Source organism: Oratosquilla oratoria, chromosome 12 (genome assembly GCF_046742065.1).
Source record: "Oratosquilla oratoria isolate Oo_2021 chromosome 12, ASM4674206v1, whole genome shotgun sequence".
NCBI classification, from domain to species: domain Eukaryota; kingdom Metazoa; phylum Arthropoda; class Malacostraca; order Stomatopoda; family Squillidae; genus Oratosquilla; species Oratosquilla oratoria.
The window spans coordinates 40,735,637-40,807,725 of NC_134788.1; the positions used below are offsets into that span (position 1 = coordinate 40,735,637).

The 72,089-nt window shown below is 37.6% G+C and overlaps 3 protein-coding genes and 1 long non-coding RNA gene across 11 annotated transcripts; 3 read left to right on the forward strand and 1 right to left on the reverse strand.

Moving 5' to 3' along the window:
- The first annotated feature begins 8,967 nt into the window (after positions 1 to 8,967).
- LOC143031507 (uncharacterized) lies at positions 8,968 to 16,975 on the forward strand. Of its 4 annotated transcripts, none has more exons than XM_076195438.1 (2): positions 8,968 to 9,055; positions 13,103 to 16,975. In XM_076195438.1, exon 2 carries the CDS (start codon positions 13,159 to 13,161, stop codon positions 13,522 to 13,524), a length of 366 nt encoding a protein of 121 aa, XP_076051553.1. In that variant the 5' UTR covers positions 8,968 to 9,055; positions 13,103 to 13,158; the 3' UTR covers positions 13,525 to 16,975. The 4 variants fall into 4 exon arrangements, with proteins under 4 accessions (XP_076051553.1, XP_076051556.1, XP_076051552.1 ...); XM_076195441.1 differs by lacking the exon at positions 8,968 to 9,055 and adding an exon at positions 9,062 to 9,110; XM_076195437.1 differs by lacking the exon at positions 8,968 to 9,055 and adding an exon at positions 9,218 to 9,318.
- A 3,601-nt stretch (positions 16,976 to 20,576) lies between these two features.
- Positions 20,577 to 48,989, reverse strand: LOC143031508 (uncharacterized). 4 transcript variants are annotated; one of them, XM_076195445.1, is made up of 5 exons: positions 48,427 to 48,989; positions 47,104 to 47,283; positions 45,522 to 45,746; positions 28,584 to 28,760; positions 20,577 to 27,400 (listed from the first exon to the last, which is right to left on the reverse strand). In XM_076195445.1, exons 3-5 carry the CDS (start codon positions 45,718 to 45,720, stop codon positions 26,247 to 26,249), a joined length of 1,530 nt encoding a protein of 509 aa, XP_076051560.1. In that variant the 5' UTR covers positions 45,721 to 45,746; positions 47,104 to 47,283; positions 48,427 to 48,989; the 3' UTR covers positions 20,577 to 26,246. The 4 variants fall into 4 exon arrangements, with proteins under 4 accessions (XP_076051560.1, XP_076051558.1, XP_076051559.1 ...); XM_076195443.1 differs by having other exon boundaries at positions 48,225 to 48,989; XM_076195444.1 differs by lacking the exon at positions 47,104 to 47,283.
- Positions 48,990 to 49,088: 99 nt separating this feature from the next.
- LOC143030709 (uncharacterized) lies at positions 49,089 to 55,555 on the forward strand. Its single transcript, XR_012966928.1, has 3 exons — positions 49,089 to 50,116; positions 52,538 to 52,751; positions 53,893 to 55,555. It is a non-coding gene; the product is annotated as an uncharacterized LOC143030709 (long non-coding RNA).
- Positions 55,556 to 58,988: 3,433 nt separating this feature from the next.
- On the forward strand, positions 58,989 to 64,914 carry LOC143030710 (uncharacterized). 2 transcript variants are annotated; one of them, XM_076193897.1, is made up of 2 exons: positions 58,989 to 59,259; positions 63,965 to 64,914. In XM_076193897.1, exon 2 carries the CDS (start codon positions 64,021 to 64,023, stop codon positions 64,513 to 64,515), a length of 495 nt encoding a protein of 164 aa, XP_076050012.1. In that variant the 5' UTR covers positions 58,989 to 59,259; positions 63,965 to 64,020; the 3' UTR covers positions 64,516 to 64,914. The 2 variants fall into 2 exon arrangements, with proteins under 2 accessions (XP_076050012.1, XP_076050013.1); XM_076193898.1 differs by having other exon boundaries at positions 63,968 to 64,914.
- The last annotated feature ends 7,175 nt before the right edge of the window (positions 64,915 to 72,089 follow it).

A 72,089-nucleotide genomic window follows, 5' to 3' on the forward strand; every position in this document is an offset into this window, starting at 1 on the left:
AGCTTGAGCGAAAACGGAAAGAGGTCCGGCGTTTTTGGGCTACGTCACCTAAGGTTTATTACACAGTTCTTATGCCCGTCAGGGAACCCGACGCTAACAAGAAAAAGCGTCTTCGCCACTTTTGGAAATGGATTACGGTTAACCGGAAAAAATAAAAAACAGAACTGCAGAATGACAAGAACCTGCATGCCCAGTTACGTAACGAACACACAAAAGCTTTCCCGGATCTGTACAGAGACGTTAAAACCTTCCGTGCCAACGCATCTGTTCGAGAATTCCAACGAAAAGTGCTTAAATTCAACGAGACGCTACGAGAAGTTGAAGATTTCGAATATTCCGACGAAATGTTGGACAATTTTGAACTTTTTGACGGAGAAATTGAAGACAGCGTTTCTGAAAATTTCTCGAAACATTATTTCGTCGGGTATAAAAACTTTGTGAAATCGGGCGGAAAACCCGACCACAAAACATATCAAATGTATTAGCTAGAGAAGGCCTTCAAAACGTTCAAGAATCCGTCAAGACAAGGACATAACTTTAAGAGACATAACGGAAAAAAAAAAAAAATTATGGGTGGAATAGTTTTTGTTTGTGCAGGAGATTTTAGGCAAATTCTACCAGTCATAAGAGGAGGCGGAAGGAACGACGAGCTCGAATACTGTATAAAATCCAGCTATTTCTGGGACGATCTGACAAAGTTAGAATTAACAGAGAACGTGAGACTCGACTCCAAAGACGATGAGAACAAGAGGTTTGCTAAAAATCTGTTAGCCTTGGGAACTGGAGAAACTGGCCCTGTCCGATTTCCTGAGAAATTCGGAGTCTTGCTCGAAACCAGGGAAGAGTTAGTGAAAAAGGTGTATGACAACTTTGAAGAAAATCACTTGAATGCTCTTTACTTTGAGAAAAGAGTTATAATTTCACCCACTAACGAAGACGTGTGTGTATTATCGTGTATAGATGTTCCAAAAATCACATGTGGAAGAAGACTACTGCGAGCGCAGCGAGCGGCGCCGCAGGCCAAGAACCCGTGGCAGAGCCACGGCCGGCGTCAGCCGGGTACTTGTAATAATAAACACAGAAAACTTTATCACACCATTTCACAGAATCAGGGGATAATTCGTGTACAACTACAAATATATATATATATATACATATATATATATATATATATATATATATACATATACATATTTAGGGCGCAGGCTTTCTTTCATACACACTGAATTCAACACCACAGCGTATTCACAATGATTAATGATTAATTTTCTTCTTGAAAACTTGAAAATATTAAGAAGAAAATATATATATATATATATATATATATATATATATATATATATATATGTGTGTGTGTGTGTGTAAAATCAAGACACCGGCATCTTCGTATATCAATTTGCATCACATGACGCCTACGTAGACGTCATCGTACCGAAGAAATGAACTTATTTAAGACAAGTCAAATTATCGCGGGCAGAATCAACTACCTGTTGTACGATGATTCGATGGTTCATCACAACACCCACGTTATAAGATGGAAAGTTACAGCTGTATTACTAGTTTCCTTTCACTCTAAATATTAATAACTACGTAAAATATGATCAAGTCAGTTCAGACCATGGGGGTCATTCGGTTACAACTACAAAATAGATATAATCAAGACGACAGCGCCGGTATACTCGTATGGAAGGGAGTAACTGATAGGATGATTTTCAGCACTTTCCCTGGTTTCTACAAGATGACTTAATTTGGTGAGGGAAGGTGCATCCTCAATCTATTGTTATAAGTGGCATTATCATAATAGGAAAAGTCTATTAAACACGAAAGTCAAAGAAAACCCGGACTTATTTGCACTCAAACAATTGTATCTAGCAATGTATATCTTAACACGGCACTACATTTCATATTCTTCCTACTGTATACTAATCTATGTTAAAAGAAAATACTTGATATGACAAAATTATTCTGTTTAACATAATGATAAAATATTTAAAAAAAATCTATTTTAATATATAAAAAATCTAAAACATATATAGTATTCTCCTACGGATATATTTTCAAAGAATAATTCGCTTAGAGGAAATCCCCTTTGTACATCTAGAAGAAAAACATTGTCTAAAATACATTTTAGTCCTTACAATTGATTTTAAAACCGTACATTAGTCATTCATTTTGCTGCTATAAAACCCTTAAGTCTTCTTCCTAAACTTTCACAAGTATTCTCTCCTGCAAAATCAAGAGCGCCTTCACCAATGTTCCCTTTAATTTATTTATTTATTTATTTATTTATTCATTCATTCATTCATTCATTCATTCATTCATTCATTCATTCAATCATTCATTCATTCATTCATTCATTGATTAATTTATTTATATTTATTTTTCTACAAACGTGCGCAGAAATTTGTTTGTGTGCAAACTTTGCCTTCTCTGAAAAAGTATGTGCGCGCGCAGCCTTGCGAGTCGGATCCCAAATTATCTTACCTGACGCCCACTTTTTGCTTCCAGTGGATCCCAAACTATCTTACCTGACGCCCACTTTTTGCTTCCAGTAGACCCGCACGCCCCCACTCCCTCTTTTGTTCATGTGAAATTTTAAGAATAGATAATGTGAAAACATGGCACATAATATTTGGAAAGACTCATGAGACTAAGGCACAATTTATTAACTAATTTAGTGAGATGGATGCTGCTGCTTCTTCACAAGATTAGGAATTCAAGGATTGAAGTATTGGGAAATAGTGACGAGTCCCTCAGTGGCGTCAGTGTGGTTGGTATCGGTGACGTGTCCAAAACGTGTAAGGAGAACTAGCTTAATAGAAAACGGGTTGGAGTGACTGCTATCATTATACTTTGCATGTACTGTATGTAATGGCAGATATTTGTTCTTTGAATGATTTTTATTATTCTAATTAAACAAATATTTTTGAGCAGATTACTTCACGCCCCCCTTGTATCCCCCTCACCCCTCCACCAAGCAATGACTTAAGAAATTAATATTAATTTCATTTGCAATGGAAGCGTTAGGGTTGGAAGAGAGAAAAAATTATTGGTTTGACGGTTGGCAAGTAACCATTTTTTTTTAAAGAGAATTTATAAGTTCATGTTTGGGTGGAACGTCTTTATAGAATGGATGTTAATATAATTTGAAAACCTTGTGTGCTCACATTTTTTCTTTACATCATACATACATATACCAAGGCCTTTTCCCCCCCTTACAAGGGAGGTAGCCAAAAAGGAAAAGGCATAAAATCATTCCCACCCACTCCATCCCTGAATACACTCCACACCCCTCCACCCTCCCTCTTATCTTAGCACTTCCTGGATGATGGGTCATCCCTGCACCTTGTCCACTGCCATGGGTCAGAAGCAGTGTCGCAAGACACAGCACATCCACAGTAAGGCCGCTTCATTAAATCGGCGACCCCGCCTCTCCGTCCTCCCCATGCATAAAAGGAGAAGACGGGGAGAAATCCCTTCGGGCTGCGTCAAATTTTGCTCACACATACTACCTCACCCCCATCCCCCCACCCATTCCACCTCATGCATCACATCATCCATACACAAACATTCTCCATTTACCCCTGTCTTCTGTCCTCTCCCGTCCTTCCTCAACAGACATTCCCCTCTTCCCCAAAGCCTCCTTCACCCCATCCATCCACCTCATCCTAGGACGTCCCCTCATGTTCACTCCCTCCACATCTGCCTTCCATACCTCTTTTACTAGTCTTTCTTCACTCAGTTTTTCCATGTGTCCAAACCATTCTAATACTCTTTCATCAACCGTATCTCCCAACTCCCTTTCCACCCCTGTTCTCCTCCTCACCTCCTCATTTCTCACTCTATCTAGCCTAGTAACCCCCATCATACTTCTCAAACACCATCTCAAACACATTCAAACTCCTTCTCTCTTCCTCTCTTATGTTCCATGTTTCTGCCCCATACAGTGCTGTTGTCACAATCACTCCTTCATACAGTCTCCTCTTAGCATCCATTCCCAAATTTCTATTCCTCATTACACTTTTTAACCCACCAAGGCATTTACTCGCTTCTCTCAATCTACATTCTACCTCCACCTTCACTCCACCTTTTCCTGCCACATTTGCACCCAAGTATCTAAAACTATCCACTTCCTCCAGTCTTTCACCCTTAATGCTCACTTCCAGTCTACTGCCACTTTCACCCCTTGTACATCTCATCACCTTACTTTTACCTACATTTATCTTCAGCTTTCTTCTATCACACACTCTCCCAAACTCTGTCACCAACTTCCTCAATCCCTCCTCCGACCTTGCCACAAGCACAGTGTCGTCCGCAAACAATTTTTTTTTTTCTTTAAGTGCGCTAATTATAAAACATATGTGCGCGCATGCACACAGGTTAGAGGGAACGTTGGCCTTCACTGGTGTTATCTGCAAGAGAGACCATGGGTAATGGATTGGTTGATTCCCTAATTCCTCCAGGGGCAGACTGGGACATTAAAGCACACCGGGCATTTTTCATTCAGAGCAGCCCAGTGAGAGAGGGCGAGTGGAGAGCAAAGCGAGTTAATAAATTTTAAGGGTGTTTTGAGGCCTATGTAGGGACATAATTGACCTTTTTAGATAATATCTATAGTAATTAAACTGTTGAAAAGTTGATAAAGCTTTTTCCCAAGCGGAGCTGGACCTTGTTCCGGGCCACTTGGGCACAAAAGAACCGGCCCACCCACAATGCATTGCACGAATGCACTAACGGCCACTCCGCCCCTGAGCTCCTCCATAGCATTCTGGGATTTCTTATTTGTGTGACTTAAAATACGACATCTAAGATTACACCGTGTAACAATAAATAAATAAATAAATAAATGAATAAATAAATAAATGAATGTGCCGTTACGAGCAGTAACGGGGCCTTTTTATAATTCCGTGTATCTCCATGTTTACATATTTTTTGTCTTAAGGCTCGTTTCCCCTCGGAAGGGGTTTTCAATTTTGTTTTTTGTAATGCTTTAGTTTTAAGTATATTTCGAGCAGAGACCTCTTCTGTTCGAAATCCTACCTTTGTAAGTTGTCTGCAAGCTGTGTTGCAAGATAACATCTCATTATTTGTACAATGTTCACTTAAAGAATTAGAATTAAGAAGGTGTGTAAAAACCGGTTGGTGTTTTGTGATGTCACGTCACACTTCTAGGCGCCAGTCTGGTTCAAAACGCCTAAGGTGTACACGCCCCTCCCTTTCGCGGCCAACTCAGTAAGTTTTTTGAGCCGAATTTCGTTTTAGAAGATCTGTTATATTGCATTATCTGTATGTCATAACGAATTTAGTCTTAAGCTGCTCGTATTTCATGTTCAGATTCTTTGTAATTCTTTATAAAGCTGTTAGTAACGAGCGCCACTCTCTATTTTTTTTTTTTACAGTTTTTCATCTCCTCCTCCTCTAAAAATTTCTTCTGTTCCCAAAGTTTCAATGGCAACACCTTTAATGTGAAGAGGAAAATGCCTCTTGTAAAGGAGAAAGCCTTTCCTATCGTCAAATAAACGTAGCACCAAGTACTCAGTGAATCCTTTCCCCTCACGCGTTTGTTTACGTTATGTAATGCAGTAAGAGGGCACCCATAGCTACGTTTCCCCTATGCGCAGCATACTAATTCGCTGCGCCATAGAATAAATAAATAGACAAATAAATAAAATAAATAAAATACTAAAATAAAATACAATAAAATGAATAAATAATGAATAAAATACAATAAAAAAATGCTTGAGTGAATTTTTTGGTTATCTTTTATTAGGTCGTAAGAATAAAGAAAAACATATATATGTCGCTGATCGTTATTAAGGAAATGACACCAATAATATATATATATATATATATATATATATATATATATATATATATATATTAGAAAATTTCAGAAAAATGTCTGAACATTTCTGACTCTATGCAACAGCGTTGAAACGTACAGGGATATTCTAATCAGAAGTAAAACATAGCATACTGTTCATCGTTATGTTATTTAGTAAATGTTTTGAAAAAGTATGATTTATTCAAGTAGGTTATTCAAGTATGATTTATATGATTCATTCAAGTAGTCATTTGATATATGTTACATTTTGTTTCCGTTTTTTCCCTTCAAGTCGTCTTATTATATTTGTTCTTCTCTCTACATATATTGTCTCTTTATGGCTTCTGCTCGAGTTTCGTGCAAGCATGATCCTGATAACTTCTGCTATGTCTGCGGAGTCTTTCTGAATGTCAAATCAGTCAATTACCAGTTCTGTTCGGCTTACAAGGCGTACTTTGGAGTTCAAATGGAGGACCAGGACAAGAGTTGCGCCACACGTGGATTGTGGAAGCTGTCGGTCCACTCTGGAGTCGTGGTACAGAGGGGAGAAACGAGAACTGAATTTTGGCGTGCCAAGAATTTGGCGGGAACCAACAGATCACACAAACAACTGTTACTTTTGTATGGTGGTAGTGACCGGTCACCGCAGGGGAAAGAAAATAGATGTGTTCGACTACCCCGATCTGCCATCATCATCTCTTCGTCCCGTGATGCATTGTGAGGAGCTTCCAGTTCCCAACCCTCCTCCGGTGATCACGAGAGATGCTTGCACATGTTCCAGCAGCGAAACAGAAGATGCCCACGACGATGTCTTTGTTGCGAATGATACCCAGGCTATTCCGCATTTCCCTAACCAAGCGGAGCTCAATGATCTTATCAGGGGCCTCGGAGTCAACAAATCAAAAGCAGAATTATTGACATCCAGGTTGAAACAGTGGAACTTGTTGGACGAGAGCTATCGGGTAACAAACAGAGACAACGTCATGACATATTCACCAAGATGTGATGGAATTTGAGAAGCGCTAACAAGGCCAGTATAATGAGCGTATGATGGGCGACTACGTCTAGGGTTTGATTCGAAAAATTCAGCCTCTTTACAGAAGAAAGAGCAGAAAATTTGTTTTTAATAAGCAGTCTCATCGAATATATAGCATGCTATATCTTACTTCTGATTAGCATATCCCTATATGTTTCAACGCTGTTGTATAGTTTCAGTAATGTTCAAATACATTTTTCTGCAATTTTCTTACGTAAATATAATTTTTTTTTTTTTTTTTTTGTTATTTGAAAAAAATTGTCACTTCCTTAATATCGATAAGCGACATGAAAAATATGCTTTTTCTTCATTCTTACGACCTAATAAAAGAGAAACAACTAAAAAATTCACTCAAACTAAATCTTTGTTACATCGTGTTATTAGACAACCTGAAGTGGGCCTCACATACAACACATTTGTATTTCTTTTTTCCCTGTGTGAGTCGTCACGTACCTTTTCAAAGTAGTAGCCTCAGCCAAGATCTAAGAATATAAGGTCTAACCACTTCCGACCGAATTTCGAGGGAGTTGGCGCAGCGGGCCCGTGAACGTCACCTGGCTGCTCAAAGTGGGGTTAGCGGGTCCTATAGCTGTCAGTTGAAGCTGGTCCGTCGTTCAAAAATGACGTTGCCTTCGCTCGCACTGCTCCACGCAATTAGTTATATTCTGACAAATATTATATATAAAATATTATAGTTCCTGTCTATATATATGAATATATAATATATATGATATATATAATATAAAATATAGTTCCTGTCTTCCTTGGCGTTTCACAGTTTTCTTCAGTGTATCACAAAGAGAAAATGGACTCAGCCAAATGACGTCAGAAGCTGCGCAGAAGAATTCCAACGGTCTGACCTGTATATTTAGACCTTGGCCTCAGCAAATGAGGAATTCGAGATATCTTACGAGCCTTCTCACCTGTGTAGGTCCTAGTACGAACTTTTAAATTATCTGGCGTAGAAAATGAAGTTGCACAAAGGGCATATTTGTAAGGCATCTATCCTGTATGATCCCTTAGACAAGCCTTTAGATAGCAAGACAGAGAAAAGGAAACTTCACGGAAAAGGAAAATCTCACCTGTGTTGAAAAATGTGTTGTGTTAAATTACCAGACCGGGAAAATGAGGTTCCACAATAAGTATATGTATAAGATCTCTTTCCTGAATGAGATCGAATATGAATATTCAATTGATAAAATGTAGGAAACAATGCAATGCATATATTACATCTTATAACCTTCTTCTCTTTTTCACTGCTCCGGACTACCCGTATTCCACGAAAATAAGTCTATGAGAAGTTCAATTACCGCGTCTTTACCTAATTGTAATGTATATGATAGGAGCCATGTATGTTTGCATACACCCCCCAACTCCCAGCCCACGAGAGTTGAGTAACGTGGCGTCCAGTCTGTGTCTCCTCTTATCACACTTGCTTTGAATTAATTCACGTTGTTCACCTGGATTATTTCCCCGAATACTCGTATTCTCCACAAAACGCCATTAGCAGAAGGTATACCAGCGTTATTCAAATATTATGTCTTCTAAATTTTTGTAGTGTCCTATCTATTTTCTTTTATCCCATACTAAATTACTTATAGTTCTCTTCCGTGGTGGATGATAGTCAAAAGAATAAGGAGGGGAATTCATTAAATCGGTTAACATCAAAATCACCCATCAGCATACAATAAGCACTGCATCATCAAATGCGTATTCACGTAATGTCAGGGAGTAAAGCATGTAATATATAATTTTATCCCAAAGTACCCAGAAACTTCAAAATAATAAATGGCATATGGCATGCTTAGAAAGTTATACGGAGAGATAATATATGGGAAACAAGAAATACGATTTTTCTGTAAAAATTAATAAGGGTGATAAAGCTAGGTAAACATATTGGTAGCCTCACGTACTACAGGAAATGCATTTAATTGTAATGACTATCTGAATGGGTCTGTATATGAAAAATAGTAACGCTTGTCTCACGGTATATAGTGTAGCAATTTTTTTTTTTACGATTTCTCATATTTCTGCCTTGAGGCGGATAAATGATCGCCATTGAAATCAAGAAATGGAGAGCTGTAATATCACTAGGCAATGAACAGCTACATTTATCTCCTCTATCTCTGTGTTCGTGTTTTTGACATATGTTTCTTTTCATAACTTCGCGAATAATATAGTGCAAATAATTTCAGGTTAAATAGACACTTCGGCAGTATTTTGAGCAGTTTCTCTAGTCATTCGATCTGAGTAAAATTAATGGAAACTTTTTACTCTATACAAATAATGATATTTTTTGTTTAAATAAGGTGTATGTAAATAGCATAGATCAACAAAACAATTTTATGATAAGATGAAATCTTGTGCACGGTATTGATTTGAACTTTGTTTACATCGGGGTGTCCATGTGAAGTATTTAGTTTGCTTATAGGATAGAGATTAAACCTTCTACTTCTGGGTGAATATTTGCATGTATTGATAATAGGTCCTGTTGGCAATGAGAAATGCTTACACATCTCTATACTTTAGTCACAGATTCTCTTCGTCTTACGCAAATTAGCCTTCTGAAATATTGTTTTCTTTTCCATACAAAAATATTTTTCTTTATTCCCTTTGGTGTTAGTAAAATTTGAGTAAGGGTGAAGGTTATTTAAATTCGAAAGTAATGCAATGGCAAACTCGAATTTAATCATGTTTTGGGGAAGGGGGTGTATGGAAACCTAACCTAATGTATGTATATTTCCCCCCCCTTCCCACACTATCTCTTTTAATATTTAATTCCTGAGGGTGAAACCTATTTGACTAGTTAGGAATCAAAACAAATTAGTCCAGGTATGGCTGGGAGTATGTTAGCATGGTATGAATACTAACAGGTTTGGCCATAAATAAAAAATACAGTTGTTATTGATTTATTAAAAAATATTAGGTACTTCTGTGGAGAGCATTTTGAAATCGTATACTAAAAATTATATTGAATAAAACTACATCAATTAATAGCTAGCACTTCTTCTGGAGCACCCTATTTGGAGTAGCGACTGGATAAGTTGTTGTGGAGACTTGATATACCCCTATGGGTAAAAGTTGCCCAAAATATTTTTCAAAATTGAATACCCTCTTTTCATAAAGAGGTGCCTATTTCCTTTTAACTTTATCATTCCTCCCATCTGCTGCCTTCAGTTTCTCTGTAACCACTCTTGCAACTTTTGTACTTCCCACTGTAAAATATGGTCATATATTCTGCAGTATAATTTTGTTGTTTTATTTCAATTATGTGGAGCAGATAATTGAAATATAGATGGTCAGTGTAGGATGCTGCTCATCTTTTGATTCATTTAATCTCTATTTAATAGATGTGGCTGGCAATCTCTACCTATTTGATATTCAATAGGGCTATGATTACAAATTTGTGTATCAATCAGTGGACTCGGAGACAAAGAAAGAGGCCAGTATGATACCAGCTTCAGGCATGTAACTGTTAATCTAATACCAATATACAGGGTTGAAGCTGTACTCAATGGAGTCCTGTGTGTTTGACTCCTCTTGCAAAATTGTTTTACGTTAATTTATGTAGCCCAATTAAAATCTAATTAATTCCACGGATTAATTGGTCCATGCAGAAAATCGTATCTTGACATCCTTCAAACATTTTTTTCTATATGTCCTCTTGATATTCTTTTATTATACTAATAGACCCTTAATAGATCTTTAAATTTTGTCCACATCTCTCATGGTTCTGAACTTAGCAGTCGTGTCGCATTTTTCTTTTCTGGTGTGGATGATTCCACTTTATCTGGTTTTTCTTCATGTGTTTTGTCTGCTTTGTGTAACCTAGAGAAACATCATTCAGTCAATCCATTGCTCCAGGTCTCTCTTGCAGGAGACCCATTGCTCAAAGGGAACTGTTAACAGCCACTGGACTGGTCTGTAGATCACTCAAGAAAGAAACATTCTCATGTTGACTGGCTATGGTAAGGTTGGGGCAGTGCAAGATTAGGTTTTTAATGTATTATGTGCGATGGTTGCGTCTGAGATAGTTTGTTTCTTTGGTTTATTTTAGTCTGTATTTGCATTATTTTATTGGCGGATGGTGATCTGAACAGATGTGCTAGTATGGGTCTTACTTTTCTTGGGAGTGATTTTCCTGTGGATTTGATGATTGGAAGAGTTCGGTGGTCAGATTTGAATAGCTTCTGTGATCTAAGTGGGAATGTATTTTTGTATGGATGTATTGTGTGGTACAGGTGGTTGTAGTATGCTGGTTGTGTATTTCTTTTGATTGGTTGTGTTTGTATAATGTAATGAAGTGGATGAGTAGGGTAGAGGGCTCTTGTGCAGAACTGTGTGCCTGTTAGTTTTATGTAGTGTTCCAGGGGGAGGATTTTGTTTTCTTTGTGCAGGTGGATTTGGTGTGTCATGTTATTCTCAGTGCTTCACATGTATATTTTGTAATGTGTTTATGTATTCTTCATTGTTGGGAACTGCTGTAGAAGTGTAATTGAGTGTGGATGTTGAGAACTGTTTGTAAAATGCGATTAGAGTTATCATCTGCTGTTCAAAACTTGTTCTTGTGACTGATCATTGTATATTCATTTTCTTATTATTTTCAGTGTCAGATTTTTTTTGTCTCGGTTAAAGGTTATGCGAGTGTCAAAAGTGAAGTCTAGGATGTTCAGGTTCCTTTCCAGTGGAAAGGTTTGGCCATTTGATTTTATTGTATACTGTTGGATACCACTTTGATTTATGGCTGTCTAGAATGAACAGTATAGCTCATGTTTTTTGGATAGAAACCTCCATTTTATTATTTCTCAGCTATTCTAGTTCTTAGTATCTGTTTTATAGATGCTCTTTTGAGTTGTTATTGCCTGGTCATTTGCATAGGTTGTTTTGTTGTTATGGTCTGATTTTGAGAAATCATCTATGAAGAGGTTGGATTTCACAGGTGAGAGCATTGCTCCTTGGGAGACTCCATTGAACATCGTTTTAGTTCCAAAAATTAGTTGTTTTGGGGTACTCTGCCTTGTTTATGAACACCAGTTTGTTAACCATTTATAACAATTATTTTTTTTTTTTTTCCTTAGTATGTGTCTAGTAACTTTGTTAAATGCTTTGTTTACATCAGCTGCTATCATGACTTGTCTGGTGGTGCATTCTTGTTGAATTCCTCCAGTAGTTGTGTGATAAAAGTGTGCTGGTGAAGATATCCTTTGTGAATACATATATGTTTGGAGAGGTGAGTAGGTTAGTTATATTTCTCTACGCTGTTAGTCCTTTCATCAGCTTGGGTATGGTGGACACTATTGAGATTAGTCAAGATGGTGTTTTTGTGTGGTTTGCCTTCAGTATGAGTATTGTATAGGTTCTTTTCCAGATTGTGGGAATTTTGTTGTATATCCAGGAGAGGTTGAAAGAATCAGTCAAGGCCTTTATTTCTTTTGGTCTGAAGTCTTTCAAATTAATATTTAAGATTTTTCATGAACCCTCAACATTGGAATGATTAATTTTATATGTTGCCTTTTCCATATCTTTCTTGAAGAAGGGTAAGGTGCCTTGTTGCCTTGAGTTGCCATAGTTTCACTAATAAGAAATTTAGTAGCCCCACAATGGTTGGTATTGGTCCTCAAATACATCTGTGTACATCCATAGTTTAATTAGTGTGCCCACCATCTCTGTTGTGCAAGTCCACCTACTCATAGGAAGGCTACTGGCAAAATTAGTATAATCTTGGTTTCTGTTGTACAGTTCACAAAGGTTGATGACCATATAATCATTGGAAGGGTGATCTACTCTAGTAGTATTTAGACCTCAAAGCATAGTAAAGTTTAAGTTTAGTTCAAGAAGAAAAAGTGGCAGAATGTTAAGTGTTCAGTTTGTTCCTGTAAAACTAACTAGTCATGTACAGGTATGCGAATACATATACAAAGAGGACAAAATATGTAATAGCCTCAGCATTAGGAATTTAAGTGATTTATGATTATTTTAATGAGTAAAGAACAAAGAGGTAGGATATGTTGAGACTAGGTCATATGTCATAATTAGGTTATATATATAAGTACATGTGCATAATATTGTTTGCAACATAGTGTAAGAGAAAAATGTTTCTGTTTTAACTTATATTGTAATATATTTTTCTATGCAGTTTCTAAAATGGGAACTTTTATATCTTTTTTTAGGCCTCTTCAGAGGCTTTAAACTATTCGTTTCATTGGATGCAACAAATTGATTAATTTTTATTTCTTCAACAGCACAGGGAATTATCCAGCAGACCCTTGTTAGAAGGAGCAATTACAAATAGGTTATAATGGCCAAGAGTGAAGAAAACCCCTTCAGGTGTGAACAGTGTGGTGCTGCCTTTACAAGAAAAGATAATCTTAAGCGGCATACATTGATCCATACAGGAGAGAAAGCTTTTAGGTGTGAGCTTTGTGATGCTGTATTCAGAAAAGATAATCTTAAGCGGCACACCTTGACCCATACAGGGGAGAAAGCTTTCACATGTCAGCTGTGTAATGCTGCTTTTAGACAACATTATAATCTCAACCGGCATATGATGACCCACACTGGAGAAAAATCTTTCAAATGTGAATTTTGTGATGCTACATATAGACGGAAATATCATCTCAACCGACATATGATGACCCATACTGGAAAATCCTTTCAAGTGTGAAATTTGTGATGCTACTTATGAAAAGCTATTATCTGCATAGATCAGATACCTTCTAATGTTTTGCTGCTTTCTGAGAAAAATAATTTAAGTGTGAACCATGTGGTGCTGCTTTCAGAGGAAAAGGTAATCTCAGGTGACATGTGATGATTTTGGGAGAGAAACCTTTTAAATGTGAACATTGTGATGGTTCTTTCCTTACCAAAATTGAACTGCAATTCTGCCATGTGATTCACAAGAAAAGCATTGTGAGGTAGCCTTTACAATGAAAGCCAACCTGAGCAGACTCATTATTCATATTCAGGGGAAATTACCTGTTAAGTGTGTGTAGTAAGAGAAGTAGCATATTGTCATAGTACAAAATTCTTGGAATTAAATCTGCTACCTCTTATGCATACCCCATTAGGTAAACAGTGAGAGATTTAGAATATCATTCATCAACAGTTTCAAGGGATTTTCTCAGCCCTTTGTTCTCCTGTCACTCTTTTACTCTCTCCTTTATCAATTTTTACCAGCCTGTTGAACCACATCATCATCATCATCTGTATGTTATATTTTACCATCACATTGTTGTGAATTAATTTGTTTCAATAGATGTTAGAAATCACCTGTACCTTATAAGTAACTTCTCTCATCAGCTCTATCATCTTGTCTGTAAATATGTCCAATGTTATTAAAGCTTTCTTCCCTTGCTGTTGTATTTGTGGTACATGTGAGAATTTTGAAGAAATTGTCCTCCACTGGCTCCCTCTTGGCAAGAATTTTATGTCTCATATAATACTTGTTTCTTTTTCAGGACTGTGAAATGTGTTTTGGGAAGTAAATATATATGTATATGTATTATTACATTAAAGTTGCCCATTGCAGATGATGACATCACTCCATGTAAATGACTAGGCAAGTGACCAGAGTCAGTTAATAGTAGTATATATATATATATATGTATATATATATATATATAAATGTATACATATATATATATATATAGATATATATATATATACATACACACATACACATTTATTAGACCATGCTGAAAACATGATTTAAGGAATTAAGCAATAGTTGTGGCATTATTACATTATAAAGCTTGTATTGAAGCTTTTCTTTATCTCTTGTAATACCTTTTTTGTAAAGGTGTGAGGTTGTTAAGCATGAGTCCATAGGGCATTTTTTATCCATATTTTCCCTGATGCTTGGAATGCTCATCCTTAGGGAAGGAAGTGTTATAATTTGTGGGTTTTACAGGATTTATGTATCTCGCTCATGCTCAAGAGAGGACACATCAGCGAAAAAAATACATGGGAGCGACGAGTGATTTCGCTCGGGAAAGTTCCAATGTCGCTCTCGCAAATACAATAGCGGGAGCGATCCCCCACAAAAAAATCGCTCCCGTGGCAAGATTCAACATTTCTCATGCATTATCCATCATTTGGCAATCCCTGAATTCCATCACCATTGATGAAAGGATCAGAGCAAACACAACTTACCCGTGATCAATCATTGCATTATCAATCGATATCATAAACGCAACGCATCAATCAACTTTAATTTGTTGATGTACGTATGTATGTGTACGCGGTATAGCTGCTAGAGTTCAATGGCTTACTATCAGCTGCATGCGCGCATAAACTAGTACATGTTCACTAGACTCTACACGACTATTGTGCTACATAATGTCGCTAGTTGCGAATTGCATGGTATCTGTATGCAGGGAAGTTCATTGGTTGCATGCAGCTAGCTGCCCAATCAATGCGCTGACTACATGTACAATGCACCATACCCAATACCACATCACCGTATGCATACATATACTGTACATATGCAAACTCGCTCGAGGCCTAGGAGCGAAACTGGGAAATTCCATTTATAACCTCGTTCGCGTATTTATGAGAAAACAAAATAGAATCAAATGTTTGGTTAGTAATTGAAAGTAAACAAATTTAAGTATAAATATGAACATTTGATAATTATATATACATGGCTCTGGAAGTATCAAAAATGGCTCTGGTGAAATTGAAAAATGGCTCTGGAATAAAAAGAAGTATTTTTTTTTCCCAGGGACATGTACAATGTAAGGAGAGTTACAGAGTATATCCACTTTGCTAGTAAATAATGGATACCCTCGGCAAACTGCAGAGTCTGTCATTAAGAAAAAGAATGTGGCTTTTCATCCTCCTTCATTGGTAACAAACTTCCAACCTTTGGTCTTTACTACAAAGGAACTGTGAAAAATGCTACAAGGATGTAAAAGACCTTCATTCCACTATTGCTTACAGTGTTTTCTGCCATCAACCCAGATACTAAGTCAGGTTGGTACATCACAAAACCTTAAAAAAAAAAAAAAAAAAACACTGCAACTTTGTATATATTGGCATCACTTTTATGACCTTTTCCAAAAGACTGCCTTACTACCTACAAAATGGTACCATAAAAAGACACGGATCATCCGCAATCTTTTACAATAGTATTAAAAAACAACACAAATATAATGTTTAAAGAAAATGACATCCACAAACTCATGATGGCTGAGGCAGTTATTAACCACAAGAAGCTAGCAATCAACATCCAATATGTGCTTACAACCCTACCCTGTAGCAAAAGAAACTTGTCTGTATCTCTTTTTTTTGCAACTATTGAGTAAGCGGGAAGTAAATCAAACCACATAGCTTACTTTGGGTGTGTCTTCACCCAAGCATGGACAATCCTTTAAACCCTATAAATTATAACTCTGCTCCCTGAGGATGACCATGCCCAGCTGAAAGGTATAAAGAAAAGCTGCAGTGCAAGCTTAACATTAGTGATTATTTATTTCCTAAATACACACACATACATGTGTGTGTATTTATGGAAATTCCTATTTGAACATCAGATTGAGAAAGTTGATTTTGCTTGCAAATTACTTGTGTTTCATATATGCTGCTTGTAGACAAATTGATCATCTTGAAGTGAAATTGTACTGAGTTGATGTAAAAGAATGAATACTTGATACTAATGTCATTGAGAGCCCAGACATTGTAATATTATTCAACTTGACTTTCTATTGTACTATTAAAATTGGCACAGTAGTAGATTATCTTTATAACTGAATGGAATGACTGGACAATCAGATTGAATCTTGTGGCCAAATATGAACTGGAGTTTTGGATAACTTCGTAGTTATTCATGAAGCTGTGCCCTACTTCAGTGAAATGTAAGATTAGATGCTGTAGTTAAAATTCTATTGAATATCCAGTGGTTTAGGTTGTGTAGCATCAAGATTCAGGATGAATAAGTTGGATAGACAATAAAATACTTTAAAATACATGTACCATATGACAGTGTATTAGAACTTGCAGTGATTAATTTTCTTAGTGTTATGTCGGTCTCTAGGATACTTGATCAATTATTTGAAATTGACTTTTGTACAGAAATTAATATATCAACACAGGGTGTGTTGAATGTTATGGTTGAATATCCTTTTACTACCTATGAAAGTACTACATCTCACTGATTTATTTTTGGATATATAACTTGTAATGAATAGACAAAGGATGAAGGAAATAAAAGAACAGTATGCAGTTTTAGGTGTAGGTTTTTCACACATATTGTAGATGGTTACTTTAGACTTCATAATGTAAATCATTGTCACAGGTTCTAACTGGAAACCTGTAGCCCCACAGTACCTAGCAACAGTTCTTGGACCCTTCCATAGGTTTCTTTAGAAACCGTGTCACTGGCCAGCAAAAGGAGGAAGGGACCAGTTGTCATGTCCTAACTGTTTATGTGAAAAAGCATGTGTGAGAGATAAGGATCAAAGTTGGAGTTCTTGGGCTCCGTCCATAGGTTGAGTGGTGCCCCTCAGGGCTGTATCTATAGGTAGGGGTATTGCTTTTGGAGATGGGGCTCTGGAAGGTGATTATGACATTTGCCTCAAAGATTCAATCGGATCAGGTACTCAAAAAATTTCCACCTTCAGCCTCAGATTGCTTGATGTGAAAACTTTTTAGTGTATATGAAACTGTGCTTATAGGATGATTAGTGCTGCACTGCTGAGGGTTTGGATCCTGTAGGCCAAGCTATTTAATCAAACCAGCAATATGAGTAAGTATACTTGTTGAAAGATTAAATGTGGATGCAATTAAACAGACTACAGTACAATACATGTACTATGGGAAGCTGATGGGACACCAAGCTGTTTCTTTTAGATAACCACCTTGAAATATATTTTATAGGGCCATCAGCTCAAGATGGTATTGTGCCACAGTGCCAAGGGTTAAAATCCTGTAGGCAGAGTTATTTAAACTGTCAATATGAGTACATATACTTGTCAGAAGGCTCTTCTGAAATATATACTCAATGGAACAGAATACAATATGTGTACTACTGGAAGCTGATAAAAGGAGAGCAAGTAATCACTTTTGAATATCCACCTTGTACTACAATTGGCAGCATCATTAGCTCAAGATGGTATAGTACTGCATTGCTGAGGGTTCAAATCCTTGTTGAGCAATTTATCCAAACTGTCAATACAGGGTCTTACGACACTGCTTCTGACCCAGGGAAGTGGATGAGATGCATGGATGACCTATCATCCAGGAGGAGCCAAGATAAGAGGGAGAGGGTGGAGTAAATGGGATTGGAATGGGTGGGAGTGGATTTTATGCCTTTGTTATTTGGCTACTTCCCTTGTTAGGGGGAAGAGCCTTTGGCATATATATGCATATCATTACATATATACTTGTTGGAAGGCTCTCCTCAGAAGCAGACATGATGAAATAGACTAATACACATACTAACTTGTGCCTGATTTAGTTATATTGCTAAGTAAAAGATTGGGAACAAACTGCAGAATGGTCAGTGGTGTATAGCCAAGGGGATTTAGGGTGATCTGTGATGAGTAATCCATTGAGCACATCCTAGTGCAAACAGAAATGATAATCTGCTCTACAGGTGCCAACAAATAGCATTTTTGTATTGTATTTGTGGGAAAGGTTGTTTGCCTTTGTCTTGGCTAAATCCCTTATAAGGGTGAGGAAGCTCTTGATATATAGAAAAAGCATGACATAATTGTCAAGCTCTAGATAAAAAAAAAAATAACATTCACATGTTTGTTAGCAACTGCCAAGTGTGAGTGCCCTGGTTGGCTTATAAGTGGGAAGAGTTCCATAGTGTATAGCTATGGCATGGCCTAGAAATGATGGATCCTATGTAAGCTTTACCTATTAGGATTACAGGGAACTATGCCCACCTTCATATCCCAAATCCTGACCAATAGAACATGCTTAGTATATACAGGAACAAGGCAATCCTCTCCAAATACCCAATAAAGAAACCCACAAAGGTTCTAATACAGCCCTGAGCTGCATTATAACCTATTCTGCTCACACCAACCACCATCTCTTAAAAGCCATAATTCAAGTACATCAATGGGTAGAAAACCATGAAATCAGTAGCCATGCACTTTTACTTTTACTTTTTTTTTTTTTTTTACCACATTTTATATCAAGAAGAGTTGGCAAATGAACTCTCCCTTTTGCCAGCTGATGACACAGAAATAGCCCCTAGCATAATGTAGTGACTCAACAATTGTTTCCAGATCTGTGTAAAGGCCCAATACACTACTGGTTGCTATAAATTGAGATAATAGGGGCAACAATTAAGTTAGACTGGAGTTTAATGACCAAAAAGCATTTTAAGGAGATTATTCAGGAGCCCATAGTAGCTCAGGAGTAGTGTTTTTACTTCATGCATGACAGTTCAAATCTTAGTAGTCACAAGCATGGGTGCAGATAGAAAGACTCCATGCATACATTCTATATATTTGTCCATTGTCAGGTGTGTCTGATGCCTTATACTGAAAACACAGCCAGTCCAACACCAAAAAGTATATGTACATGATTCCCTTCCACTAAAACAATCTATATATCCATCATTATCATCAGTGGGGAGCATATTTACCTAGTTTTATTATACGGGAATGGAGCTATGCTCACGGTGACCCGTCCTTGCATCTTTCAGCATCAAGTTTTTTCTTAAAATCTTGTATAGTGTTTGCACACACTATTTCTTTATCTAATTCATTCCATGTATCCAGTACTCTATGCTGGAGGGCATGTCCCTTCACTCATATGCTGACCCCATCCCCCACCCCTTTTCCACAAACTTCCATGCAGTCATTTCCATTCCAGTTCTCACCAGGATCAGGTGACTTGTTCTAAGTTTTCTCTAGTGGAGTTACTCCTAGGTGTGGGATCATCATATTTCTGTGAAGGTACTTTATTTTGCAAGGCATTAAAAAAAAAAAAAAAAAAAAATCAACACATTCACTGTCCATGTCTCAGCTGTGCAGCAAAAGAGGGAGTATAAGCAACTTGAAGGGTTGGATCTTAGTCTTCCAGTATATCAACAATGCCTTATACTGTGGCTGAGTCCATGATATCAGGAGTCATAGCAATACTTCAAAGGACTTCCTGATATGACCCACAACTATCATGCACTATATTATCAAGATATGTGAAACTACCCAAGACCTCAGTGTCCATATGCATGGATGGACTGAACTACATAATCCAGTAAATTCCCAAACACCTGGACTTTGATTCTTGGTTCAAGAAACCTGTTGTCTTAGTGCCCTTGATTCTGCATGCAGTGACTTAATGGCTGCCACCTGGATCTCAACTCCACAAGATGCAAAGCATTATTAGCAAAGACAACATCAATTACCTTAGCATTGGCAATGAATGTTCTGCAATGAAATTGACTGACATTGCTAATTCACAGTCTATACAGGTATTGTGAGGATGTACCCTTACCTCACTCCTAGATTAACTTTTAGGAATCAAGTCTTCTCCAGCTTCACAATACTTTCCATTCTAGAGTATAGGCCAGACATCTGGTCAATAAACTTTACAGGAATCCCACCCAGGCATGTCTATATGTCAGAAGAGAAAATACCCTTTGCCCTATGGTTTCCTCCTGAGGTTCCCCAACAAGTAAGGGGCCTGTTCAAAGTACTGTGCGATAGATGACAACTAGACCTATTCACTTTACAATTCCAGGACAATCAAAAAAGCTTTGTGCAATTTAGTACTTTTATTAAGTTCAAGTATGCCAGTCGTATACAAATACTGAAAAATAAACCTTAACCAACAAATTCACTTCACTGGTTCACTCTGTAGTGTTTTCTTTTTATCAGATATAAAAGATAGCTGAGGAGCAAGTTTCAGTGTTCTTTGGGTGAATGAATTTATTATTGGATGTGACTCTTCATACATAATTGTCTATCTGAATTAATGTATGCCATATGCTTGATATCCTACAAACCATTGGTTCCAGTAGTAAGTTTATATCATATTTGGGAATATTGAATATTTTCTCTTGCAATGGCACCAAATACTAATACACTTCATCTTGATGCTTTACGCAGTCAGTATTACAGCATATGGACATATAACTTAGGCATTACAGGAAAAAGCTCAACAGGATTGGTTGATCTAAATCAACTTGCTTTAAATTTACTGATCTAGTTTACATCGTTATTTTTTATATCACCAATTAGAATTGAGAAAATATATAACACAATCTTATATCAGTCTTTACCTCATCACACAATATCTTGTTTATAGTAAAAATTACTTTACACTTCCAGTAAAAGCTGTAAATGATGATAACAATGGTTGCTTTGTCTGTTATTTGTATAAGCCTCCATGAGGAAAGCATATAGTGTCCAAAGTGTGTATACCCAGTGTTAAGAATTTGGTTTCATCTGAAATAGCAAGTACATTCATGCAAGATTAACAGACAGAACAGAAACAATTCACTCCTTGTGCCATTTCTGGTTAGGCCTGTACTGAAGAAATGGTTGACTTAATTACAGAATCAGATAGCACCAGATGAATACATTTTGTATGAATTTGTATTTGCACTTATACTTCCATTCGGTTTTTCTATCTAGACATGTAAATATTTGAGATGATCATGAACATAATTTTGTAGAAATACATTAATGAAAAATTAGAAAAACAAAGCACATTTTATTGCAGAAGAAATATGTCTGATTCAATAAACCACATTTTTACACTTGAAGTTACTGTAAAAAATCTAAATTTTCAACACTAAGCCAATGGGAGTCAGAATTATCAGTAATAGGATATGAACTTGAACATTAAAGCAGACTTTCTCAAATTGACTTGTATATTGCATACATTCCAAACATATTTTCTAACGCTATTATAAGCCCTGAACTACACTTTTTGTGCTATTAAAGGAAGGAATGAGGGTTACACACAGAATCATGCTTTTCATTCCTGAGAATCATGAAATATTTACTCCCTAGAATCATGCATCTGTCCTCTGCCATGCCAAGCATTTCCAAGAAAACCACAGATTCATCTACATTCTCTTCCACAGTAACATAAGTGTTCCACTGAAAAAACTTGGCCTCTCCAAAATTTTAGTAAATTATTTATATTTATGCTTTTCATTTAAATAACTTTCATTGGTGTTTTTCCTGCCCTTTCTGGCACTGAACACAAAGAGCCATAGACCCAGAAGGAACCCCTTTTGTTATTCTTAAAAGTTGTACTTCCAAGCCGACTACCTGCATAGGCAAAATATTGTCTCTATCAAGTTGCTTTTACTCAAAACTGGAATTACGCCAACATAAGAATGGCAATTGCCCTCAGTCCCCTAATTACTATTCTACATATTTAATTTCTTAAAGCATCCTTGAAAGAAAAATTATGGAAGAATCTGACTCAGTGCAGTTTTCATATCTGACACTACTGGTCTTCTAACTTACCTGTCTGACTCTTGATCTTTGGAAGATTTTGGCGAGACACATGTTGCTGCACTTAGATAAATGTATTAAAATCGTTTGATAGTCACAAATCTGTAACTTATAAACTATATTCCTACAATATCTGCCCCTCTTGGCTCCTTTACTGATTTTCATTCTAACCATTCTAAGGATATTATCAAAATTCACTGTTCCTCTCCCATGCACCTCTGGTGTCACAGAGTACTTTGTTCTATCTTGTACTATTTTTCTCCTTTTTATAAATTACTATCAGTAACAGCATTCACCATGCACTCTTATGCTAATGACAAAATTTCTCATGTCATTCTCCAGATATCCTTTTCAAACTGAACTCCAGTCCTCTAAATGGATTACTACAGAATTCCTAACTTCAGACCTTTCCATTACACTGTTGCAACCTTCCACAGACCTGTCCCTTTTTCTTTCACAGTACACATCTTTCTCCTTTTGACACTGAAGATTTCAGTCTATCTCGCCAGTAAACTGGAAACTTTCATCCCAGATATTACTATAACAGTTTCAATGAAGGTGTTTTGTACCACATTTTCTAAACAACTCAACTGCTAACCCTATTAATCCTTGCATGGAGTATGCACCTGACATCTGAAGTAACTCATCTCACTCAGGGCTTTTGAGCCAGTAGAATTTCAAAGTTTTTCACATTGTTATTATTTTTTTCTTTATAATTTTCAGCTACTTCCTGCCAGGCAAAAATTTTTAAGATCACTATTCTGAGTTGAATAATTACATAGTCTCCCCTCATTATGGGGATTGTGCAGATTTCCTGAAATCATCTCCATATTTTTATCTGTAATTGCATTTTGCATGAGTCAACCAACAAGTTGTTTTTTTTTCTATTCCTTCCAGGGTGGTCTTTTTTCACTGAGATATGAAAGAAGGAATATATATATATATATATATATATATATATATATATATATATATATATATATATATATATATTATATGTATATACAGTACTCATCAAAAATATGCAGCAACAACCCCTTGCAGCTGCATATTGATGACAAAATTAGGAAGGCATTTTCTGAGGTGAAATTATGTAGATAAACTGTATCTGGCAACCCCCTGATGTCACTCTGGACCAACAGAGTGGAATGTGAGGGAGAACTCAGCCAGTCACTCCCACACTGCCATAGGAAGAGCATTTACATTTACCCCTCTCTTCAGTACCTTGCCTTTTTCACTGGTTTTCTTCACTTCCCTATAATCTGTATCATTGCCATAGTTCCTACACAAAATAAACTAAAGAAATAATTGCCCAAGTCATTCGACTAAAGAAGGCAGGCCATGAAACTAAAGAAATGAGTGAAACGTTGAAGGTGGCACCAAGTCCAAAGTCAGGAGATACATGGTGTAATTTTGGGGAGGAGGAGGGCTGGATATCCCATCCCAGAAACTTAGAATAGGGCGTCTTAAGAAGACTTCTCCAAGGGTTTTAAGCATCATAAAATGTTCTTTGGAGTCAAATCCACTAACAAAAGCAAAATATCTGAGGGAGAAGTGTTCTTAGGAACCCCTGCACCAGGTTACTGGGATGGTATCTCCAGCCCTTCTCTCTTCCAAAATCGCACCATGTATCTCTTGAATCTAGACATGGCCATCTTCAACATTTCACTGATTTCTTCAGTTCCATGGCCTGCCTTCTTGAGTTCAATGACTTGGGCGATTATATATATATATTTTTTTTTGTAGGAGCCATGGTAATGATACAGACCCGAGGGAAATGAAGAAAACTAGTGTGAAAAAAGGCAAGGTACTGAAGAGAGGGGTTATCCTGTAAATACTCTTCCTACAACAGTGTGGGAGTGACTGACTGGCTGGGTTTTCCCTTACATTCTACTCTGTTGGCCCAGTGTGACAACAAGGGCTTGCCAGATATATTCTATCTACACAATTTACCTTAGAAAATGCCTTCTGATTTTTGTCATCAATGTGTGGCTGCAAGGGGTAGGCTCCGCATATTTTTGACGAGTATTGTATATATACATATAATGTCTAATCCTTGGGGGCATAACAGTGATACTGAGAATCTACTTGATGCCAAATATACTTAGTCGAGCCTTTCACTACCATAGGAATGTCATGGATAAAATTGCTTGACAGTAACCACTAGAAAAGCATAACCAGCCCTGGAAGGAGCCATTTAATATAGATAATAACTTTTTCATTACTGAAAAGGTGCCATGGAATTGAACAAGATAGTCTGGTGGCAGCAATTATAAAAAGGAAAAAATCCACTTGATACTAATAGGGTAAATTAATCCATGCAGTGAACATTAACACTTAAGCTAAACATACTTTGAATGTTCATACTTTCAGTGCCAGTTATATGTGACAGCCAACATAAGTTGATAAATTGCACAGTTACAATTTGTATATTCTAGATATCAGCATTCAACTCTTATCATCACAACTTTGTAAATTCGTGTTCTTGTGCTTAAATTTGTTAAATCATTGTTCAAAGTTGGAATTTAATCAAGAAATAAAACTTAATTCATGGGTAAATTGCAATGTTTTTCTTTCACATTAGAATGTGAGTACAAATTTTATCTTTTTATTTTCACACTACAGTATATATCTAAGGAAACACATCTTGTATGAGATAGCTCCAGTTCAACATTCAAGAAAACTAAAGATTTCTGATGACTGTAAGTCAAATCAAAGTCAAAATCAAAGTTGGGCCCATGCTAGATAGTGTAGGGTGTGTCTTGTAGTAGGTCTCATGATAATGTGGTTACCAGTTACTTTCTGCCCTACCTTGACTTCCCAGTAGACACTAGTATTTATTCACAGTTGAATCAACTGGTGGGAGCAGGATGGGCTTGAACCCAGATCACTCTACCATTGATCCACAACACCAGTTCACTCAGCTATGAAGAAGTACAGGCACCTACTAGGAAAACAGCTGGCCACCCTATTGCATTATAATGTATGCCCTTATGCAATCTAACATAGGATTGACTTTGATAAGTGTAAAAGTAAAATATATTTTCTTCCACTGTTCTCTGGTCTGTTAAATTAGATAAAATACAAATTGAGACAAAGTTAAACTTTGTAATAAATCTGATTGAAATCAATCAATCTACTGCTCCAGACCCTTGCTGGAGACCAGTGGCTCCATGGAATCCAGTGAAAGCCACCAGGTTAGCCTATGAACTCAGTGAAAAGATCTTGTAGCCTTTTCTGAAATGAGTGATGGGCAGCATTTTGATATCATGTTCTATGGTGATAAGTTTTGGGGCATTTGATTTCTAATTCCAGGCTGATTCTACTTTGGTACTGTTTTAGCACTTGGCCACAGGTGTGCTAACATCAGTTGTATGCCTTGGATGTTTGTTGAAGTATTAGATTTGTTGGCCAAGTTAAATGTGTCTGTTTTGTGATCCATGTGTGTATGACTTTTGAATGAAAATGTTTTATGGTACAGGGGATGAGTTGTAGATGTTTAATTAGTATGCTACTAGAGTTAATTTCTTTTTGCATTCTGTGGGCTGTGCTTGTGTGATGTGATTCCATGGGTGAGTAGGTTTGAGATCTCTTGCATAGAACTGTGTAAATTGACTGAAATAAATAGATAAATAAATAATCAATTAATTAAATCACCAACCTGGGGCTACAATTGTACAACTTAAATTCCATACTCATAAGTCACACTCTTTAGAACTTACAACATATTCATAAATTCCACTCATATTCTATTACCACAGATACATTTTCCACTCAAAAATTAAGCACTCCCAAATTGACCTAAACAAACCATTCATCTGAATCACTCATTATGCGAGTTTTCAATCATGCTCACATCTAGAATGAACCCTATCCTTGAAATCATGTTAAAATACTAATGGATGCCAAATGTCTCTAATTAAAGAATCCAAGTAATGGATTAAGAGACCTATCTTCACAATGAGTGCACCTCTTCAGAAGTAACATTTGAGCTACAATTTTCACAAGATTCACTGCCACAAGAACAGCTCTTACTAGACTCTTCTACATTTATATGATCAGGTTCCTCAAATTTTAACTGTGGAGTATCTGGACAAGAAACCTCACAAATGTCATGCTTTTGAATCTTTTCGTCAGTGTGTCTTCTCATGTGCCTCTTCAAATTATGAGGAAGAGAAAAGGTAGTTTGACATAAAGTACATTTGTGCGGCTTTTCACCAGTATGACTTATCATATGAGTCCTCAGGTTAATAGAACGGGAAAATGACGCCTCGCAAAGAGAACATTTATACGGTTTCTCCCCAGTGTGGCTCCTGACGTGTAACATTAAGTCGTAGGTGCGTGCAAACGAGGCCTCACAGAAAGTACATTTGTGAGGTTTCTCGCCGACATGCGTCATCATATGCCTCTTCTTGTGGCTCGAGTAAGAGAACGAAGCCTCGCAAATAGTGCATTTATACGGCTTCTCGCCCGTGTGAATCCGTATATGTCTCTTCATCGCACTGCAGTCCGAAAACTTCGCTTCACAGAGCGAGCATTTGTACGGCTTCTCGCCAGTATGAGTCCTCAAGTGCTTCCTCATAGAGCTCGAACAAGAAAATGAAGCCTCGCACAGAGAACATTTATGAGGCCTCTCCCCTGTGTGAATCCTCATGTGCTCAATCAACAGATCTGACCTGGAAAAAGAAGCCTCACACATAGTGCATTTCTCGGGTTTCTCTCCTGTGTGAGTCCGAATATGATTCTTTAGATGACCAGACTGACCAAATGAAGCCTTACAGAGAGTGCACTTGTAAGGTTTCTCGTCCATGTGCGTCACTGTGTGTTTTTTCAGACTACAAGAAGTAGAGTATGCAGCATCGCACAGTGTGCATTTATACGGCTTTTCTCCGGTGTGACTACGAATATGAACCTTCAGATGTGATGCTTTAATGAATGAGGCATCACACAAATCACATTTGTGAGATCTCTCTACAGTCTTAGGAGAAACTAAAGCATCAGATCCTTTTCTATTATACACCTTCTTTTTTGTTTTTGAGCTGGTATGTCCACTCAGGGATAATTCGTTCCTGACCAGAGACTCTGGTATGGTGATGTGTCTTCTTGTACCTTAAGTGAAAAAGTAATTACAATTCTTTTATTACATTTGGTCATATAAATTACTGTAAAGAAAGCACAGTTTAGTCTTTTTAGTATAAAAAGATTATTAGTTGAAAATGATAACATTCTTGACCAAAAACATAATAATTACTTTAAATAAAAAAACATGTATGAAATCCAATAAAGCCTTACAAAATTATTCACATTTGCAATGCATTAAAATGAAAGACCATAAAAGATGTTTCACTTCATGAGGTCAGATACAAATGAAGAAAAGGTGTAATAAATCAAGAGGAATCTTATAAAAATGCATTATATCAATCACAGGAAACAATGATGTATCAAACTTTATTGTCAATAAGTGGAAATAAATTTTCCTTTGTAATTTGTAATATGATGGGGGTCCTTGGGATCATCATATACAATCATACAAAATGTATGGAAAGCATGCTTAGCTTATTTTGATTCTTTTTCTTGCATTAATGCATTTCATTATCACACAACCTCTCTTATTTGCCAATCCACTTTGGCAAATCTTTTTACATCTGGATTTATGTTTCTAACAGTAGTGAGAGCTTTGCTGACCAGGAAATAACTTCTGCTAACCCACTTGTACTGACATTTATCACTTGCAATTCTTCATTTGTTCTTCCTCCACAAGGGCTTCAAACTCAAATAGCTCTTTGTTGGAAAGTTCTTTTGTCTTACAATCCAATTATTGTTCTAATTCTTCCACTTCACAATCTAAGCTTAGAAATGAATGAAGGTGTGAATGAAGAGTGGTAGTAAATGGATGAGGAAATGATGTAGCCTGAAGAGATGTTCTTATTTTGTTAAACCCAGCTCCAGCTGTGGAAGTGCAGTGTTGCTGCATTTCTTCTGACCTAAGCAATGTGGTGGGGGATTAGGGTGACCCTTCGTCCCTGAGGTACTAAGATAGGAGGGAAAATACATGTTTTTCTTTTTTTATGGGTGTGGGTTGGGTGCAGGGTAAGTGTATGTTTTGACTTGGCTATCCCCTTACATGGGAGAAAAGGCCTCTTAGTATATGTATATCAAGATCAAGTGGACAATCAATCAATGCTTAATTTCACACCCCTCTCCCTCATCCTAGCAGCATCTCCCTTCCTCAAATCTCCATTCACATACATAGTAATCAATGATACATGAAGACTGCAGTTCTTAGCCTCACCTGATAACTCCACCATTGTCTGCTGGTGTTGCAGGAGTGCCAGGTCTTCTGCACTGATTGCACCAGAAGGAATCATCAAGACGTCAGCTACTTTCCCCTCATTCAATTCTTGAAATCCAATTTCCTCAGAGATGCTGATGTTGCTGAGTATGTTTAAAGAATTTCCAGAATTTTGCACTGAAATTTAAAACCTCATATTACACGAGGTAGCATCAATCATATTATATGCCTATCAAGAAGATTAGACAAGCTGGCATAATGGTCTGAAAAAGGGGCAATGAATTGGAACCCCTTTTAACTTCAAAGTTCACCCACTTTTTGGACCATCTAACAATAAGTGTAAAATGCTGTCATGGAACTACACCTTCAAGCAATGAAACCAAGACAGCTGAAGAACAATAGACCCTCAAAGGCATAGCAACCTTGAAAGAGGGCTTATCCACTTGCTCATTGCCCAAAGCAGTTTGAAAACCTTTATCTCATCCCAGAGATGAGTTGCAGCCTTAAATGAGTACCCAGTCTCTGGAGAAGGCCTAATGTTTATTTCTTTAGAATGCAACAAGTTTTAGATTGATGAAACAGCACATGACTACTATACACACATTTGTGTACATTGTTTAAAAAAAATACCACCACACTGGAATATCATTAACCAACAAATGGATTGGAATAAAGCTGAGATTGTTATATAATAAATTGAAAAGATAAAGAGGACTTATCTGGAAGCAGTGGCTATTCAAGGACCAAATACTACAGAATAAATTAAGGGAGTACTCAACAGTGTATCAACAATCAAATCATATCCTGTGATGAAAAAGGTTTTGGAAGGCTATCCATGCATTACCCAAGCCAAATGACCTTCTGGAACTCTTCCCTGTCCCACCTGCACCCCTCTGAGGCTTTTATATAAAGTCTGTATTCTTCATCTCTGTGAAAATACAAACTCAGCACTGTATGGGTCAGAAACATGGAACATAAGAGAAGAAGAGAGGAGTTTGAGTGTGTTTGACATGAGGTGCCTGAGAAGTATGATAGGGATTACTAGGCTGGATAGAGTGAGAAACAAGGAGGTGAGGAGGAGAACAGGTGTGGAAAGGGAGTTGGGAGATAGGGTTGATGAAAGAGTATTGGGATGGTTTGGACACATGGAAAGAATGAGTGAAGAAAGATTAGTGAAAGAAGTGTAGAAAGCAGAGGTGGAAGGAGATAAGATGAGGGGGCGACCAATGATAAGATGGATGGATGGGGTAAAAGGGGCACTGGGAAACAGGGGAATGTCTGTTGAGGAAGGAAGGGAGAAGACAGATGATAGGGGTGAATGGAGAATGGTTGTGTATGGATAATGCTGTAATGCACAGAAGGGAATGGGGGGGGAGATGGGGTGAGGGAATGTGTGAATATTTTGATGCAGTCTGAAGGGATTTCTCCCCATCTTCTCTTTTTCTGCATGAGGGGACGGAGAGGGGGGTTACTGATTAAATGAAGCAGCCTTGCTGTGGATGTGCTGTCTTGCTACACTGCTTTTGACCCAGGTCAATGGGCAAGATGCAGGGATGACCCATCATCCAGGAGGAGCCAAGATAAGAGGGAGGGAGGGGGGTGAATGGGAGTGGAGTGTGTGGGGATGGAATGGGTGGGAGTGGATTTTATGCCTTTATTATTTGGCTACCCTTCTTGTAAGGGGATACAGCCATTGGTATATGTATGAATGTATTCTTCATCTCTGTACTTGAAGAAGCCCAAATGGGCAAAACATTGTACATTCAATAAAAACTTTGTCTTCAAATAGGTGTCTCCTCTGCCAAAACTGTTGGGAGTTCTTGTATTCAGACATTGCCTGCACTGTCCAGGATGGTTAGTGAGACATTCACATTCTGTAAATTACATCTGAAGAAGCCTCATGAGGTGAAACTGGTTAGGAAACAAAGTCACTCTTACCAGTCATGGGCCTCCATTCTTACCACTCACAAACACCGAAATATATAATACTGTACATATATATATATATATATATATAAAAGTGAAGATTTGGAGTCTGGGATTCATATTGGAAAACTGTAAACACCAGACTCAATTGAAGGGTTTTACCCGACATTTCGATTCCCGTCCAGAAATCGTCTTCAGGGGGTATAATGGTTACAAGATTTTGAACTCACAAGTCGTCAAAGTGGTAAACCTGGGAAAGGTTCAAACTCTCAAACTCATGTACAAAGCATACCTCTTTACAATATTAAATACACTACAATTGGAATGAAATATTGGTACATACATATACCAAAGGCTTTTTCCCCCTTACACGGGGTGTAGCCAAATAGAAAAAGGCATAGAAATCACTCCCACCCATTTCATTTCCCATATATTCCACTCCCCTCCACCCTTATCCCTCCCTCCTATCTTGGCACCTCCTGGATGACAGGTCATCCCTGCATCCTGTCCACTGCCCTGGGTCAGAAGCAGTGTCGCAAGACACAGTACATCCACAGCAAGGCCACTTCGTAAATTTGGCGACCCCCCCTCTCCATCCCCTCATGCAGGAAAGGAGAAGACAGGGAGAAATCCCTTTGGGCTGCATCAACTTTTTTCTCATACATACTTCCTCACCCCCCATCCCCCACCCACTCCCCCTCATGCATCACAGCCTCATCTATACACAACCCTTCTCCATTCACCCCTATCTTCTGTCCTCTCCCGTCCTTCCTCTACAGACATTTCTCTCTTTTGTAAAGCCCCTTTCACCCCATCCATCCATCTCATCCTAGGACACCCCCTCATATTCACTCCTTCCACCTCCACCTTCCACTCATTCTTTCCATGTGTCCAAACCATCCTAATACTCTTTCATCAACCCTATCTCCCAGCTCCTTTTCCACCCCTGTTCTCCTCCTCACCTCTTCATTTCTCACTCTTTCTAGCCTAGTAACCCCTATCATACTTCTCAGACATTTCATCTCAAAAACATTCAAACTCCTTCTCTCTTCCTCTCTCATGTTCCATGTTTCAGCCCCGTACATTGCAGTTGGCACAATCTCTCCTTCATATAACCTCCTCTTAGCATCCATTCCCAGATATCTATTTCTCATAACACTTTTTAATCCACCAAGGCATTTACTCGCTTCTCTCAATCTACATTCTACCTCCACCCCCACTCCCTTTCCTGTCACATTCACACTCAAGTATCTGAAACTATCCACTTCCTCCAGTTTCTCACCCTGTATGCTCACTTTCAGCCCACTGTCACTCTCTCCCCTTGTACATCTCATCACCTTACTTTTGCCCACATTTATCTTCAGCTTCCTTCTTTCACACACCTTCTCAAACTCTGTCACAAACTTATCAATCCCTCCTCTGATCCTGCTACAAGTGCAGTGTCGTCAGCAAACAACACCTGGCTCACCTCCCACTTTTCTCCATTTTCTTTAATCATCTCCAACCCCTGATCCACTACCCTTGCATTCACCTCTCACACCACCCCATCCATGTAAAGATTGAACAGCCAGGGCGACATAACACACCCCTGACGAAGTCCCACCTTTACCTCAAACCATTCACTCTCTCCATTTCTAATCCTAACACAAGCTCTACTACTCTCGTAAAAACTCTTGACTGCTCTTAACAGCTTTCCTTCTGTCCCATATATCTGCAGTACCTCCCACAATGCCTTCCTGTCTACCCTGTCGTAAGCCTTTTCCAGATCCATAAAAGCCCAAAAAACATCCTTACCTTTTCCTATAGCTTTCTCACATATCTGTCTTACCACAAAAATCTGATCTACACATCCCCTACCTGTCCTAAAACCATACTGTTCCTCACCAATTACTCCCTCTGTTCCTCTCCTAATCCTCTCAATCAAGACCCTCCCATAAGCCTTCCCAACTACACTCAACAAGTTGATCCCTCTGAAACTACTACACTCACACTTGTCCCCCTTTCCCTTGTAAAGCGGAACTATACAGGCACTCCTCCAGTCCTCCGGCACTCTACCCTCTCTTAAACAAACATTAAATAACCTCACCAGCCAGTCCACCATAACTGTACCTCCTTTCTTCAGACATTCTGCATGGCATCCATCCAACCCAGGTGCCTTATCTGCTCTCATCATCTTAACAGCTGCTTTCACTTCATCCTTCCCTATTTCTCCTCCATTTTCCTCACTCATCACTCTCATTTTCTTAGCGCTTCCCACTGCAACTACCTTTCCCTCTCTATCTTCCTTCACATTTAGCAACTCCCTAAAATACTCTGCCCACCTTCCTCTCACTGCCTTCTCTTTCATTATCATCTCTCCATCTGCATCTTTTACCTTTTCTTCTCTACTTGATTCGCCTCCTCTTCCTCTTTTAACTTCTTTCCAAAACATCTTTTTATTACTTTCAAAATTTTCTGTCATACTCTTTCCCCATTTCACATCTGCTCTCCTCTTTGCTTCCTTTATCTTATGCTTAACTTTCTTTCTCTTTACTTTGTACCTCCCATACAATTTCCTCGTCCTAATTTGCAGCCAATCTATGAATGCCTGCTTCTTCTCTTCTACACCCTTCTTTGCTTCCTTATCCCAACACTCACTATCCTTCCTTCTATTTCCTCCTACCCTCCTTGTTCCACACACCATCTTTGCACACCTTATGACTCTCTCCTTGAACCATCCCCATTCCTCCTCCACTCCTAGTTCTACTCTATCCTTTACTCTCTCCCACTCCTGTCTCAACTTCTTCTTATACTCATTCTCTTTTTTTTTCTTCATTTAAGCAGTTCACTCTAAGTACCTCCCTACCTTCTGCCCTTTTCCTCTTGTTCCACCTATTCTCCACTCTCAATTTACCTTTCACCAGGAAATGATCTGATATTCCCCCACTCTCTCCCCTTAGAACATGTACATCCTTAACTCTTCCTACCATACTCCTAGTCACCACTATATATTCCATTAACACTCTATCTGCCACCCTTCCATCCACCACCCTCTCCCATGTGTATTTATGCTTGACTTTCTTCTTAAACATTGTATTTGCTATCATCAACTCTCTTTCAAGACACATCTCCACCATCAACTCTCCACTACGGTTTTTGCCTCGAACTCCATACTTTCCAATCACTCCGTCAATTGGAAGGGTAGTGAGTGGTGGGATAAGGAAGCAAAGAAAGGTGTAGAAGAGAAGCAGGCATTCATAGATTGGCCATAAATTAGGACGAGGGAATCATATGAGAGGTACAAAGTAAAGAGAAGGGAAGTTAAGCATGAGATAAAGGAAGCAAAGAGGAGAGCAGATGTGAAGTGGGGAAAAAGTATGACAGAAAATTTTGAAAGTAATAAAAAGATATTTTGGAAGGAAATTAAAAGAGAAAGAGGAGGCGAATCAAGTAGAGAAGAAAAGGTAAAAGGTACAGATGGAGAGATGATAATGGGAGAGAAGGCAGTGAGAGGAAGGTGGGCAGAGTATTTTAGGGAGTTGCTAAATGTGAAGGAAGATAGAGAGGGAAAGGTAGTTGCAGTGGGAAGCGCTAAGAAAATGAGAGTGATGAGTGAGGAAAATGGAGGAGAAATAGGGAAGGATGAAGTGAAAGCAGCTGTTAAGATGATGAGAGCAGATAAGGCACCTGGGTTGGATGGATGCCATGCAGAATGTCTGGAGAAAGGAGGTATAGTTATGGTGAACTGGCTGGTGAGGTTATTTAATGTTTGTTTAAGAGAGGGTAGAGTGCTGGAGGACTGGAGGAGTGCCTGTATAGTTCCGCTTTACAAGGGAAAGGGGGACAAGTGTGTGTGTAGTAGTTTCAGAGGGATCAGCTTGTTGAGTGTAATTGGGAAGGCTTATGGGAGGGTCTTGATTGAGAGGATTAGGAGAGGAACAGAGGGAGTAATTGGTGAGGAACAGTGTGGGTTTAGGACAGGTAGTTGTTGTGTAGATCAAATTTTTGTGGTAAGACAGATATGTATGTGAGAAAGCTATAGGAAAAGGTAAGGATGTTTTTTGGGCTTTTATGGATCTGGAAAAGGCTTACGACAGGGTAGACAGGAAGGCGCTATGGGAGGTACTGCAGATATATGGGACAGGAGGAAAGCTGTTAAGAGCAGTCAAGAGTTTTTACGAGAGTAGTAGAGCTTGTGTTAGGATTAGAAATGGAGAGAGTGAATGGTTTGAGGTAAAGGTAGGACTTCATTAGGGATGTGTTATGTCGCCCTGGCTGTTCAATCTTTGCATGGATGGGGTGGTGCGAGAGGTGAATGCAAGGGTAGTGGGTCAGGGGTTGGAGATGGTTAAAGAAGTGGGAGGTGAGCCAGTTGTTGTTTGCTGACGTCGCTGAGCTTGTAGCAGGATCAGAGGAGGGATTGATAGGTTAGTGACAGAGTTTGAGAAGGTGTGTGAAAGAAGGAAGCTGAAGATAAATGTGGGCAAAAGTAAGGTGATGAGATGTACAAGGGGCGAGAGTGACAGCAGGCTGGAAGTGAGCATACAGGGTGAAAGACTGGAGGAAGTGGATAGTTTTAGATACTTGGGTGCGAATGTGGCAGGAAAGGAATAGTGGGGGTGGAGGTAAAATGTAGATTGAGAGAAGCGAGTAAATGCATTAGTGGATTAAAAAGTGTAATAAGAAATAGATATCTGGGAATGAATGCTAAGAGGAGGTTATATGAAGGAGTGATTGTGCCAACAGCAATGTACGGGGCAGAAACATGGAACATAAGAGAGTAAGAGAAAAGGAGTTTGAATGTGTTTGAGATGAAATGTCTGAGAAGTATGATAGGGGTTACTAGGCTAAATAAAGTGGGAAATGAGGAGGTGAGGAGAACAGGGGTGGAAAGGGAGCTGGGAGATAGGGTTGATGAAAGAGTATTGGGATGGTTTGGACACATGGAAAGAATGAGTGAAGAAAGATTAGTAAAAGAAGTGTGGAAGGCAGAGGTGGAAGTGTCCTAGGATGAGATGGATGGATGGGGTGAAAGGGACATTACAAAAGAAAGGTATGTCTGTTGAGGAAGGATGGGAGAGGACAGGAGATGGGGTGAATGGAGAAGGGTTGTGTATGGATGATGCTGTGATGCATGAGGGGGAGTGGGTGGGAGTATGTATGAGAAAAATTTGATGCAGCCCCAAGGGATTTCTCCCTGTCTTCTCCTTTTCTGCATGAGGGGACGGAGAGAGGGAGTTGCCAAATTTATGAAGCGGCCTTGCTGTGGTTGTGCTGTGTCTTGGGACACTGCTTCTGACCCAGGGCAGTGGACAGGATGCAGGGATGACCCGTCATCCGGGAGATGCCAAGATAAGGGGGAGGGAGGAGGGTGGAGGGGAGTGGAATATATAGGAAATGGAATGGGTGGGAGTGGTTTCTATGCCTCCTAACCTCAGCATTGAGCAGACTGATCCCCTGATTCATGAAAATCACAGAGCGTCCCTGTACAAAAACATTGTGATCATGTGAGATTTTAATTATAGAAACATTGACTGAGAAACTTTAATAGATCATGAAGCGAAGAAATTCCTAGATGTGGTGCAGGATAATTTCCTAAAACAAGTGATTACCGATCCTACGAGGGGACAAAATACCCTGGACTTAATTTTAACTAATAATGAGCACCTAATTAGCAGTGTAATAGTGGGAGATAGTCTAGGCTCTAGCAATCATCAAGAAACAAGATTTAATGTTATTTGGGAAAAATTAAAAAGTACGAATAACATCCAAGTACCAGACTTCAGGAGAGCAAACTCTAACAATATAAAAACTTATTTGAAATTGAATACGAAATGTCATGCAGACATTTCGAACATTGTCGGGTCTTGGTTCGTAACTGATGGGTCAGGTCACGACTAGGGGTTGGGTCACGGAGGGTAATATGCATACCTTAGGTCAGGTCATTTGGGGGCGAGGGCTCAACAGTCAGGTCAGCGATTTGGATGAAATGTATAGCAATCTGATTTAATCATTAATACACAAAACACATTTATCCCCCTAAAGTCAATACAGAAAAATAGTAGTACTCCCAAATGGACGACGGACAGATTGAAACATGAGATTGGAATGAGAAGAGGACTTTACGTAAAAATATAAAACGGGGAATCACACCTTAGATCAAGATATAACGAAATGGCAAAGCTGGTTAAAAGGAATACACATTCAGCAAAATGTAATTATGAAATTAAGGTTGCCAGTCAAGCAAAATCCAACCCAAAGGGTTTCTTTTACCTCTATAGAACAAAAAATAAAGAAAGAATAGGACCAATTAAAAAATGAGTGAGGAGTTTAACAATTATTTTCTATAGTTGAGAGGTTAGAATAAGTACCTGACTGCGATCCGATTTTCAGAGGGGATTGAGAAAGCAGTCTATCTAATATCAGCATTAGTAAAGAAGAAGTAGTCAAGCAGATTGAAAGACTTAAAGCTACAAAATCTCCGGGTCCAGACGAAATTCTTCCAAGAATGCTTAAGGAGTGTAAATTTGAAATCTGCCACCAGTTAACTGAAATATTCAATAAATCGGTAGACATTGGTTTTGTGCCAATTGCTTGGAGGTAGGCAAATGTTGTTCCTATTTTCAAGAAGGGAGATAGATCATCTATATGCAACTACAGGCCAATCAGTTTGACATTGGTTATATTAAAAATGCTTGAATCAATGATAGTAAATAGACTCAGAGAACACATCAAAGGACATAATTTAATTCTTGATTCACAGCATAGTTTCTCCAAGGCTAAGTCATGTGTGACTAACCTTCTATTCTTTTACACTAAATTATATAAGGCGTTAGATAACAATGATAATTACGATGTTATTTACCTTGACTTTAGCAAAGCGTTCGACAAGGTGCCACACCAGAGACTATAATAAAATCAAAGACCATGACATAGGAGGAAAAGTATTAGAATGGATTAGAGCTTGGATCAGTAGCAGAAAGCAGTGGGTCACCATAAACGGAATAAAATCTAGGTGGGGCAATGTTACTAGCGGGGTCCTCCAGGGCTCGGTTTTGGGTCCCTTGTTGTTCATTATGTACATAAACAACTTAGATGATGGGATAAATAGTGATGTTAGTGTGTTTATGGATGACACTAAAACAGGATGCTTAATTAGGTCAGGTGACGATGCAGAGATTCTGCACAATGATCCTAATAAATTGTTAACATGGTCGGTGAAATGGCAAATGAACTTCAATATTTCTAAGTGTAGCATGTTAAACGTAGGGCTACACAACCCCAAAAATAGATACACCTTAGATAACACATTTTTAGAAAAATCTGAGTGTGAGAGGGACTTGGGAGTTCTGGTGAGTCCGGACCTTAACCCGTAAAATCTGACCCCTCAAATCAATTCGTCTCAAGACAAATTTATGACCGAAAAATCGAGTCTTACCAAATTGAATAAAATTATGCTCAACTCCTTTGGAATATTCAGGCACATTGGCCAAGACACATAAAAATCATACACCCAGTCTAGGATGGCCATGAGAAAGGTTGGAAGTTGTACATCTGGTGCGAGAATCAGTAGCGGCAACTTTTACTACCAGACTCGGGGGGTGTGCTATGGCATGCTCAGAGGATCCTGCACGATGGTTGGTATCAGTGCAGTTTGGTTTCAAGCAACTTTTGCACCAGATAGATAGAGCAAGTTCTTAGGGACACCATAAACATGCAGAAAAAATTATTTGGTGGATTTGGCAATGAGGAAGAGTGGCTGCAGGAAGACCACATGTGTGGCAGCAGGACTCAGCTCCATGTCACACCTCTGGGAAAACCCAGAAGTGGCTGTCTGAGAACTTCTATGACTTAACCAGTCCCAAGATCTGGCCCCCAACTTACCCGATTGTAACCCCATGGACTATTATGTGTGGGGCACAGTTGAAAAAGACATCAATGATACAGCCTGCAACACCGAGGATGAGCTGATTGCCAGAATCAAACTGGTGTTCAGGCATCTCTCGAAGGGCACTGGAAAAACTGTGTGCTGCAGGTTCAGGTCCCACCTGGAGGCTGTGGTGGTGGCTTAGAGTGGCTTCTTTAAGTGAGCTGTATTTGGCAAAAGATCCTCTAAGAGATGCACTTTGAATTTTGAGAATACATCAATTTTTGGCCAAGATATGGTGTTCTACTTTCCTTTCCAAAAAAGTGTCAAATTTATCCCTAACATCCTGTATATACCTACACCTAGGTCTCTTAATCCAACACTAGCCAACTGCCACTTGTGTGGATGTTTGGGCCCACAACATTTATATGTGTATTTATTTTCCTAGTTGTATTATATGGTATGGGAGTTATGCTTGTAGTAACCTGTCTTTGTATCTTTCAACATCTAGTTTGTTCTTAAATTCTTGTATGGTTTTTGCACTTACTATTGTTTCATCCAATTTGTTCCACTCTGTGTAGGAAACTATTTTCTTTTTCAGATCTCTCCTATAACTATTCTTTTTGAGTTTCTTTTCATGCCCTCTTGTTTTTCCTTTATCCTACTTCAATAAATCTTCTCTGTCAAGGACTTTCATGATTCAGTAAATGGTCAGTAGATATCCTCTTTCTTTGTTCTAGGGTTGGTAGTTCCAGTTTTGACAATCTTTATTTTTATGTCAATTTTGAAAGTGCTGGTGCCACCTTTGCCATTGCTCTTTGGATTCTTTCTAATTTCTTCATATTCTTTTTTGTGCTGGGTGTCCATAGTGTCACAGCATACTCCAATCTTGGTCTTATCATTGTGACTAATATCTATTTTACCATTACCTAATCCAAGCAGTTACAGGCCTTTATTGATCTTAGTAAATTGTAGGTTTCTACGACTATTTTGTTAATATGCTTGTCTGGTGACATGCCTTTACTAATAATTACTCCTAGGTCCTTTTCCGAGCTGACATTTTTAATTCATTTGTACCAATTTTATATCACCCTGATATTCTATTATTACTTTTTCCAAACTACATTATACTACATTTCTTGATGTTGAAGTTCACTTCCCACTTTTGGCTTCATTCCCAGACTTTGTCCAGATATCTCTGTAGTGATTTATGGTCTTTTTCTGTGCTTACTTTGTTTAGTAGTTTTGCATCTGCAAATAAGTTCATATAACATTCTACACCTTCATACATGTCATTTATATATATGGCAAATATTAGTGGAGCTAATACAGAACCTTGTGGGACTCCACTTATCATTTCTTCCCAGGTTGAGTTTTTGTCTCTAAGTACCACCTTCATTTTTCTCCCATTCAAGAAATCTTCAAACCATTTCAATAACTTTCCTTGTACACCTCCTGTTGTTTTTTTCTGAGTAGCTTTTTGTGTGGCACTTTATCCAATACCTTCTGTAAATCTAGGAAAGCACAATCAGCTCATCCATTCCTTTCTTGCATTATGTCTATTAGCCTAGAATAAAAACAGATCAAGTTAGTGTTACACGATCTTCCTTGTCTAAAGCCCAATTGTTCTGGATTCAGTATATTATTTTCATCCAGATGTTTACTCCATCTACTTTTGATAACTTTTTCACATATTTTTGCTATTGTGCTTGTAAAGGAGACTGGTCTATAGTTTGTAGGGTCTTCCTTAGCTCCCCCTTTATATATTGGTACAATATCTGCATTTTTCCAATCTTGTGGTACCTAGCCTTCTTTGAGTGAGCAATCTATTATCTTATATATTTTGTCTGTTAGTTCATCTATACATTCTTTTAGTATCCAATTTGCAATTCCATCAAGACCATGTGATTTTCTGATATCAAGATTTATTATTTGGTCCCTTATTTCTTTCTGTGTGTGTGTGTATTTACCTAGTTGTATTTTACGGGAAGGGGAGCTATGCTTGTGGTGTCCCGTCTTCATATCTCATTTTATCTAAACTATTTTTGAATTCATGTATTGTTTTTGCGCACGCCACTTTCTCATCTAACTTGTTCCAACTATCTATTACTCTGTGAGGAAAGCTGTTCTTTTTCAGATCTCTTCTATAGCTGTCTTTCTTGATTTTCTTTCCGTGCCCTCTTGTATTTCTATCATCCCATTTTATCAGATTCTCTCTATCAATAATTTCTATGCCTTTCATGATTCTGTAAATAGCTATCAAATCTCCTCTCTCTCTTCTTTGCTCTAGTGTCTGTAGTTCAAGTTTTGCTAGTCTCTCTTCATATGTATTTACCTAGTTGTATTTACCTAGTTGTATTTTACGGGAAGGGGAGCTATGCTCGTGGGGTCCCGTCTTCATATCTCATTTTATCTAAACTATTTTTGAATTCATGTATTGTTTTTGCACACACCACTTTCTCATCTAACTTGTTCCAACTGTCTATTACTCTGTGAGGAAAGCTGTTCTTTTTCAAATCTCTTCTATAGCTGTCTTTTTTTATTTTCTTTCCGTGTCCTCTTGTATTTCTGTCATCCCATTTTATCAGATTCTCTCTATCAGTAATTTCCATGCCTTTCATGATTCTGTAAATAGCTATCAAATCTCCTCTCTCTCTTCTTTGCTCTAGTGTCTGTAGTTCAAGTTTTTCTAGTCTCTCTTCATATGATAGTTTTGAGAGTGTTGGTGCCAATTTTGTAATTGCTCTTTGTATTCTTTCAAGTTTTTTTATACATTTTTTTGTACTTGGTGACCATATCGTTGCTGCATATTCCAATCTTGGTCTTATCAGGGTGATTAGGATTTTCTTCACCATTTCTTCATGATTGTTCTTATTAAATTATAAGTTTCTCCAAAAATCTTATTTATATGTTTCTTAGGTGACATATTATTCATAACAATGACTCCCAGGTCCTTCTCATTTTCTACTTTTTTTATTCCTTCTTCTCCCAAATTATATGATCCTGTTATTCTGTTTTTGCTTTTTCCAAATTCCATTATACTACACTTTTTTGTATTGAACTCCATCTCCCACTTCCTACTCCATTCCTGTACTTTATATAGATCTCTCTGTAGTGATTCACAATCTTCTTCTGTTTTCACTCTTATTAGTAGTTTTGCATCATCTGCAAAGAAGCTCATATAACTTTCAATTCCTTCATCCATATCATTAATATATAGCAAACATTATTGGGGCCAGTACTGTTCCCTGCGGAACACCGCTTATTACTTTATCCCATTTTGAGTGCTGGTCTCTTATCACTACTCTCATTTTTCTTTCTTGCAAAAAGTCTTCCATCCAATTTAGCAGTTTGCCCTGTATTCCTCCTTCAGTTTCTAATTTCTTAAGCAACTTCTTATGTGGTACTTTGTCAAAAGCTTTCTTTAGGTCTAGAAATGCACAGTCCGCCCATCCATCTCTTTCTTGTATTATATCTATTAGCCTTGAATAGAAACATATTAAATTGGTGACGCATGATCGTCCTTGTCTGAATCCAAATTGCACTTTGTTTTTTTCTAAATATTTTACCCATCTACTTTTGATAATTCTTTCACAAATTTTTGCTATTGTACTTGTTAGAGAGACTGGTCTATAGTTTGTAGGTTCTTCTATATTTCCTCCTTTATATATAGGTACTATATTTGCTTTTTTCCAATCTTCTGGAACTTTTCCTTCTTTCAAGGAACTGTTTTGTCTGCCAGTTCATTCCTGCATTCTTTCATAATCCAGTTTGCTATTTCATCTGGTCCATGTGATTTTCTGACATCAAGATTACTCAAGTGTGTCAATATTTCATTCTTTGTTACTTCTATTTCTTCCATAGGGGGGACTTTCTCTTTCCATTCAATCTCTTCAGGTTGTATGTTCTCCCTTGTAAACACTGATTTACAATGTTTGTTCATAATTTCCGCCATTTCCATTTCCTCAGTGTATTCAACTCCCCCTTGTCTTACTTTCTCCAAGTCTTGTTTGTTTTTCAGTTTATTGTTTACAAATCTATAAAATAGTTTTGGTTGATCTTTACACTTTTCTATGACATCTTTTTCATATTTTCTCTTTTCCTCTCTGCACGTTTGTACATATTCATTTCTATAACCGGTATATATTTTCCATTTTTTAGGTCTGTCTTTTTTCCATCTGGTCCAGGCTTTGTCTCTTTTGTCTTTTAACTCCCTACAACATTTGTTGTACCAGCATTTTACATATTCTTTTTCTTGTTTTTGTCTTGGGACATACTTTTCCACTCCTTTTTTGTAATTTTTTTTTTCAAAATATTCCGTTTCTCTTCCACTGTTGTTTCTTCTTTGTATATTTCTTCCCAGTTTTCTTGTTGAAAGAATTCTCTTATTTTATCAAAGTTTGTTTTTTCATACATCATTCTTCCTTTTCTATATTGTTTATTTCTTTTCATATATTTTTCTTCATTAAGTTCCAGTTCAATCAATATGTGGTCACTTTTACTTATTGGTGTTTTATATTCAATCTTGTCCACTATTCTAGGTTCAGATGTAATTATTAAGTCTAGTCTCGATGGTTCTTCTTCATTTCTATACCTAGTGTTCTCCTGTATCCATTGTGTCATTGTATGGTCAGTAATCATCTCAAGTAGAGCGTTTCCCTATGAGCCGTCTCCACCCTTTACTGTCATTTCTTCCCAGCAGATTTCTTTGCAATTAAAGTCGCCCATCATAACTATTCTTCCTCCATCTTCCATTATTTTATTTAATGTTATCTTTGTGTCCTCTAACATACTTTTATGTTCACTCTCTTCCCATGAGGCTGTTTTCGGAGGCACATAATTTATCACAAATTTTCTGCTCTTCTTATCTCTGTCTTCCACTTCTATCATAATCATCTCTACTGTATTCTTTCCATATATGACACCCCTCACGTTTATATCCTTCTTAGTCAGGAACATAACTCTACCCCCTTGCTTTTTCTCTCTGTTTTTAATCCAATAATTATATGCATCATGTCCTACACTGTTGGGTGGTAGTGGGCCTTTTAATTTTGTTTCTACAATTCCCATTATGTCCGGTTCTTTTTCTTTCAAATAATCATTCAGCTCATTCAATCCTGTTATTAATCCATCTATATTTGTGTAAGACACTCTTAGTTTTCTGTCACTTCCATTGTGTTCTCTGTTTCCCTTTTGTTTTTCTCTTGTATGTCGAACCGCCTTAGTTTCATATTCACTACTCTCCAATAGAATCTCTCTTTTTCTGACTTCGTTCTGCTCTCGTTTTTTTTCTTAGCTTCAAGTCTTTTCTGCTTTTCTTCCTCTCTTTCCTCTTTATTCATTTCCCTTTTTATCCATACCTTTTTATATTGTTCACTTGTTGCTAGTTTCCCTGTTTTGGATAAGATATTCTCTGCCGTCGTTTGTGACCTGAATTTAATCTTAATTGGTCTGGTCTTATCTGTACTATACTTTCCGAGCCTGAATTTTTCCTCAATTTCCTTCATAATTTCTGGTTCATCTTCCTGAACTAATTTTAGTAAACTGCTTACTTTTTCATTTTCCTTATTGGTTCTTGAGGTTCTATCTGAGTTATGTTTCTCTTCCATTCCTAATATAATTATACATTTCTTTTTATCAGCTAAGTCTCTTACTATATTCTCCTTCTGTCTCATCACTTTAATAACTGAGTCTTCAGTTTGTTCTCTCATTTGCTGTTTGATTATGTCAGTAAATGCAACTTTACTGTTTTCTTGAATTGTCTTCCATCCCTCTCTGTTTTCTTTATTATTCATCTTTAACTCTTCATTCTCCTTTTTTACTTCTTTTAACTGTCTTTTTAGGTCTTCTATTTCCTTAGTTAAGTTTTTGTTCTCCTTCTTTAGTTCTTCCAATTTTTCAACCTTCTGTAAAATGTTGTTAACATGACCGAACCTACGCTCCCAGTCCTCGATCATCTTATCGAACTTCTCTTCTAGTCTTGTCAGTCGGGGGGGGGGGGTTGTGTCCCCCCCACCCTCTTTAAATCCCTGGAAAATATTCTCATCACTTTCTACTGTATTGCTCTTATCTATACTTCTAATCTTTACATTTTTATTAGACATTTCGTCGTCACTCAGTTGGTCGGGGGGCCGTTTTTTGGTGTTTACATTTCGTTTGTCTGCCTGGGCCAAGTCTTCTACTTCCCCATTTCCTTCCATTTCCCTCAGCAATCCCTCCCCTTCTCTTCCTTCCCTACTTTCCCACTACCCCAGGAGCAATTTCCCCCCCACCCTGTAAATACAATAGGCACTTCCTTTGCTTTGGGATCCACGAAACTTCACTTTTCTTCAGAACGTCCTCTAAGCCGTCCGTTCGTTGAAGTGTGTGTGTGTGTGTGTGTACATATATCCTTTAATTTTTGCTCAAATTAAGTTAAAATATAACTCAATAGTTAACTATATAAGAAAACAAACTGCACCAACAATTATAAACACCAAAACAAATATAGAACTAATCCAAAACAATGCCACTCACATGCAGAAATGAAAATATTACTCTTTGAGCAACATGTGAAAATTATGGGAACAATATTATTCCTCAGCCCTTCTGTCCATGTATCCATCACAAAAAACATCCATCCCAAAAGATTTCTACAAGCATATAGAGGAAAGTTCACAACCCAGTACTATATCATGTACAATGAGACAAATCTATAAAAAAGGATCATATGAAGAACTGTCACCCCATGAGATCCGACATGAAGAATCGTCACCCCATGAGATCCCACCTGGAGAACTGTCACCCCAGTATGCCGAATATCAACAGTGGAATAAAGATTATGTTAGGTTAGGTTGAATGAAGATTATGCTTATTGTCAACAACTTATACAACCGAAGAATCGTAAACCCAGGATGGACCACATGAAGAATTATCACCCTAGGATAGCCCACATGAAGAATTGTTACCCTGTTGAAGTCTGGGGTGACTATTCTTCATGATAAAAAGAAAAAGTGAAGAAATACAAGAAACTTCCAGCAAAATGGACGTACTTTAAATGTGCATGACTCCAATGTTATAACTGAACACTGTTGAACAAATATTATATGAATTGCAATATAATGCAACATTAGTTTACTCTCTGGGCTATAGAACAATTTTTTAAGTAAAATTTCTTAAGTACTTACTTTGTGCTTCCTTCTCTATTTCTTTGTCTGCTGATTTTCTCTCCTGTTTGACTTGCACAGGCAAACTTAAAAGCCCTGGCTCAGTAAACATTTCATGTTCAACATTCACCTCCTCCTTCACAATCATTTCTATTTTTATTGCTGTTGCATTTTTCTGCATTGTGCTTTCCACATTTACCATATCACATGGATCATCCATGTTAGCCTCACTTTATTTACTTATTCCTAAAAGACAAAAAAAAAAAAAATTGTTTGATCAAATACATCACATACATCACCTCAAGACATCTAAAATAAAAAATATAATATTCTATTAAATATTACATATCCCATCAAGAAAACAGTGTGGGTTAGAGCATCACTACTTGTGGCATAGTTTAACCCATACATTGTCAACCCAATGTATAACTCTGATACATGCTGGCATCAGCTGATATTTTGTCTTTTGTTTTTTTTTGCATAATTTGTCTCAAGATAACATAAAATGAAGGTAAAGGATGAAAGAAGTAGTAACACTTGAATATGTCTGCATCCGTGAGCAGTGTCAACATGGAACCATGAAAATGTATAGGCTTATGGTGAGTTGACAGGGTAAGGTTGTAACTTTAGTGTATTGTTTCCTCCTCATTCATGTTTTCTATGCATATTATGAGACATAGGCCATTGCCATAATTATTATACATGTATATACCATCCTACCGGATTTACATGCCTTGTGAATGTCATGTAATTAAAAAGAGAGAGAAAGAGAAAAAAAGAGAGAAACAGCACTATAACTGCCAAAATTTTACCCCAAATATGAAAACTATGTGTTACCAGCTTTCCCCCAGCACTCTGCAGAGTTACAAGGTTACAAAAGGATGTGTGGGTGGTGCTAAGTGAACCCATGACTGCAAATATATGTAGTGTACAGTGGGACATTTATAAATCAGCAAAATTCTAAATAAAGAGATTCCCCAAAGGTTCAAACACTTCATACAATTGTCATGTAATGTGGTGATGTGGGGAAACCAAGCAACTAACCGAAGCCAATTTGTTAGGAAGCAGCTGCTATTGCAATTACCACAGCTTTGAATTAATGCTGTTGATGCTCAAACTAGTCAAATGTTGTGGCATTGAATTAAATCCAGTGATGCTGTATGGATTAAAAGTGGAGGCTGTTCTGTCAGACAGCAAATGAATTCATAGTAAGAGCATACTACATTAAATTTCCTGCTTATAAAGTCCTTTGAAAGGATTCACTATCATAGCCCTCCCTGAGAATAGTAGTTTGTGACATTAAACCAAATAATTACTATTATCATTACTATTTTTAATCAAATTAATGTACTACTGATCAATCCATTGCCTTGGTTTTCTCTTGCAGAATACCCACATTCCCCAGAAAACCAGTCACTGCTGGTTTAACCCAAATCACTCAGTGAAGATTTTATGTTGGTGTTTAGAGAGAAAGTGACAGTGTAGCATAACATGTTCTATGTTATTTCTGTGGTTGTATCTTGCTGCCAAATCAATTCTGTATCGTTAATTTCAGTTCTGGGTTGTGACCTGAATGTATGCATACACATGCAGTTCTAGTTACCTAATAACTGCCTTGAGTTTCATTAAAAGGAAAACACATAGCCCGACAGTGGCTGGCAATGGTCCTTGGGTCTTTTCACAGAGCTCTCTGGGATGAAGCTTTAGATTGTTGTGTTGGAATATTTCTATAACACCAGCTGAAAGTGGTAGTGGGAGGGGGCTATCACCAGCACTCTGTTCTCTATGTGTGAGAAAATGCAAGAAATTCAGTTTAAGTTTATGGAGATCCTGGGCCCATTTCTGAAACAAATTAACCCCCTCACCTCCATTAAGAGGTATATATTTTTTTTCCAGCTAAGATATAATTCTACAAAGTGAACCCAGTCCAGCCATTACTGCTAAATCCATTCAGCTCCCAAGGCCAAAAGAACCGGGTAAGGTGAGACTACCTTAACACCAGAAATAAAGGTCAATAAAATAATAAAAATCAATAAATGAAAAATATAAAAATAAATTAAAGACGTGCCACACCTAACTTTGAAAATAAAAGAATACTCAAAGCTTTAAATTTGTTATAAACTCGTACATAAAAAGACAGCTGTGTAAAGGGGTGTCACAAAATTAATTATAGTACTGATTTCTGTTGTAGGTATAGACTGTAGTTTACTAGTACTTCAATACTATAGTATTGATTGCATTTGAAAAAAATATTTATCATGGAGCAAAACACAAAAGATAGGGAGAGGTGAAGTACTACCTGACTAAACCTTCTCCATGGGAAAGGCTGACCTCTGCCACAAACCCTATTCCTGCTACATAGTTGAGAAAAACACTTCCTTTAAGTTCAGAGGTAAAATATTTTATACTTCTGTCATGATTATCAAACTGAAAGCCATTTTTGGGTGAAATATACTTTCAGTAATAATAGATGCAGTCCAAGTTTGTTTTGACATGAGGCAGTTTTTGATTAGGTTAGGTAAGATTTGGTTACAAAGATTACAACCAATGAATAATTGTATTCAATGATCTAAATTTTGGTACAGTGCAAGTATTTACAATTTCTATTGTATACCCATGCAAGTACATGTTAATATCTGACCTAGTGTGACACTTAAAGATGGACCGAAATGCATGGTTCAAGGTGCCAAAATTATTTTGAAGTGAACAAATATTTCAACTTACCTCTGAACTTTGTCTTGCCAGTCAACCAATGCTTTTTATTTATTTATTTATATACATATATATATTTAGTAAGAATTATATTTTGATCCTCTTAATTTCCCCGTTTCATGCATTTGTTTATGTAGTTATTGGTCACTGATCGCTTGTCTTCCAATGCACAATTATAACGCCTCTCATAGTGTTTTGGTTAAGTTTACATTACCTCTAATAAATTCTATAATAGCAATTAATTTTTTCTTTCTTTTATCTTCTGTTTTGCGAAACTAGGCCAGATAAGTGGATATTCTTATTTCATTTCCTTGTGTGAATGTTCGTGACAATTTATATTTTCTGTTATTTGGACCTAACTCGTTATCGAATATGTCACTCATACTTTATAAGCATCTGTGTTAATGTTGGATGTATGCCAACTTCTCAATGACTCACGATATACGCTTGTCTCTTGTCTTTTTTCTCAACCTAGTGATAAATTAAAGTAAATAGAACGTAGTTATAAATAAGTGATAATTATATATCTACGTTGCTTGGGGAATTATATAGTAATTAAAGCATGCTATTCAAAATAAACATGTAACCTAATATTGAAAAAAAAAAACATAAATTCATCATACCGCTCACAAATCAGTTGAACTCAATCAGAAACAGAAATAAATTTATATGATTGATATATCGCTTGTGTAATCTAGTAGATGATTTTTTTAGGGTCACAACAAATTAGATAATTAATTATTTGAATGAATTCAAACTTGTCAAGCGCACTTATAAAGTGGGAGGATAATAAAATATACAACTTTTCACGAGGACATTATGCAGGAGAGCCAGATAAAGAAAAGTTCGTAAGGGTATACTATAGAATCTGGATACTATGGCCTATTGTTCTACACTGTTTATAAAAAAGTTGTTGATAAAGTTCAGTCGACTCCTTTTCAAAAGGCAGGTTGGCAAAATCTGAGTAATTCATTGTGTACTGACACTAGTATCTTTGTTTTGGCTGTCATCTGGGTATTTTATTCAGCTGCATGTAAACCATTTGGTAACAGAGGAGAACTTATCTCGAATAATCCCTTCCATACACAGACTATTATTCTTCTCTAGATGTTACCAGGCTGCTCCAGCTCTAGCTGCTCCACATAAACCTCTTCAGTAGCATATGGAACAATGTTCAGGAACAACAATAAGTAAATCAAGTATAAATGAGTGTAGCACTGATTTTTATACTCTGTACTTAAAAAAGTGGAAGTTACTGGTAAACCATAGAGAAATCAATAGATGATGATAGCCACTATATTCTTCAGGAAATGCTTAATGCTCAGCAACTGAAAAATAATATAACAGCCTAGAATTAATAAAGATAAGCTATTAGTTTTAATAGATTAAAACCAGTGGAATTCTGTATTGACATATCAGAATTTTAGAATTAGTTGCCACTAGGATGTAACTCGTGCAAGAATTGAATAAGGAAGACTGTATGAATAAGTGTAAAAAACCAAGTAAGTAAATGTACACATCATGGAGACCATGTGTGTGACAAGTAAAATGCAAAAAAAAAAAAAAAAAAATCAAATTAACTTAGTGGGGTGTTTATGCAAATTATGGTCTTCATTTATGAGGGAAGATGTGTAAGGTGCAAACAAAATAATGAATGAAGGTGTATGGCCTGAGAATATAGGTACAAAACTCTCATCTAGGAAGAGAATGCATAGTTGTCCATGTTCACATGAGGTTCCTGACATAATATCACAAAAGTGATTGATTTAGTTTTATTTCACAAACATTCTTGATCAGGGGGATGGTGCCCTATTAAAGGACTTGATTTTGGTGGTTCTTCTGAGTGGATATCCTTCCAAACTGCTGCATTGTATCAGGATTCAACCTTTCACACTTGACCATAAGTAAGTCTTTTCTGTATCCGTCATCTTCCATCCATCTGTTTTTACAGATACTGTAGGTGTGATACTGAGTGAGTGACAGAATTCCTCAAACACCTAATACTTGACTGCTCTTCACTTCTTTTTTGGCAGCAACACAAAATCTCTTCACTAAGTGAATTATTGAATGAATTGGTTGCTGTGGCCAGTTTTTCAGGGACAATGGGTTGTACTACAACTGTCCTTACTTCATGCTGTTTCCTTGAAACTGTCATTTACCATTTCTATTATTCTACCTCCTCATATCCCTGTGGTAGGGAGAGAAAAAAAAATCTTCCCATGATTCCTATGCTAGTAAAAGATGACAAATTGGGACAGAATAATGGGACTAGGGATCCTGTTCTCTGTATGTTCATCCTTTATACATCTACATGAAAAATACATATAAGGTCATGAACTTGAAAGACATGGTAAATGTGGACAAGGTCTTAGTCTGTCAATCTATGTAGAGCAGTGGTTCCTAACCTTTTTCAGTGCCCATACCCCTTGATTATCTCAAAAATCTTTCTCATACCCCCATCCAATATAAATAAAATGCAAACATATGAAAAGGATTAATTATACAACCTTCACTGAGAAATGAGTAAATATATTCAATTACTGAGGAAAGGTACTCTTTATTTCAAATTAGAAATGTCAATTATTAGGATACAATGCACATAATGCTTTCTAATGGTAAGTATACAGTACCATTGCACTGGCTATCATGTCTTGTACTCCCAAGGTTAACCCATTAAACTCCGATGACAAGATGTCTTGTCATTTGGTCAAATAAAACAAAAAATCATAATAAAACAACAAAATGTTTGATGATCAAACAGCACCAGAAAAATATGACGTCGTCAGTCCTCCTCCTCTTCGAGGAGGAGGACTGACGACGTCATATTTTTCTGGTGCTGTTTGATCATCAAACATTTTGTTGTTTTATTATGATTTTTTGTTTTATTTGACCAAATGACAAGACATCTTGTCATCGGAGTTGAATGGGTTAAGGTTTTGTATCTCTGGGGTACAGGTACCCCAGGTTAAGTACTACTGATGGAGAGGCACTATGTGTATCTTATGTTGCCCCCACAAAATGAGCATTTTTGAGATAATCTTCTCCCTGATCTTCATGTTCAGGGTACTGGTCCTTGGTATCCAGACAGCCTGAGAGCTTTCTCTAGTAAATTTTGTTTTTCTTTCTTTTTTCCACATGAAGAGAACTGACAACTGTTCCCCCCGTCTCATACCAGCTAATGACACAAAAAAAATCTCCAAAGACTGGATGAAGAGTACAAGAATCAGTAGCTAACATTGCTTCTCAGCCTTGCAGAAGGGAATGGATAAAACTAAAAAATAAAAAAAAATTGGTTTGGAACAGGAGGGCATCAGAAAGTCATGGGAACAAATTGAAAATAGGACCACATGTCAAGAAATAGTTTTCTGAGCAGGTGCATCAACTCTTATAATAGTCTAGAAGATGATCTAGCCTAAGCTGAAACAATAGATAAACTTAAAGCCATGTATGGTAAATGAAGAAAAAGAGATGAGACACTACAAGGGTAGTTACTTTCCTATACATTATGGTTAGATACACAAACACAACATAGACAAAATATCTTCCTAGATAGATCTGTTGGAGGACCCAAGGACCAATATTGGCTACTTTGAGACTAAGTTTCCAGTCTATAAAACTCAAGACAACAGTCATTATAATGTAAATGGAGGTTTTCATAAGTATGGAAGCCATACCTTTTAATTACTTGAATACTGTACTATTGTAAGGGTGATATGTATCATTCTTATGAGGGGAACTGTATAGATATTTTATATATGTTTGATGATGGTTATTAGAATCTAGAATCTCCACCTTTCCTTGCCATCACTAGGGGTACAGAGATGGCTCTTATTCACTGGACCAGGCCTAGGCTCTCATCAAAGAGATTTGTAAGTCTAGTATTATAACTGGTATTAATTTGTACTCCATTAATTATGTGATTGTTATCATTATATATATATATATATATATATATATATATATATATATATATATATAATATAATCTATCTTTAGTGTAGAAGTAGTCATGGAGAAGTAATTTGAGATTATAACTATGAAGAACCCACTTAAGTAGGAGGCAGCAATAGAACAAAAAGAAATGATTATTAAGGAAGAGTTCATTGACAGAGTTTGATTATTCTGTGAACCTGGTCTTCTTAGTATCCCAATAGGAATAATGAAGGTAGAATAAGCTGTAGTGGTTGTTGATGTTAAGTATCATGGTAATGAAGTAGTGATTTAAAACAGAGGGTTGAAACACAATAAGTAAAGATGGGCAGTAGGTAGATGGTTCTCTCTGTTGTTTTCTCCTTCCAAGAATTAAGCAAAAGCTTTGCCTTCTAGGACCATAATGCAGAGGTACCTGTGGAGAAACCATTGAAGAACCCAGTAAAGGAGAATGAAGCAACAAAATCCAGGAAAGTAACTATTACAAAGGAAGTAATCAATGAAGATCAAGAATTTTGTGAAATTGTTAATTTCAGTTTGCCAGTAAAAATTAAACAAGTTAAATGGGAAAATAATACATCAGATGAAGAAAAGGAAACAACAGTGGAAAGTAAGTCTCACAGAGTGGGGAATATCTCATAGATTATTTATAAGTGTTATTTATGCAAGGAAAGTAAGATCACTAAAATAATATCAGCACAATTTTGCTTAGGTAACAGAAGCTATATGCTCCAGATACAGGCACCACACAGTATGATAGTAATTATGGTTCCTATAAATAATACTGACAAAATAGAAAAGATAAACACCACATTAAAGACAAATCAGAAAAATATTCTCAGAAGCTATAGAAAACTACAACTCAAGCTACATGCCAGAGACAGTCTACCTAATAATAATAATAATGATAATAATAATAATGATAATAAGTAAAGTGAATCTAACAGAACAAGAAAAAGATCAGCTACAGAAACTAAAGACGTCAAAACATATAGACAAAAAAAAAAAAAAAGAGATAGAAAAAAATGAGAGATGTTTACAGATTACCTAGATGAAAAATGTGGAGTACAAGTGTCAAGCCCATGATATCAGAAAACAGGAAAATAATTAAAAGATTATGCAAGATGAATTAGACATGGAAATAACACCACCCTTTTTCAAAAAAAAAAAAAAAAAAAATGCTAAAATAAATAAATAAATAAAAACTTATGTAGAAATTCCAGAGAAGATATCAAAGTATTGCCTGAAACATCAGGGCCTGTTAGTAGTAAACACTCTGACACATTGGTTAATTTACTGACAGGAAATCTATAGCTTCACAGGAGTTGGTAATAAGCCTTGGGTTCTCCAATCAATCCCTCTTAGGAAAAAAATTGTATTGAGTCTGTGTTGTATAAATGTAGGACTGTTTCAGTGTCACTGGTTTAAACGTAGTAGGAGAACAAGTCACCAGTTGTCAGCACATATGTGAAGAGAAAAATACAATACTCAAGTTGATAGATATCTTGAGCCTAGTGTGGGCCTGCACTTCTAGAAGGAAATGAGATGATGGATTTTGAAGATTAGGGGTAGGGAAATGATTGTCTTGTCCCATAGGATAACCACATGCAGCTACCCACCATTGGATGTAGGAGGGTTAATTGCCTATTTATTATTTCTGTACCTGACCTCATTATAAACCTAAAGGTCTTCTGTCAGCATGTTTTGCCATTGTCTTCCTTTGTGAACCACTATATTATGTTTTCTTACAGATGGGCCCAGAACATACATCCTGGAATCTGGATTAAAAGTTGATATGGTATACGAACCCAAAAATTACATGAAGAGTGTACAGCCATGTGTTTTGGAAGTAGATATGATCACAAGTCAGGATAGCAACCAAATCAAGAAAATGCAGAAGGCCTCAGCTCAAAGTGCTGCTATTGGAAGAGTACATCATGCTGTGGGTACAGATATTAATGGACATTGATATAGTCATGTGGACCAACAGAATATAGATACTAACTCTGGGGATACAGACAACCCATGTCTTTCCAAAATGGTGGCAAGTATTGGTTAAGAAATCATTTGGTAGTTCAGGTCTTGTGTACAAAAAAAAAAAAAAGGAAAAAGTGTTTGACTAAGGAGGGCCTTCAAGGAGGCACATTGATTTGACAGATGGAAGCAGACCTGCAAAATGCATTGTGGTCTATAAGGTTAAGGAGTGTGGAATATTATATGCCCAACTTTAGACATTCAAAGTTGCTTGCAAGAGTCCATATAGGTGACAGTCCATATAAGTGCAGAGTGCGGAAAACAGTCCATACAAGTTGGAGATTTAAGAAGACATGGAAGAGTTCACACAGGTGAGAGACCGTATGAGTGCATGGAATGTGGGCAGCAATTCACACAACTTGGACATTTGAAAAGACACTCAAGTGTTCATACTGGTGAGAGTCCATATGAGTGTAAGGAGCGTGAGCAGCAATTCACAAGACTGGGAGGTTTACAAGCACACACAAGGATTCATACAGGTGGACAACAATTCACACAAAGGTTTAAAAGCTCACAATAGAATTCATACTGGTGAAAATCAATTCACAAGACTTGAAAACTTAAAAAGGCACTTGAGAGGTCATGTAGTTTAATTTCCATAAAAGTTTAAGGAGTGTGGGTACATATTCATAGAGCATGAAGCTTTGCAAAAGTACACCAGTGAAAAAAATGTAATTGTATTTACTGTAATTGAAATCTGTGAGTTTTGATTAATTTTGGGGACAGAGAGTTGGAGGTGGGTCACTGATAAAATGAAGTGGTCTTGCTGTGGATGTGCTGTGTCTTGCTGCATTGCCTCTGACCCACGGCAATGGATGAGATGCAGGGAGGAATCCATAAGGAGCCAAAATGAGAGGGAGGGGTGGTAGATAGGAGTGAAATGAGTGTATGCCTTTTGACTTTGGCTACCTCCCTGGTATGGGGGAAAGAGCCCTTGGTATATGTATGTGATATGTGGGATAGGAACTATGTGGGGTCTTTTAATTAGTTTATGTTTTTTATTCCAATATTTCCTGTCATTTCACTTCAGTGTGATTGGCATCCTCTACTGGTGATCAGTGTCATTCTTACCCCATGGCTGGAGTGACAAGCTTGTATGATCCAGTCCATTATTTCAGTGAACTCCATTATTTATGATATTTCGTGGTTGTAGCACAAATTTGAATCAACTAGCCTGATGATTGAGATATCTTGTGTAAACAAATTGTTAATAGTGTTGCAGATGTGAAAACATGATGTTCAGCTAAGTAGTCTCACACAAGCCAAAATTCCCAACAAAAAATGTTAAGGGTCAAACACTAGAGCAATGGCGGAAACCACAACATACAAAAGTATTATTAGACAAACCAGGTGTCCAAAAATCCCCATATATATATATATATATATATATATATATATATATATATATATATATATATATATATATATATATATATATATATATATGAATGAAATGCAGTACTTGAAGACTTCACAAGTCTCTAGTCTGTTTATATAGCCTCTGGACATCTATATACCAAAAGCTTTTTCCTTCTTATAAAGGAAGTAGTTAAGTCAAAGGCATGTACCTATTTCCATCCATTCTACTTCCCTCCACCATCCTTTCCATTCCTCCTATTTCTGCTCCCCATGGATGACGGGTCATCCCTGCATCCACCAACTGCCCTGGGTCAAACACAATGCAGCAAGACACAGTATATTCAAGGCAAGGTCACTTCACTTAATTTGGTGAGCCCCCTCTCCTTCCCCTCATGCAGAAAAAGAGAAGACAGAGAGAAATCCCTTTGGGCTGAGTCAATATATCATTCACATATAAGCAATCCCCCCCCCTGCCCCCTATCCCTCCCTTGGATAACAGTATTATCCATACACAATCATTCTCCACTCACCCCTATCTCTTGCCTTCTCCCTTCCTTATTCAACATACATCCCCTTTTGCTCAGCACCCCATTCACCCCATCCATCCATCTCATCCACAGTCATCCCCTCAAGTTCACTCTCTCCACCTCAGCCTTCCACACCTCTTTTACTAATCTTTTATCACTCTAGATGTGCTCTGAAATAAACAGAAAGTAAAATAGAATGTTTAAATTATTCATCTGATTTTCACTTATGTGTAATTACCCAATTGTGATGTACAGGAATGGTACTTGTATGGTCCCTTTTTTCATTTATCACAATACAGTTTTACCTTGGGTTATATCATCTGAGATATCCTAGAAGCTGATACATTGGGATTCCTTACCAGATGAAGTTCTATCTGTCACTAATATAGCAACATTCAAGACAGCTATTACCCTCCACATTGGTGAACTTCTCTATTATCTTTGCTAACACTCCACATTCCTTAGTAGAATACCAATCTTATCTACTTTCTTTTTCCTAACTGTAATGATGCTCTCTCCAGTCACTACATTTATCCTTTCTCTTACTGATATTACTTGTGACTGGTGCATCAGTAGTTTGTGGCTTTCATGGAGCCTTCCTATATAGGTACGGGCCTGGGAGGCCCACCGAGTAGGAATCTGTATATGGAAAATGGTTTCTTGACATTCTTCAGGCATGCTGTCTTTAATGTGTACTCAAGACCTTGGGACACTGATCTTAAGATATTTTGTCCATTTTATTTACTCCTCTAAATGATGTGAACACTATCAAGTGACTACTTTGTCTTCTTTTGTTCATCTTCATCTCCAACCATTGGTTGCTGCCCATTTTATTGATCAATATTATAATAATTTTTCATATTGAGTGCCTTCCCTGATTTTTCCATCATGTCTTTTATTGTCTTCAATATTTCATTCTTATCTATAAGTGCCCTCTGATAATTTTTTCTTATTTCATTAATAATATTGGTGTGTGTATATACAGTATATATATATATATATATATAATATATATATATATAGCTCCCAAGATCTACACTATATCTTCCGGACGTCATGTCTATCGACTCTCAGGCCTCTTCCTCCACCTTCAAAGTTTTGTTTTATTCATTTATTCATTTGTTCATTTTTACTAATTTAAATTCCATTTTTTTTTTGTGGTGGGTCCCGTGCTATAACTTAATTCCTCTACTTCCTGTGTTTCTAATAAGTATCTCCTGGTCACCGGAGTAACGATTGACGTCTGAAACTGTTGGCAGTCTGTGTGCACGCGCGCAATATCGATCACCGGAAACCTCATCCAAAGGAAACAGCAAAGCTTTGAAATTGGAATGTATCAACATGACAACACCGTTGTAATTACTGTCGTAGGGAATATAAGACAAAAATGCTGTGTGACTTCAACTAAAAATATATAATTATACTGTTACTGCTATTTTTTAAACGACCTCCATCCTCGTGGAACTGTGTGGACCAGTATCTCACACAGTCCACTGGGCCCTCTCTCGCTAATGACTGTGGTCGACTACTATTATATATTTTGCATTTACCTTAATAAAGCCCAATACAAAAGTTCATATATCAAATTTTCTACTACAGTCTGCTCAAAATCGAGGTTTTGTGTATGTGCTGATTTAGGGTGTGGGGACCTGGTACTTCGAAGCATAGGAGAACTGATCTTAAGCTCTTCAATACGGTTCAAATATTCGAGCGCACATTAACTGCCTGGCGTAAAGTGATGCATCATAATACGCGCATGATAAAATATAAAGTTAGAGCTGTTATACTCGTTCCCTTTCACCCAGGTTGTAATCACTGGAAAAATAAGTGATCAAGCCTGTTCAACTACAACTACAAAATAAATAAAATCAGGAAGCCGACTCTGGCATCCTCATATACTCACTCGCACCTCATGACGCCTCCGTAGACGTCATCATATTCTAAGGGTTAAGAGTGAGAATTATGGTCTACATCTCATTCACGCTACAATGCTAAATGGTTGTTGTTCATTTTCTGCTGTCACCTCTGCTAGACGAGGGTAGAATACTTTTCCCCTTGGACCCACCCCGCCTATAATCGTGAAGGTTATCGAAGTGAATGAGCCCGTCCACGTTTTGTATACGTCTCTCGTACATTCTGATGCTCTCATTCTCATTTCGGGTACTACTATTACTACTACCACTGCTACTACTAGCATTAATACTATACTATTACTAAAAAAATATAATAATAATGATAATAATAATAATATTAGTGATAACAATAATGATAATAATAATAATAGTAATAATGATAATAGATAGATTTTATTTGGCAATGAATCAATGTACATGAAGTGCAAATAATAACAAGAACACATAGTTCAGAATAATAAAAGCAAATTGCCGAGGATAACACAAAAAGCATGTACGCTTATTTCCATTGTGGTCCTCATCAGATTGTTATTCTACACTAAGTCACACTGACAACATACGTAGGGGGTTAAGGGGACCAGAGACAATCATGGGTAATACCAGTCAGTACACATATGACACATAAACATTGTTATAGTTTTGCTAATATTACTAAAATGTTTGTACATACAGGAATATTGAGAACAAAAATTTGAGCACCATCACAAAAAGGATCATTGCATAAGCAAAGGAACAACAAAATAATGTTAAACTGTAACAAAACAGTATGAGTGAGTACTATATCAGAGTAGTACCATTAATGATATACTGCATTATTCTACTGTTGTATAAACATGTATGAGCGAGTACTATATCAGAGTAGTACCATTAATGATATACAATATTCTACATCTGTAACATGTAGTTATAGTGAATGCTACACTGCAGCTAGGGTTACCTATTAAGTCTAACATTTAATAATAATGATAATAATTAAGTAACATTTAATAATAATAATAACAACAATAACAGCAACAATGATAATAGTAATAACAATGATAAATTATTCCATTGACCATGAAACACAGAAGAACAAGTTACCCCTGCATAACAGATGCGTTTTCTTTAGCTGTTTGTAAACAACAATGAGAAGTTTTGTAAGAAATTGCTTCCCCTAACCACCTTTAAAACTTATTCTAGTTGCTTGGGGGCTTTTATTAGCTGAGAAGGTTCACAGAGACTGCAGAGGTATAAGAAAGCCGCTCATGCACTTGAAAAAGAAAATCGAAAGGGATTTGTATAAGAGGTGAGAGCTGGGATTATTTTAAAGCGGTTCTGAATAACTCGTGCCCTTATCAATCTTAATCAGGCAAGTTGTGTGAAGGGTGAACTGCAATATATAGTTGTAAATCTGTATAAGTGGTTACATTGATTTTAAAGTAAATATGCATAAATCTCACATTTTTAGTTAGATATCTGTGAACCATGTTATACTGTAATTTACATTAAGCAATTACCGGGTAACAAAATAATTATGCATGGGTGAATTATAGTAAAAACCTAGAACAGCAGTATTACCAAATACATATTTGTAGACCAAGACTATGCATAACTGAACTGAATATAATTTAATCCTTATCAAAACCTAACTTTTTTTTATTTTGTAAGATCACATTATGAACAAGATTGTCACTATCAAATGTTTGAAGTTTTGAAGTAACTATGACATAGTGCTACCCATATCTCTGTAGGTACCCATAGTATGGGTACCCACAGAGATATATCTCTGTAGGTACCCATAGTATGGGTACCCACAGAGATATGGGCCATACACTCACAGGAATTTGAATCTAATGTATAATGACTATGCCTTTTATTTTTTCAAATGTGGGAGGATAATTTATTGTATTTTCAGTTTATCAATATATGAATTCCTGTACCACTTCACCTGTAATGTTTGTAAGACATATGCATTCATTAGTTTTGAATGTTGTAGTTAATTTTGTATTAGTTCCCCCATTTCATGAAGTGATAGGATAAACAGGTAGACAGGTTTCAAATATTACCATAGTCAATAGGTGAGCAAGCATATTTGTTTGAATATACAATTACCATAGATTTTCTAATTTTCTTTTAATTATGTGGAACTTAGCAGTGAAGATTTCTCATTGGGGATGATTTCCAAATTTGTCTCACATGAATTAACCCATTATCTTATGATGAACACTGATAGTTGTAAGAACCAAAGGGGAATACAAAGAAAAGTAAAATTTCATGCATCCTGGCCCAACTTAATAGCATTATCTAAACTGATCTAACCAGCCACCTAACATTACATAAACATAACATAAGAATGAAGGAGACTACAAGAGACCATAAGGCCTATGCTAGGCAGTTCCATGTCTATTACCACTTTTCATCCCCATCCATAAAGTTGTCTAATCATTTCTTAAAACAACCAATAGTTTTAATACTCACTACATGGTTAATAAGTCTATTCCATTTGTTGACCACCCTGTTAGTAAATCAATTATTGCCTATTTCCTTCTTAAATCTAAATTTGTCCAATCTAAATCCATTACTGCAAGTCCTGTCTATTCCCTTAACCTCTTCCCCGGCAGAAATGGGTATACTCATTTTCACCTAATGTTCCTTTTTCAGTCATTGACGAGAATACTTGGCTGAAACTTAACCTTCAAAAACCAGCTACAGACGTATTTACTCGTCGATTCTGAACCTTTCTAAGCCATCCTATGTGTGAAACAAGTATTCTTGGCAAGTTGTACCTCTGGCAGAGGCGTACAAGATAGCACTGGGGCAGTTCAAGGCCACTTTCTTACTAGATTTACTATGGCAGCCACTGTGGTCGGGTCAGTTTCCATCCACATGACCACTTGTTTTTTTTATTACTTTTTCAAAGAAATTACACCCCAAATGTCTAATTCTGAGGAAGATAGTGAATATGAACCTTCCCTCAGAAGCTTGAATACTTCTGATGACAGTGCCAGTTCATCAGACAATGGCTATTTCTCCATAAGTGATGATGGGGAGGCAGAGGGAGGTGATGGGAGAGTTTGATAGTGAATATGAACCTTCCCTCAGAAGCTTGAATACTTCTGATGACAGTGCCAGTTCATCAGACAATGGCTATTTCTCCGTAAGTGATGATGGGGAGGCAGAGGGAGGTGATGGGAGAGTTTGGATAAACCTTGAGTTGTAAGAGGACCGCATGAATACAGCACCACCAAATTTCCCATTCACAGGAAATCCTGGAATTACAGTTGATGAAGACCCAACAGAAATGAGTCCTTTTGAAATCTTCAGTCTTTTTATCAATAACAGGATTATTGACTGTGTACTGATAGAGACTAATGGTTTTCTGAACAAGCTGGACTAGGCGATTCTTTGTGGTGCCCTGTAACAGAGGCTGAAATTTTCGTATTTTTTGCCATGAAAATGCTAGGGGGTATTGTGAAAATACCAGAAGAAGAAATGAACTGGTCCCATGAGAAGACTGAAGAAACTATGGTGAAAGCATATGGTTTATAGGAAGATGAGTTAACTCGTTTTCTGCCTACAAAGGTATTTTCAAAATAAAAAGTCAACCACAAAAATGGGAATAAAATAAAATAAAAATTGATATCCATAATCAGCATGAAAAATACTATATAAAAAAAAATCATTGAAAACAAAACTTTTTTAACAAAAATAATTGTTGGGGAAGAGGTAAAAATGATGGATCTTACTTGTGTCACCCATGTTAAAACCTTTGATCCACTTGAACACCTCTATTAGAATACCCCACACTCTGGATCTTTCCAGAGAGCATAAGTTAAGGTGCCTAAGCCTCTCTTCATAAGGTAAATTTCTGAGACCATGTATCATATTGGTCATCCTCCTCTATACTGATTTTAGTGAATTGATGTCCATTCTATAAGATGGAGACCAAAACTAGCATATAGTCAAGGATGGGTCTAACTAAGGCTAGATAGAGTGTGATAATTACCTCTGCACTTCTATTTGTAACTATCCCAACAATGAAACCTAATGCTCTGTTAGCTTTATTCCTGGAGCTAGTGGATTATTTCCTGGGTTTAAGGTTAGGACTCACTAGAACTCCCAACTCTCTCTCACACTCAGTTTTCTCTAGAAATGTGTTATCTAAGCTATATCTATTTTTGGGGTTGTGTAGCCCTATGTTTAACATGCTGCACTTTCAGATATTGAAGTTCATTTGCCATTTCATCTGTGAACAATTTGTTAAGATCATTCTGCAGAATCTCAGCGTCATCTCCTGACCTAGTTAGGCATCCTATTGTAGTGTCAAACACAAACTTACTAAAATCACTATTAATCCCATTGTTCATGTCTTACATATTGAACAATACGGGGCCTAAAACCAAGCCTTGGGAACTCCACTCCACTAGAAACAACTCCCCCATTTGGATTTTACATAATTTATGGTGACTTGCTGTTTTTTGTCAATCATCTAAGTTCTAATCCATTCTAAAAAAATTCCTCCCATGTCGTGGGCTTTGATTTTATTTAGTAGTTTCATGAACAGCCACCACATACATCTTTCTGAACTACACCTAGTTCATTCTATCCTTGAGGGGTTGCCATGGAGAAAGATAAGATAGTATTGTAGCTCCTGTAGTTGATGTCTATTCTCCTCACTGCAGTTTCCCAAGGAGGACATGCAGTCTAACTGGGACTAACCATAGATACCTGCAAGTGGTGGCCAATGATTCTCACCTCTGCTTGGAGGTGGAACTCAAAGAGGATGGCACTTGGTTTCTGTACTGGGCCCAAGATCTTTCTCTGTCTTTTATCCCTTTTTTGTATCCAAGATGTATTATTGTTATTATTTACATGGTTTATTAAGATTTATATTATGCACACCAATTCAAATTGCACTCATGGTAAGTTGTCAGAGATGTCACAAGGTGTCCCTAGGTGCCCCACCACAGTGAGATAATTTTCATTAATTGTTGCAGACATCTGTAGCTAAGGTGCCATTTGTCTCATTTTTGTTTGCATGAATGGAATGCATAACAAAAGGATCCAGGAATCTCTCCTCATTCTAGAAATTTCAGTTTTTTAGTTCTGGCATTCTAATGTCTACAAATATTAATGAAATACATAGACTAACCTAAAAAATATATCATTGTTTCATTCACTACCCTTATATAACTATAGATTAAGAATATGTAATTGTATCTACAAGTACCACAGGATTTCTTAAAATAAAAGTATTTTTGTAATTGAAATAAAAATGTCTATGACCCAGAAACTCAACTCACTTAATTTATAAAGTCTTAGGAATGCAACCCCATTTTAGTTTATATGTATTAATATATAGAAAATATTTAAGTCATGAAAATCACATGACAGAACATCTCAAAAAATATATGTTTCACACAAAAAACTACCTGCTCTTGAATAAGCACATCACACATCCACAATAAACAAGATATGACATCATTAAGTACAGTAAATGACTGACTTCATTTAGAGTCCTACATCTACAAAAAAATAAATAAATAAAAATAATAACAATAATAAACAATAATTTACTAACATATTCTATCAATTGTGTTCTTTAGTGATTTGTTACTGCTATTTCTTTTTTTTATTTGTTCATACTATATTTTCTCATGTACTATTTCTCCATATTTAAGTTCATCTATACATATGTAGGATGTATTCTGCAAAATTATAAATGTATATTTGTATTAAGTCAATAATTAATGGAAAAAATTGGGCCATGCTGCACATTTCAACACCCACAATTGACATAACTGTTTGATGCATGAAATGAGAACTTCATAGAAATAAATTCATTATATATGTGTGAATTTCCATAATGGAGATACACACAATGAGGGGATGGTGCATTATCTATGTTATGATACATTCTGAATGCTGCTATGATGTTAGTAGTAGTATTGTGTCTTATGAAAATTACATACTACATTTACTAAGTAATCAATTTGTTCTTACTTTCTCAGCAGGCAGGGATAACAAACAAGTTCTCATTGGAAGAAGTGAGTGTAGACTGCATACAATGGCCACAAATAAAGTTACTGATAAGATGGCCTGTTCAAGAATAAAACCTTTCAAATGCGAATTTTGTAATGCTGCTTTCTCACGAAAATATTATCTCAATCGACATGTAAGGATTCACACTGGAGAAAAACCTTTCCTATGTGAGATATGTAATGCTGCGTTCCCACAATTGGGAGAGCTTAATCGACATTTGAGGAGCCACACAGGAGAGAAACCTTTCCAGTGTAAAGAATGTGACGCTGCTTTCTCAGAAAAAGGAAATCTTATTCGGCATATAAGGATACACACTGGGGTGAAGCCTTTCAATTGTGAGCAGTGTGATGCTGCTTTTTCTCGAACAGGTGATCTTAGTCGGCATATGATGACCCACACTGGAGAGAAGCCTTTTCAGTGTAAGATATGTGATGCTGCTTTCTCGCAAAGAAGTCATCTCAGGAGGCATATGGGAATTCACACTGGAGATATGTGTTGTAGTATTCTCACAGATGAGTGACCTTAAAGATATAAATATGGAAAAATGAGAATCTTGTAATGAATTTGGATGAAAATCATGGCAACAGGTTTTTCAATTCATTGCAAGGCCACTATTGTTTGCTGAGTTTTGAACTTGTGACCACATAGACTTGGGTTCTCATTGACTGCTGATAACCTTCATGTGCCTAGCTGTGTGAGCATGTAAGGAAATGAAATAGCTCTGAACAAAACTATACATTTCTTGATGTAAGCTTCTCACTATCTGAATACAAACAGAACCAAACCTTGAAATGTTCGAACTTGTTCATATGTTATCTTTGGTGCATTATAACCCCCTGAACACTGTTATTCAAAATGTTATGAAGATCACCTGGATGAAAGTTATAATGATCATTGTTACAATAAAATTTATATGTTATTGGCATAATAAAAGTTTTATTAGTTTCTTTTACACTCTGTGGATTTATGTTAGTGAATTATTATGCAATTAAAAAATCAATTCATTGCCTCAGATTTCTCTTGCAGGAGACCCATAGTTTCCAAGTAATCAGCAACAGCCACAGCACTGGCCCATAAGGAAGAAATATTGGATTGTTTGTTTATGGCAAGGGTGGGGCAATGCAGGATGTTTGCTGTCATGTGTAATGGTTGCATCTGGGGCAGTTTATTTCTGTGGCCAGGAGTACACTGTGGTGGTATTCTTATAGTGCTATATGGTGGCCTGAATACAGTGTTACTAGTGTGGTTCTTATTTTTATTGGAATTTCAGGGAGTGGGGAGTTTGGTAGTCAGCCTTGAAGTGTTTATTTTGTGATTTGATTATGAGTATATTTTTGTATTGATGTGATGTGTGGTACAGGTGGGAGATTATGCTTGAGTAATATGTTTTTCAGTTATTTGTGCTTAAGTGATGTTATGAGCTAGGTGAATAGGGTTAAGGTCTCTTCCGTAGATCTGTGTACCCATCATTTTCTTGTTATGTTCTATGGGAAGGATTTTGGTCTCTATATGCAGTGGTCTATTGGAGTGGGTTTGGCACATCATATTACTACTCTCAGTCCTTTTGTATAGTTTGTAAAGTGTCTTATGTTTTCCAGATTGGTGGGAACCATGCTGTAGAAGCATAGAGGGCGGTTCTTATGAACTGTTTGTAGAATTTGATTGAGGATTCCTTCTGTTGACCATAGCCCAGGCTTGTTACTGATCTTGGTATTTTTCTTTTCTCATTGATTTTCACTGTCAGGTCTCTGGTGTGTGAGATGAAGGTAATGTATCAAAAGAGAGGCCCAGGGTCTTATTGGTTAGAGTATCAATATGACCAATAATTTCTGAGGGGAAGCCTCTATTGTATTTTTCCTAAGCCAATGTTCTTAGAAATTTTGTAGTTGTTTTGTTGGGTTATTATCGTCAAATCATTCTCATAAGTAAGTACTTTGCTGTTGTATTCTGGATCTGGTGTATTATTTATGCAGGTGAAAGGATGGTTCCCTGAGGGAGAGCATATTATACAAATTTGTAGTTACAGAATTTTAGTTAGTTGGGGTTACTTTACATTGTTGGCTAAGAAGTTTGTTAGCCATTTTTTGTCATTGTGTGCATGTATTTATTTACCTAGTTGTATTTTACGGGAAGGGGAGCTATGCTCATGGTGTCCCACTTTTGTATCTCACAGTCTCTAGTTTGCTTTTAAATTCGTGAATGGTTTTTGCATACAATATTGTTTTGTCCAGTTTGTTCCAAGTGTCCACCACTCTATGTGGAAAACTATTCTTCTTCATATCTCTTCTATAACTATATATATATATTTTTTTTCATGTCCTCTTGAGTTTCTCTTGTCCCAATTTAACTCTCATGACAAGGTTGAAAGTGCTGGAGCCATTTTTGTGGTTGTTCTTTGGATTCTTTGATTTTTTTTTTTTTTTTTTTTTCTTTACCTCCTTAGTTCCAATTTTATTCCTGATATTCTATTTTTACTTTCTCTGAACTCCATTATGCTACACTTCTTAATGTTGAGGTTCACTTCCCATTTCTGACTCCAGTTCCAAACTTTATTCAGGTCTTCCTGTAATGATTTGCAATCTGTTTCAGTTTTTACTTTCCTCAACAATTTAGAATCATCAAAGAAGCTCATATAACATTCCACATCATCATCCATGTCATTCACATAAATAGCAAACATCATTGGAGCCAATACAGATCCTTGCAGAACTCTACTAATCACCTCCTTCCAACGTGAATATTTTTTTCTTAGTACTACTCTCATCTTTCTATCATTCAGGAAGTCCTCCATCCAGTTTAGCAGGTTGCCTTGTATCCCTCCTATATTTTCCAATTTTTAAAATGATTTTTATGTGGTACCTTGTCGAAAGCTTTTTGTAAGTCCAAGAAAACACAATCAACCCATCCATCCCCTTCTTGTATTGTATCTATTAGCCTACGGGTAGTGGGTCAGGGATTGGAGATGATTAAAGAAAATGGAGAAAAGTGGGAGGTGAGCCAGCTGTTGTTTGCTGATGACAGGATCAGAGGAGGGATTGAGGAAGTTAGTGACAGAGTTTGAGAAGGTGTGTGAAAGAAGAAAGCTGAAGATAAATGTGGGCAAAAGTAAGGTGATGAGATGTACAAGGGGGAGAGAGTGACAGCAGGCTGGAAGTGAGCATAAAGGGTGAGAAACTGGAGGAAGTGGATAGTTTCAGATACCTGGGTGTGAATGTGACAGGAAAGGGAGGAGTGGGGGTGGAGGTAGAATGCAGATTGAGAGAAGCGAGTAAATACCTTGGTGGATCAAGAAGTAATGAGAAATCGACATCTGGGAATGGATGCTAAGAGGAGGTTATATGAAGGAGTGATTGTGCCAACAGCAATGTATGGGGCAGAAACATGGAACATAAGAGAGGAAGAGAGAAAGAGTTTGAATGTGTTTGAGATGAAATGTCTGAGAAGTATGATAGGGGTTACTAGGCTAGATAGAGTGAGAAATGAGGAGGTGAGGAGGAGAACAGGGGTGGAAAAGGAACTGGGAGATAGGGTATGAGTATTAGGATGGTTTGGACACATGGAAAGAATGAGTGAAGAAAGATTAGTAAAAGAAATGTGGAAGGCGGAGGTGGAAGGAGTGAATATGAGGGGGCGTCCTAGGATGAGATGGATGGATGGGGTGAGAGGGGCATTACAGAGGAGAGGAATGTCTGTTGAGGAAGGACGGGAGAGAACAGAAATTAGGGGTGAATGGATGATGCTGTGATGCATGAGGGGGAGTGGGTGGGGTATGGGGGGTGAGGAAGTATGTATGAGAAAAATTTGACAGCCCGAAGGGATTTCTCCCCGTCTTCTCCTTTTCTGCATGAGGGGATGGAGAGGGGGGGTCACCGAATCTATGAAGTGGCCTTTCTGTGAATGTACTGTGTCTTGCGACTCTGCTTCTGACCCAGGGTAGTGGACAGGATGCAGGAATGACCCGTCATCCAGGAGGTGCCAAGATAGGAGGGAGGGAGGAGGGTGGAGGGGAGTGGAATATATGGGAAATGAAATGGGTGGGAGTGATTTCTATGCCTTTATCTTTTTGGCTACCCCTCGTGTAAGGGGGAGGAAGCTTTTGGTATATGTATGTATGTATCAATGTGGAAATGATTCTATGTCACTTGTTGAAAGTAATGGAAGGGAAGCAGTCATTAATGTTCAGCTCTCCATGTGTGAAAATGTGTAAATACAATTGAAGTTGACAGAGATCTTAGGCCCAGTCAGGAGATAGTACAGTATGTCAACTCCTTGAGCACTGCACGACGTGATGGAGGCAAAGTTGACCATTGGCTACCACCAGGCACACTTGTTTTGGACAGCTTCAATGTGGCTGCTGACACTGACAGAGTAGGCTATGAATTTCTGAAAAATTGGCCCCCCATGGCTCTGGAATAAGAAGCGCTAACAGTTCTCTACTTTTGAACTTTACAAAATCCAAAAAGCCCATCTGGGGTATTGGCTGCATGTTGTTATGGCAAAGTAGCATGCATGCAGTTGATACTTTAGGGTCTATATGGGGCGCCCCTATGGACCAGAGCCACACATCATTTTGTCTGTGATAGAGGAGGACTCTGCTCACAGAGAAATGATGAAACTTTTATCATACTGCTACTGTCCCTCCGTTATGCTGTCCCCCAACCCCTTGTTGCTGTCCTGTACCATTTCTCTGAATTTCATTTCCTTGTTTCGCCTACCCTGTGGTGGGGGGAAAAGAATACTGCCACCAAGTATTTCCACTTGGATCGTAAGAGGCGAGAAAAACGGGACGGGGATTGGGACCAGGCATCCTTCTCCCTGTAGCCCCACAGGGGACATTCCTAAAAAAAAAAGTAAAGGCATAAGAGGGTCTAGGAGTTTTCCAACCAGCACCCTAAGGTTTGGGTCTTTTAATGTGCATGGATGTGGTACAGATGAGAGTAAAAGGGAAGAGATAGGTAGTATGTTTGTGAGAAGAAAGATGGATGTGTTGGCCATGAGTGAAACTAAGTTGAGAGGGAAGGGCGAGTGTGAGTTTGGGAGTGTAATTGGGAGGTATTCAGGAGTGAAGAGAGGGAGAGAAGGGGTGGTTATACTAGTAAGTGAAGAGATAGGTAAACGTGTAGTGGATTGGAAGGAGGTTTCCTCAAGGATAATGTGGATGAAGGTGAAACTGGGAAAGGAGATGTGGGTCTTTGTAAGTTCATATGGGCCTGGTAGTGAGAAGAGTGTAGAAGAAAGGGAGGCTTTTTGAAAATATTTAAATGAGTGCACAGAAGGATTAGGGAGGAAAATCATTGTAGTAGTACTGGGAGACCTTAATACTAGGGTAGGAAATGAACCAATTGACGGAGTGGTTGGGAAATGTGGAGTTCCAGGAAAGAATTGTAGTGGAGAGTTGATGGTGGAGATGTGTCTAGAAAGAGAGTTGATGATAGCAAATACAGTATTTTGGAAGAAAGTCAAGCATAAGTACACATGGGAGAGGATGGTGGATGGAGGAGTGGTAGATAAAACGTTAATGGATTATGTAGTGGTAGATAGCATGATAGGAAGAGTTAAGGATGTACATGTGCTAAGGGGAGAGAGTGGGGGAATGTCAGATAATTTTCTGGTGGAAGGTAAGTTGAGAGTGGAGGATAGATGGAGAAAGAGGAAAAGGACAAAAGGTAGGGAGGTGTTTAGAGTGAACTCTTTACATGAAAAGGAGAAGGAGTACAAGAAGAAGCAGAAAGAGGAGTGGGAGGGAGTGAAGGATAGAGTAGAACTAGGAGTGGAGGAGGAATAGGGATGGTTCAAGGAGGGAGTCACAAAGTGTGCAAGGATGGTGTGTGGAACAAGAAGGACAGGAGGAAATAGAAGGAAGGGTAGTGAATGGTGGGATGAGGAAACAAATAAGGTTGTAGAAGAAAAGAAGAGAGCTTTCACAGATTGGTTACAAAATAGGATGAGGGAGTCATATGGAAGGTACAAAGAAAAGAAAAGAGAAGTAAAGCACAAGATAAAAGAGGCAAAGAGGAGAGCAGGTGTGAAATGGGGTAAGAGTATGAAAGAAAATTTTGAAAGTAATAAAAAGATGTTTTGGAAAGAAATTAAGAGAGGAAGAGGAGGCGAATCAAGTAGAGAAGAAAAGGTAAAAGGTGCAGATGGAGAAATGATAATGGAAGAGAAAGCAGTAAGGGGAAGATGGGCAGAATATTTTAGGGAGTTGCTAAATGTGAAGGAGGATAGGGTGGGAAAGATAGTTGTAGTGGAAATGCTAAGAAAATGACCGTGATGGGTGAGGAAAATGGAGGAGAAATAAGGAAGGATGAAGTGAAGGCAGTTGTTAAGATGATGAGAGCAGGTAAGGCACCTGGTATGGATGGATGCCATGCAGAATGTCTAAAAAAAAAAGGAGGACTGGAGGAGTGCCTGTATAGTTCAACTTTACAGGGGAAAAGGGGACAAGTGTGAATGTAGTAGTTTCAGAGGGAGTAGCTTGTTAAGTGTAGTTAGGAAGGCTTATGGGAGGGTCTTGATTGAGAGGATTAGGAGAGGAACAGAGGGAGTGATTGGCGAGGAGCAGTGTGGATTTAGGACAGGTAGAGGTTGCACAGATCAGATTTTTGTGTTAAGAAAGATATGTGAGAAAGCTATAGGAAAAGGTAAGGATGTTTTTTGGGCTTTTATGGATCTGGAAAAGGCTTATGACAGGGTTGACAGGAAGGCACTGTGGGAGGTCTTGCAGATATATGGGATAGGAGGAAAGCTTCTAGGAGCTGTCAAGAGTTTTTATGAGAGTAGTAGAGCATGTGTCAGGATTAGAAATGGAGAGAGTGAATGGTTTGAGGTAAAGGTGGGACTTCATCAGGGATGTGTTATGTCATGGTGCAAGAGGTAAATGCAAGGGTGGACCAGAGGAGGGATTGAGGAAGTTGGTGACAGAGTTTGGGTGAGTGTGAGATGTACAAGGGGTGAAAGTGGCAGCAGATTGGAAGTGAGCATTAAGGGAGAGCAACTGGAAGAAGTGGATAGTTTTAGATACTTGGGTGTGAATGTGGCAGGAAAAGGTGGAGTGGAGGTGGAGGTAGAATGTTGATTGAGAGAAGTGAGTAAATGCCTTGGTAGATTAAAAAGTGTAATGAGGAATAGACATTTGGGAATGGATGCTAAAAGGAGATTGTATGAAGGAGTGATTGTACCAACAGCACTGTATGGGGCAGAAACATGGAACATAAGAGAGGAAGAGAAAAGGAGTTTGAATGTGTTTGAGATGAGGTGTCTGAGAAGTATGATGGGGCTTACTAGGCTAGATATAGTGAGAAATGAGGAGGTGAGGAGGAGAATAGGGGTGGTAAGGGAGTTGGAAGATAGGGTGGATGAAAGAGTATTGGGATGGTTTGGACACATGGAAAGAATAAGTGAAGAAAGACTAGTAAAAGAGGTATGGAAGGCAGATGTGGAGGGAGTGAACATGAGGGGGCGACCTAGGATAAGATGGATGGTTGGGGTAAGAGGGCCTTTGGGGAAGAGAGGACTGTCTGTTGAGGCAGGACGAGAGAGGACAGAAGACAGAGGTGAATGGAGAATGGTTGTATATGGATGATGTTGTGATGCATGAGGTGGAATGGGTGGGGGGATGGGGGGTGAGGTAGTATGTGTGAGAAAAATTTGATGCAGCCCAAAGGGATTTCTCCTAGTCTTCTCCTTTTCTGCATGAGGGGACGGAGAGGGGGGGGGGGTCGCCGATTTAATTAAGCGGCCTTGCTGTGGATGTGCTGTGTCTTGCGACACTGCCTCTGACCCAGGGCAGTGGACAAGGTACAGGGATGACCCGTCATCCAGAAGGTGCCAAGATATGAGGGAGGGTGGAGGGGAGTGGAGTGTATTAGGGATGGAATGGGTGGGAATAGTTTTCATACCTTTTTTCTTTTTGGCTACCTTCCTTGTAAGGATGAAAAAGCCTTTGGTATATGTATGTGTGTATGTACATATGTAAAAAGCTGAGAGTTACTGGTTCCAGAGGTGAGAGCTACATGGATGAATTTAGTACAGCAATTCTTGAGGGGTGGATGAGGAAACATATTTATGCTTTGTAGTGCTCGGAGGATTCTA

What these genes read in the sequence shown, in the direction of transcription:
- LOC143031507 (XM_076195438.1), top strand. Translation starts at nt 13,159, where the DNA reads ATGGCCAAGAGTGAAGAAAACCCCTTCAGGTGTGAACAGTGTGGTGCT.
- LOC143031508 (XM_076195444.1), bottom strand. Translation starts at nt 45,720, where the DNA reads ATGGATGATCCATGTGATATGGTAAATGTGGAAAGCACAATGCAGAAA. An exon ending in AATAGAGAAGGAAGCACAAA is followed by an intron (nt 28,761 to 45,521) that starts GTAAGTACTTAA and finishes TTTAAATTTCAG; the next exon opens with TGCAAAATTCTGGAAATTCT. An exon ending in GACAATGGTGGAGTTATCAG is followed by an intron (nt 27,401 to 28,583) that starts GTGAGGCTAAGA and finishes TTTTCACTTAAG; the next exon opens with GTACAAGAAGACACATCACC.
- LOC143030710 (XM_076193897.1), top strand. Translation starts at nt 64,021, where the DNA reads ATGGCCACAAATAAAGTTACTGATAAGATGGCCTGTTCAAGAATAAAA.